The sequence below is a fragment of the Pimephales promelas genome, chromosome 1 (assembly GCF_988280905.1).
Source record: "Pimephales promelas chromosome 1, fPimPro1.hap1.1, whole genome shotgun sequence".
Classification (NCBI taxonomy): Eukaryota; Metazoa; Chordata; class Actinopteri; order Cypriniformes; family Leuciscidae; genus Pimephales; species Pimephales promelas.
The window spans coordinates 3,048,038-3,120,126 of record NC_142769.1 but is presented as its reverse complement, the minus strand read 5'-3'; the positions used below and the strand labels follow the sequence as shown (position 1 = coordinate 3,120,126).

At 38.5% G+C, this 72,089-nt stretch overlaps 2 protein-coding genes across 5 annotated transcripts in view; both read right to left on the bottom strand.

The window, feature by feature from the left end:
* Positions 1-18,063: 18,063 nt before the first annotated feature.
* pacsin3 (protein kinase C and casein kinase substrate in neurons 3) lies at positions 18,064-68,796 on the bottom strand. 4 transcript variants are annotated; one of them, XM_039690845.2, is made up of 12 exons: positions 68,384-68,796; positions 60,645-60,710; positions 42,992-43,092; positions 40,835-40,991; positions 38,890-39,125; positions 36,692-36,847; positions 35,961-36,136; positions 30,802-30,922; positions 28,966-29,093; positions 26,950-26,997; positions 24,440-24,600; positions 18,064-19,068 (listed from the first exon to the last, which is right to left on the bottom strand). In XM_039690845.2, the coding sequence occupies exons 3-12, from the start codon at positions 43,043-43,045 to the stop codon at positions 18,953-18,955; spliced, it is 1,353 nt and encodes a 450-aa protein (XP_039546779.1). In that variant the 5' UTR covers positions 43,046-43,092; positions 60,645-60,710; positions 68,384-68,796; the 3' UTR covers positions 18,064-18,952. The 4 variants fall into 4 exon arrangements, with proteins under 4 accessions (XP_039546779.1, XP_039546780.1, XP_039546781.1 ...); XM_039690846.2 differs by lacking the exon at positions 60,645-60,710 and having other exon boundaries at positions 68,384-68,795; XM_039690847.2 differs by lacking the exons at positions 60,645-60,710; positions 68,384-68,796 and adding an exon at positions 56,776-56,993.
* Positions 68,797-70,937: 2,141 nt separating this feature from the next.
* Positions 70,938-72,089, bottom strand: part of rps17 (ribosomal protein S17) — a 3,019-nt gene continuing 1,867 nt past the window's right edge. The window contains exons 3-5 of the mRNA XM_039690973.2: positions 71,678-71,783; positions 71,208-71,273; positions 70,938-71,052 (exon numbers count right to left, since the gene is read on the bottom strand). Of these exons, the coding sequence (XP_039546907.2) occupies positions 70,975-71,052; positions 71,208-71,273; positions 71,678-71,783 (250 nt within the window). The 3' untranslated portion in view covers positions 70,938-70,974. The remainder of the gene's footprint in view (positions 71,053-71,207; positions 71,274-71,677; positions 71,784-72,089) is intronic.

Below are 72,089 nucleotides of genomic sequence, written 5' to 3'. Positions count from 1 at the left end.
TCCCAAAACTCTGGATTCTGATAGAGGGCCATGAGACTTAGACCTGAGTGCAAAAATGGAGGCTCTAGCCCCTTCCAGAGCTGAGATATCGAAACTCAAAAATTCGGCCCGAAAAAAAAACGACAGTGGTACCCCTTACGTTTTTTTTTTTTGGGCGAAAAATAAAGTTTCTCCAATCTTCCCAAAACTCTGGATTCTGATAGAGGGCCATGAGACTTAGACCTGAGTGCAAAAATGGAGGCTCTAGCCCCTTCCAGAGCTGAGATATCGAAACTCAAAAATTCGGCCCGAAAAAAAAAACGACAGTGGTACCCCTTACGTTTTTTTTTTTTGGCCGAAAAATTAAGTTTCTCCAATCTTCCCAAAACTCTGGATTCTGGTAGAGGGCCATGAGACTTAGACCTGAGTGCAAAAATGGAGGCTCTAGCCCCTTCCAGAGCTGAGATATCGAAACTCAAAAATGTGGCCCGAAAAAAAAACGACAGTGGTACCCCTTACGTTTTTTTTTTTTTGGGCGAAAAATTAAGTTTCTCCAATCTTCCCAAAACTCTGGATTCTGATAGAGGGCCATGAGAGTTAGACCTGAGTGCAAAAATGGAGGCTCTAGCCCCTTCCAGAGCTGAGATATCGAAACTCAAAAATTCGGCCCGAAAAAAAAAACGACAGTGGTACCCCTTACGTTTTTTTTTTTTTTGGGCGAAAAATTAAGTTTCTCCAATCTTCCCAAAACTCTGGATTCTGATAGAGGGCCATGAGAGTTAGACCTGAGTGCAAAAATGGAGGCTCTAGCCCCTTCCAGAGCTGAGATATCGAAACTCAAAAATTCGGCCCGAAAAAAAAACGACAGTGGTACCCCTTACGTTTTTTTTTTTTGGGCGAAAAATTAAGTTTCTCCAATCTTCCCAAAACTCTGGATTCTGATAGAGGGCCATGAGACTTAGACCTGAGTGCAAAAATGGAGGCTCTAGCCCCTTCCAGAGCTGAGATATCGAAACTCAAAAATTCGGCCCGAAAAAAAAACGACAGTGGTACCCCTTACGTTTTTTTTTTTGGGGCGAAAAATTAAGTTTCTCCAATCTTCCCAAAACTCTGGATTCTGGTAGAGGGCCATGAGACTTAGACCTGAGTGCAAAAATGGAAGCTCTAGCCCCTTCCAGAGCTGAGATATCGAAACTCAAAAATTCGGCCCGAAAAAAAAACGACAGTGGTACCCCTTACGTTTTTTTTTTTTGGGCGAAAAATTAAGTTTCTCCAATCTTTCCAAAACTCTGGATTCTGATAGAGGGCCATGAGACTTAGACCTGAGTGCAAAAATGGAGGCTCTAGCCCCTTCCAGAGCTGAGATATCGAAACTCAAAAATTCGGCCCGAAAAAAAAACGACAGTGGTACCCCTTACGTTTTTTTTTTTTGGCCGAAAAATTAAGTTTCTCCAATCTTCCCAAAACTCTGGATTCTGATAGAGGGCCATGAGACTTAGACCTGAGTGCAAAAATGGAGGCTCTAGCCCCTTCCAGAGCTGAGATATCGAAACTCAAAAATTCGGCCCGAAAAAAAAACGACAGTGGTACCCCTTACGTTTTTTTTTTTTGGGCGAAAAATTAAGTTTCTCCAATCTTTCCAAAACTCTGGATTCTGATAGAGGGCCATGAGACTTAGACCTGAGTGCAAAAATGGAGGCTCTAGCCCCTTCCAGAGCTGAGATATCGAAACTCAAAAATTCGGCCCGAAAAAAAAAACGACAGTGGTACCCCTTACGTTTTTTTTTTTTTGGGCGAAAAATTAAGTTTCTCCAATCTTCCCAAAACTCTGGATTCTGATAGAGGGCCATGAGAGTTAGACCTGAGTGCAAAAATGGAGGCTCTAGCCCCTTCCAGAGCTGAGATATCGAAACTCAAAAATTCGGCCCGAAAAAAAAACGACAGTGGTACCCCTTACGTTTTTTTTTTTTTGGGCGAAAAATAAAGTTTATCCAATCTTCCCAAAACTCTGGATTCTGATAGAGGGCCATGAGACTTAGACCTGAGTGCAAAAATGGAGGCTCTAGCCCCTTCCAGAGCTGAGATATCGAAACTCAAAAATTCGGCCCGAAAAAAAAACGACAGTGGTACCCCTTACGTTTTTTTTTTTGGGCGAAAAATTAAGTTTCTCCAATCTTCCCAAAACTCTGGATTCTGATAGAGGGCCATGAGACTTAGACCTGAGTGCAAAAATGGAGGCTCTAGCCCCTTCCAGAGCTGAGATATCAAAACTCAAAAATTCGGCCCGAAAAAAAAACGACAGTGGTACCCCTTACGGTTTTTTTTTTTGGGCGAAAAATTAAGTTTCTCCAATCTTCCCAAAACTCTGTATTCTGATAGAGGGCCATGAGACTTAGACCTGAGTGCAAAAATGGAGGCTCTAGCCCCTTCCAGAGCTGAGATATCGAAACTCAAAAATTCGGCCCGAAAAAAAACGACAGTGGTACCCCTTACGTTTTTTTTTTTTTTGGGCGAAAAATAAAGTTTATCCAATCTTCCCAAAACTCTGGATTCTGATAGAGGGCCATGAGACTTAGACCTGAGTGCAAAAATGGAGGCTCTAGCCCCTTCCAGAGCTGAGATATCGAAACTCAAAAATTCGGCCCGAAAAAAAACGACAGTGGTACCCCTTACGTTTTTTTTTTTGGGGCGAAAAATTAAGTTTCTCCAATCTTCCCAAAACTCTGGATTCTGGTAGAGGGCCATGAGACTTAGACCTGAGTGCAAAAATGGAAGCTCTAGCCCCTTCCAGAGCTGAGATATCGAAACTCAAAAATTCGGCCCGAAAAAAAAACGACAGTGGTACCCCTTACGTTTTTTTTTTTTGGGCGAAAAATTAAGTTTCTCCAATCTTTCCAAAACTCTGGATTCTGATAGAGGGCCATGAGACTTAGACCTGAGTGCAAAAATGGAGGCTCTAGCCCCTTCCAGAGCTGAGATATCGAAACTCAAAAATTCGGCCCGAAAAAAAAACGACAGTGGTACCCCTTACGTTTTTTTTTTTTGGCCGAAAAATTAAGTTTCTCCAATCTTCCCAAAACTCTGGATTCTGATAGAGGGCCATGAGACTTAGACCTGAGTGCAAAAATGGAGGCTCTAGCCCCTTCCAGAGCTGAGATATCGAAACTCAAAAATTCGGCCCGAAAAAAAAACGACAGTGGTACCCCTTACGTTTTTTTTTTTTGGGCGAAAAATTAAGTTTCTCCAATCTTTCCAAAACTCTGGATTCTGATAGAGGGCCATGAGACTTAGACCTGAGTGCAAAAATGGAGGCTCTAGCCCCTTCCAGAGCTGAGATATCGAAACTCAAAAATTCGGCCCGAAAAAAAAAACGACAGTGGTACCCCTTACGTTTTTTTTTTTTGGGCGAAAAATTAAGTTTCTCCAATCTTCCCAAAACTCTGGATTCTGATAGAGGGCCATGAGAGTTAGACCTGAGTGCAAAAATGGAGGCTCTAGCCCCTTCCAGAGCTGAGATATCGAAACTCAAAAATTCGGCCCGAAAAAAAAACGACAGTGGTACCCCTTACGTTTTTTTTTTTTGGGCGAAAAATAAAGTTTATCCAATCTTCCCAAAACTCTGGATTCTGATAGAGGGCCATGAGACTTAGACCTGAGTGCAAAAATGGAGGCTCTAGCCCCTTCCAGAGCTGAGATATCGAAACTCAAAAATTCGGCCCGAAAAAAAAACGACAGTGGTACCCCTTACGTTTTTTTTTTTGGGCGAAAAATTAAGTTTCTCCAATCTTCCCAAAACTCTGGATTCTGATAGAGGGCCATGAGACTTAGACCTGAGTGCAAAAATGGAGGCTCTAGCCCCTTCCAGAGCTGAGATATCAAAACTCAAAAATTCGGCCCGAAAAAAAAACGACAGTGGTACCCCTTACGGTTTTTTTTTTTGGGCGAAAAATTAAGTTTCTCCAATCTTCCCAAAACTCTGTATTCTGATAGAGGGCCATGAGACTTAGACCTGAGTGCAAAAATGGAGGCTCTAGCCCCTTCCAGAGCTGAGATATCGAAACTCAAAAATTCGGCCCGAAAAAAAACGACAGTGGTACCCCTTACGTTTTTTTTTTTTTGGGCGAAAAATAAAGTTTATCCAATCTTCCCAAAACTCTGGATTCTGATAGAGGGCCATGAGACTTAGACCTGAGTGCAAAAATGGAGGCTCTAGCCCCTTCCAGAGCTGAGATATCGAAACTCAAAAATTCGGCCCGAAAAAAAAACCGACAGTGGTACCCCTTACGTTTTTTTTTTTTGGGCGAAAAATTAAGTTTCTCCAATCTTCCCAAAACTCTGGATTCTGATAGAGGGCCATGAGACTTAGACCTGAGTGCAAAAATGGAAGCTCTAGCCCCTTCCAGAGCTGAGATATCGAAACTCAAAAATTCGGCCCGAAAAAAAAACGACAGTGGTACCCCTTACGTTTTTTTTTTTTGGGCGAAAAATTAAGTTTCTCCAATCTTCCCAAAACTCTGGATTCTGATAGAGGGCCATGAGACTTAGACCTGAGTGCAAAAATGGAGGCTCTAGCACCTTCCAGAGCTGAGATATCGAAACTCAAAAATTCGGCCCGAAAAAAAAACGACAGTGGTACCCCTTACGTTTTTTTTTTTTGGGCGAAAAAATAAGTTTCTCCAATCTTCCCAAAACTCTGGATTCTGATAGAGGGCCATGAGACTTAGACCTGAGTGCAAAAATGGAGGCTCTAGCCCCTTCCAGAGCTGAGATATCGAAACTCAAAAATTCGGCCCGAAAAAAAAACGACAGTGGTACCCCTTACGTTTTTTTTTTTTGGGCGAAAAATTAAGTTTCTCCAATCTTCCCAAAACTCTGGATTCTGGTAGAGGGCCATGAGACTTAGACCTGAGTGCAAAAATGGAAGCTCTAGCCCCTTCCAGAGCTGAGATATCGAAACTCAAAAATTCAGCCCGAAAAAAAAACGACAGTGGTACCCCTTACGTTTTTTTTTTTTGGGCGAAAAATTAAGTTTCTCCAATCTTTTTCAAAACTCTGGATTCTGATAGAGGGCCATGAGACTTAGACCTGAGTGCAAAAATGGAGGCTCTAGCCCCTTCCAGAGCTGAGATATCGAAACTCAAAAATTCGGCCCGAAAAAAAAACGACAGTGGTACCCCTTACGTTTTTTTTTTTTGGGCGAAAAATTAAGTTTCTCCAATCTTCCCAAAACTCTGGATTCTGATAGAGGGCCATGAGACTTAGACCTGAGTGCAAAAATGGAGGCTCTAGCCCCTTCCAGAGCTGAGATATCGAAACTCAAAAATTCGGCCCGAAAAAAAAACGACAGTGGTACCCCTTACGTTTTTTTTTTTTGGGCGAAAAATAAAGTTTCTCCAATCTTCCCAAAACTCTGGATTCTGATAGAGGGCCATGAGACTTAGACCTGAGTGCAAAAATGGAGGCTCTAGCCCCTTCCAGAGCTGAGATATCGAAACTCAAAAATTCGGCCCGAAAAAAAAAACGACAGTGGTACCCCTTACGTTTTTTTTTTTTGGCCGAAAAATTAAGTTTCTCCAATCTTCCCAAAACTCTGGATTCTGGTAGAGGGCCATGAGACTTAGACCTGAGTGCAAAAATGGAGGCTCTAGCCCCTTCCAGAGCTGAGATATCGAAACTCAAAAATGTGGCCCGAAAAAAAAACGACAGTGGTACCCCTTACGTTTTTTTTTTTTGGGCGAAAAATTAAGTTTCTCCAATCTTCCCAAAACTCTGGATTCTGATAGAGGGCCATGAGAGTTAGACCTGAGTGCAAAAATGGAGGCTCTAGCCCCTTCCAGAGCTGAGATATCGAAACTCAAAAATTCGGCCCGAAAAAAAAAACGACAGTGGTACCCCTTACGTTTTTTTTTTTTTGGGCGAAAAATTAAGTTTCTCCAATCTTCCCAAAACTCTGGATTCTGATAGAGGGCCATGAGAGTTAGACCTGAGTGCAAAAATGGAGGCTCTAGCCCCTTCCAGAGCTGAGATATCGAAACTCAAAAATTCGGCCCGAAAAAAAAACGACAGTGGTACCCCTTACGTTTTTTTTTTTTGGGCGAAAAATTAAGTTTCTCCAATCTTCCCAAAACTCTGGATTCTGATAGAGGGCCATGAGACTTAGACCTGAGTGCAAAAATGGAGGCTCTAGCCCCTTCCAGAGCTGAGATATCGAAACTCAAAAATTCGGCCCGAAAAAAAAACGACAGTGGTACCCCTTACGTTTTTTTTTTTGGGGCGAAAAATTAAGTTTCTCCAATCTTCCCAAAACTCTGGATTCTGGTAGAGGGCCATGAGACTTAGACCTGAGTGCAAAAATGGAAGCTCTAGCCCCTTCCAGAGCTGAGATATCGAAACTCAAAAATTCGGCCCGAAAAAAAAACGACAGTGGTACCCCTTACGTTTTTTTTTTTTTGGGCGAAAAATTAAGTTTCTCCAATCTTTCCAAAACTCTGGATTCTGATAGAGGGCCATGAGACTTAGACCTGAGTGCAAAAATGGAGGCTCTAGCCCCTTCCAGAGCTGAGATATCGAAACTCAAAAATTCGGCCCGAAAAAAAAACGACAGTGGTACCCCTTACGTTTTTTTTTTTTGGCCGAAAAATTAAGTTTCTCCAATCTTCCCAAAACTCTGGATTCTGATAGAGGGCCATGAGACTTAGACCTGAGTGCAAAAATGGAGGCTCTAGCCCCTTCCAGAGCTGAGATATCGAAACTCAAAAATTCGGCCCGAAAAAAAAACGACAGTGGTACCCCTTACGTTTTTTTTTTTTGGGCGAAAAATTAAGTTTCTCCAATCTTTCCAAAACTCTGGATTCTGATAGAGGGCCATGAGACTTAGACCTGAGTGCAAAAATGGAGGCTCTAGCCCCTTCCAGAGCTGAGATATCGAAACTCAAAAATTCGGCCCGAAAAAAAAAACGACAGTGGTACCCCTTACGTTTTTTTTTTTTTGGGCGAAAAATTAAGTTTCTCCAATCTTCCCAAAACTCTGGATTCTGATAGAGGGCCATGAGAGTTAGACCTGAGTGCAAAAATGGAGGCTCTAGCCCCTTCCAGAGCTGAGATATCGAAACTCAAAAATTCGGCCCGAAAAAAAAACGACAGTGGTACCCCTTACGTTTTTTTTTTTTTGGGCGAAAAATAAAGTTTATCCAATCTTCCCAAAACTCTGGATTCTGATAGAGGGCCATGAGACTTAGACCTGAGTGCAAAAATGGAGGCTCTAGCCCCTTCCAGAGCTGAGATATCGAAACTCAAAAATTCGGCCCGAAAAAAAAACGACAGTGGTACCCCTTACGTTTTTTTTTTTGGGCGAAAAATTAAGTTTCTCCAATCTTCCCAAAACTCTGGATTCTGATAGAGGGCCATGAGACTTAGACCTGAGTGCAAAAATGGAGGCTCTAGCCCCTTCCAGAGCTGAGATATCAAAACTCAAAAATTCGGCCCGAAAAAAAAACGACAGTGGTACCCCTTACGGTTTTTTTTTTTGGGCGAAAAATTAAGTTTCTCCAATCTTCCCAAAACTCTGTATTCTGATAGAGGGCCATGAGACTTAGACCTGAGTGCAAAAATGGAGGCTCTAGCCCCTTCCAGAGCTGAGATATCGAAACTCAAAAATTCGGCCCGAAAAAAAACGACAGTGGTACCCCTTACGTTTTTTTTTTTTTTGGGCGAAAAATAAAGTTTATCCAATCTTCCCAAAACTCTGGATTCTGATAGAGGGCCATGAGACTTAGACCTGAGTGCAAAAATGGAGGCTCTAGCCCCTTCCAGAGCTGAGATATCGAAACTCAAAAATTCGGCCCGGAAAAAAAACCGACAGTGGTACCCCTTACGTTTTTTTTTTTTGGGCGAAAAATTAAGTTTCTCCAATCTTCCCAAAACTCTGGATTCTGATAGAGGGCCATGAGACTTAGACCTGAGTGCAAAAATGGAAGCTCTAGCCCCTTCCAGAGCTGAGATATCGAAACTCAAAAATTCGGCCCGAAAAAAAAAACGACAGTGGTACCCCTTACGTTTTTTTTTTTTGGGCGAAAAATTAAGTTTCTCCAATCTTCGCAAAACTCTGGATTCTGATAGAGGGCCATGAGACTTAGACCTGAGTGCAAAAATGGAGGCTCTAGCACCTTCCAGAGCTGAGATATCGAAACTCAAAAATTCGGCCCGAAAAAAAAACGACAGTGGTACCCCTTACGTTTTTTTTTTTTGGGCGAAAAAATAAGTTTCTCCAATCTTCCCAAAACTCTGGATTCTGATAGAGGACCATGAGACTTAGACCTGAGTGCAAAAATGGAGGCTCTAGCCCCTTCCAGAGCTGAGATATCGAAACTCAAAAATTCGGCCCGAAAAAAAAACGACAGTGGTACCCCTTACGTTTTTTTTTTTTTGGGCGAAAAATTAAGTTTCTCCAATCTTCCCAAAACTCTGGATTCTGATAGAGGCCCATGAGACTTAGACCTGAGTGCAAAAATGGAGGCTCTAGCCCCTTCCAGAGCTGAGATATCGAAACTCAAAAATTCGGCCCGAAAAAAAAATGACAGTGGTACCCCTTACGTTTTTTTTTTGGGCGAAAAATTAAGTTTCTCCAATCTTCCCAAAACTCTGGATTCTGATAGAGGGCCATGAGACTTAGACCTGAGTGCAAAAATGGAAGCTCTAGCCCCTTCCAGAGCTGAGATATCGAAACTCAAAAATTCGGCCCAAAAAAAAAACGACAGTGGTACCCCTTACGTTTTTTTTTTTTGGGCGAAAAATTAAGTTTCTCCAATCTTCCCAAAACTCTGGATTCTGGTAGAGGGCCATGAGACTTAGACCTGAGTGCAAAAATGGAAGCTCTAGCCCCTTCCAGAGCTGAGATATCGAAACTCAAAAATTCGGCCCGAAAAAAAAACGACAGTGGTACCCCTTACGTTTTTTTTTTTTTTGGGCGAAAAATTAAGTTTCTCCAATCTTTCCAAAACTCTGGATTCTGATAGAGGGCCATGAGACTTAGACCTGAGTGCAAAAATGGAGGCTCTAGCCCCTTCCAGAGCTGAGATATCGAAACTCAAAAATTCGGCCCGAAAAAAAAACGACAGTGGTACCCCTTACGTTTTTTTTTTTTGGGCGAAAAATTAAGTTTCTCCAATCTTCCCAAAACTCTGGATTCTGATAGAGGGCCATGAGAGTTAGACCTGAGTGCAAAAATGGAGGCTCTAGCCCCTTCCAGAGCTGAGATATCGAAACTCAAAAATTCGGCCCGAAAAAAAAACGACAGTGGTACCCCTTACGGTTTTTTTTTTGGGCGAAAAATTAAGTTTCTCCAATCTTCCCAAAACTCTGTATTCTGATAGAGGGCCATGAGACTTAGACCTGAGTGCAAAAATGGAGGCTCTCGCCCCTTCCAGAGCTGAGATATCGAAACTCAAAAATTCGGCCCGAAAAAAAAACGACAGTGGTACCCCTTACGTTTTTTTTTTTTTTGGGCGAAAAATTAAGTTTCTCCAATCTTCCCAAAACTCTGTATTCTGATAGAGGGCCATGAGACTTAGACCTGAGTGCAAAAATGGAGGCTCTAGCCCCTTCCAGAGCTGAGATATCGAAACTCAAAAATTCGGCCAGAAAAAAAAACGACAGTGGTACCCCTTACGGTTTTTTTTTGGGCGAAAAATTAAGTTTCTCCAATCTTCCCAAAACTCTGGATTCTGATAGAGGGCCATGAGACTTAGACCTGAGTGCAAAAATGGAGGCTCTAGCCCCTTCCAGAGCTGAGATATCGAAACTCAAAAATTCGGCCCGAAAAAAAAAACGACAGTGGTACCCCTTACGTTTTTTTTTTTGGGCGAAAAATTAAGTTTCTCCAATCTTCCCAAAACTCTGGATTCTGATAGAGGGCCATGAGACTTAGACCTGAGTGCAAAAATGGAAGCTCTAGCCCCTTCCAGAGCTGAGATATCGAAACTCAAAAATTCGGCCCGAAAAAAAAACGACAGTGGTACCCCTTACGTTTTTTTTTTTGGGCGAAAAATTAAGTTTCTCCAATCTTCCCAAAACTCTGGATTCTGATAGAGGGCCATGAGACTTAGACCTGAGTGCAAAAATGGAGGCTCTAGCCCCTTCCAGAGCTGAGATATCGAAACTCAAAAATTCGGCCCGAAAAAAAAAACGACAGTGGTACCCCTTACGTTTTTTTTTTTTGGGCGAAAAAATAAGTTTCTCCAATCTTCCCAAAACTCTGGATTCTGATAGAGGGCCATGAGACTTAGACCTGAGTGCAAAAATGGAGGCTCTAGCCCCTTCCAGAGCTGAGATATCGAAACTCAAAAATTCGGCCCGAAAAAAAAACGACAGTGGTACCCCTTACGTTTTTTTTTTTTTGGGCGAAAAATTAAGTTTCTCCAATCTTCCCAAAACTCTGGATTCTGATAGAGGGCCATGAGACTTAGAACTGAGTGCAAAAATGGAGGCTCTAGCCCCTTCCAGAGCTGAGATATCGAAACTCAAAAATGTGGCCCGAAAAAAAAAACGACAGTGGTACCCCTTACGTTTTTTTTTTTTTGGGCGAAAAATTAAGTTTCTCCAATCTTTCCAAAACTCTGGATTCTGATAGAGGGCCATGAGACTTAGACCTGAGTGCAAAAATGGAGGCTCTAGCCCCTTCCAGAGCTGAGATATCGAAACTCAAAAATTCGGCCCGAAAAAAACAACGATAGTAGTACCCCTTACGTTTTTTTTTTTTGGGCGAAAAATTAAGTTTCTCCAATCTTCCCAAAACTCTGGATTCTGATAGAGGGCCATGAGACTTAGACCTGAGTGCAAAATGGAGGCTCTAGCCCCTTCCAGAGCTGAGATATCGAAACTCAATAATGTGGCCCGAAAAAAAAACGACAGTGGTACCCCTTACGTTTTTTTTTTTTGGGCGAAAAATTAAGTTTCTCCAATCTTCCCAAAACTCTGGATTCTGATAGAGGGCCATGAGACTTAGACCTGAGAGCAAAAATGGAGGCTCTAGCCCCTTCCAGAGCTGAGATATCGAAACTCAAAAATTCGATAGCTGACTTTAACGCTTTTGGTGCATGTTCGGGCATTTAAAACAATAGTGTGATGCAAAACAGGTTCGTTGTGTGTGGGTGATGGAAGGAGACAAATGGGATGGTTCTCATTTCTTATTTGTGCATCTTTGTTTCCTTTCCTTGCGTCTCAGCTCCACCCCCTGTAGGATGTGAGGGAAGGAAGTGAGGAAAGGAAAGGAGGACAGAGGAATCGAATAAAAGCTTTTTTTTTACATACATTGTGGAGTGACGCTCGAGTGATCAAATATTCCAGTGTCATCAGCAGCGCTAAAAGGATCTGCCCTTATGTGGTTGAAGTTTGGTTATTTAATAAATTCATAATAAATAATAATAAAGATAGGCTATACTTTTGAAATATCTGAGATGTGTGGTTTATATAAACTGCAAAGGTAAAGTATAAATTAAAATGATTGTGACCGATGTGAAGGGGGAGGAAAATTGACACGTGCGTGCGTCACGTTTAGTCAATAGGCTTGTTTGAGATGAGCAAAATCTGCGCAGAACCGATCACCGGTGATCAGCGCGAGATGCATGCCGGTTAAAATGTGTCCGAGAACGGTCCGCCTGGCTCTGATGTCATGTCGACGTATGTCAAAAAACTCTCGCGAGCGCAATGTGCACCTGTCGGATTCTGCAGTCGCGCGCAGTTGCTCTCCACCGACTGCGCTAATCAAAAGCATGATGGGAAACGACTTGGTGACGACACAGCTCAATGCTCATTGGTTTAAACAACCGTGATGCATTTTTCTCTTTTAACATGTTTGATTTTAAAACTCTGATATCATGTTTTATGTGTATACATATTCGTTATGAGTGAATAAACTCTCTGACAGTATCATATGGGTTATTATGTGATGTCACATATGATATTTTTATGCACATGATATTTTTATTAAAACAATATATAAAAACACATGTCTTCATTAAAGAAAAAAATATTGATAAACACATATTTGGAATGTAATTAAATAACAAGTATTTTGGGTGTCTTGTTCGTTATATTTATTTTCACATAAAAGCAACAGAACTTAAAATTACATCCAGTTTATTAGCAACACGTGCACGAGCGTGAATCCCGTGATATCAGTTTTTGATCTCACAGGTGTCAGACCCACTGCGAGGACCGAGATCTGTCCGGCTTGACTCGGAGGAGCGAGGAGACGAGGAGGGATATTGAGAAGCACCCAGGGTCGGCAAATGCTGGAACTCGTGCACTTTTATTTACAAGGCTCTTTTACTGCGCCTGGTCGCGCTCAAATAACATTAACTAAAAATATCAAAAAGGCAACAGAAACAGATGATAATTAATAAGCTACTCTTTCCACTGGACACAGCTTACTGGATACAGATGTAGTAATCCTCTTCCCGCTGAAAACAGCATCGCTGGATATAGACCCACTCTTTCCGCTGGATACAGCTTTCAGAAGTCACTTTCTCTCAGGATACGTGCACGCGCTCCCAGTCTCTCTCTCACACACTAATGTAAAGCACGGCCCACTTATATGCGGTCTCCTCACGCCAAGATTGAACTTTTACTGAAATCACAGACAGGTGTTTGTCATTTGAACTTGACTCACTTGTTCACCGCTCAGCTCCGTCCCCTCCCCACTCTACAGACTTCGCTGAACCACGCCCATTGCATTTATTAGTGGAGACAGATGTTCGGAAATAGAATTGAGCGAATAAACATGGACACATTTTTAGTATCATCATTTATTTCAGGAACCTTAATGTAAATAAAATCAAAATATATGTGACACAAAAAAGGGACAGTGTTAGAGCTCCCCCTAAATGTCTCAAAGTAGGTTTTTTTTGGGCGAAAAATTAAGTTTCTCCAATCTTCTCAAAACTCTGGATTCTGATAGAGGGCCATGAGACTTAGACCTGAGTGCAAAAATGGAGGCTCTAGACCCTTCCAGCGCTGAGATATCGAAACTCAAAAATTCGACCCGAAAAAAAAAAAACGACAGTGGTACCCCTTTCGGTTTTTTTTTAGGGTGCAAAATTAAGTTTCGCCAATCTTCTCAAAACTCTGGATTCTGATAGAGGGCCATGAGACTTAGACCTGAGTGCAAAAATGGAGGCTCTAGACCCTTCCAGCGCTGAGATATCGAAACTCAAAAATTCGACCCGAAAAAAAAAAACGACAGTGGTACCCCTTTCGGTTTTTTTTTTCGGGTGAAAAATTAAGTTTCTCCAATCTTCTCAAAACTCTGGATTCTGATAGAGGGCCATGAGACTTAGACCTGAGTGCAAAAATGGAGGCTCTAGACCCTTCAAGAGCTGAGATATCGAAACTCAAAAATTAGACCCGAAAAAAAAAACGACAGTGGTACCCCTTTCAATTTTTTTACGGGCGAAAAATTAAGTTTCTCCAATCTTCTCAAAACTCTGGATTCTGATAGAGGGCCATGAGACTTAGACCTAAATGCAAAAATGGAGGCTCTAGACCCTTCCAGAGCTGAGATATCGAAACTCAAAAATTCGACCCTTAAAAAAAATGACAGTGGTACCCCTTTCGTTTTTTTTTTCGGGCGAAAAATAAAGTTTCTCCAATCTTCTCAAAACTCTGGATTCTGATAGAGGGCCATGAGACTTAGACCTGAGTGCAAAAATGGAAGCTCTAGACCCTTCAAGAGCTGAGATATCGAAACTCAAAAATTAGACCCGAAAAAAAAAACGACAGTGGTACCCCTTTCGTTTTTTTTTTTCTGGCGAAAAATTAAGTTTCTCCAATCTTCTCAAAACTCTGGATTCTGATAGAGGGCCATGAGACTTAGACCTAAATGCAAAAATGGAGGCTCTAGACCCTTCCAGAGCTGAGATATCGAAACTCAAAAATTCGACCCTTAAAAAAAACGACAGTGGTACCCCTTTCGTTTTTTTTTTCGGGCGAAAAATTTAGGTTCTTCAATCTTCTCAAAACTCTGGATTCTGATAGAGGGCCATGAGACTTAGACCTGAGTGCAAAAATGGAGGCTCTAGACCCTTCCAGAGCTGAGATATCGAAACTCAAAAATTCGACCCGAAAAAAAAAAAACGACAGTGGTACCCCTTTCGTTTTTTTTTCCGGGTGAAAAATTAAGTTTCTCCAATCTTCTCCAAACTCTGGATTCTGATAGAGGGCCATGAGACTTAGACCTGAGTGCAAAAATGGAGGCTCTAGCCCCTTCCAGAGCTGAGATATCAAAAATCAAAAATTCGACCCGAAAAAAAAAAAACGACAGTGGTACCCCTTTCGTTTTTTTTTTTTCGGGCGAAAAATTAAGTTTCTCCAATCTTCTCCAAACTCTGGATTCTGATAGAGGGCCATGAGACTTAGACCTGAGTGCAAAAATGGAGGCTCTAGACCCTTCCAGAGCTGAGATATCGAAGCTCAAAAATTCGTCCAGAAAAAAAAACGACAGTGGTACCCCTTTCGGTTTTTTTTTTGGGCGAAAAATTAAGTTTCTCCAATCTTCCCAAAACTCTGGATTCTGATAGAGGGCCATGAGACTTAGACCTGAGTGCAAAAATGGAGGCTCTAGACCCTTCCAGAGCTTAGATATTGAAACTCAAAAATTCGACCCGAAAAAAAAAACGACAGTGGTACCCCTTTCGTTTTTTTTTTTTCGGGTGAAAAATTAAGTTTCTCCAATCTTCTCCAAACTCTGGATTCTGATAGAGGGCCATGAGACTTAGACCTGAGTGCAAAAATGGAGGCTCTAGCCCCTTCCAGAGCTGAGATATCGAAACTCAAAAATTCGACCCGAAAAAAAAAACGACAGTGGTACCCCTTTCGTTTTTTTTTTGGGCGAAAAATTAAGTTTCTCCAATCTTCCCAAAACTCTGGATTCTGATAGAGGGCCATGAGACTTAGACCTGAGTGCAAAAATGGAGGCTCTAGCCCCTTCCAGAGCTGAGATATCAAAACTCAAAAATTCGACCCGAAAAAAAAAAAAACGACAGTGGTACCCCTTTATTTTATTTTTTTTCGGGCGAAAAATTAAGTTTCTCCAATCTTCTCCAAACTCTGGATTCTGATAGAGGGCCATGAGACTTAGACCTGAGTGCAAAAATGGAGGCTCTAGACCCTTCCAGAGCTGAGATATCGAAACCCAAAAATTCGTCCAGAAAAAAAAAACGACAGTGGTACCCCTTTCGGGTTTTTTTTGGGGCGAAAAATTAAGTTTCTCCAATCTTCTCAAGACTCTGGATTCTGATAGAGGGCCATGAGACTTAGACCTGAGTGCAAAAATGGAAGCTCTAGCCCCTTCCAGAGCTGAGATATCGAAACTCAAAAATCCGACCCGAAAAAAAAAAAACGACAGTGGTACCCCTTACGTTTTTTTTTTTCGGGTGAAAAATTAAGGTTCTTCAATCTTCTCAAAACTCTGGATTCTGATAGAGGGCCATGAGACTTAGACCTGAGTGCAAAAATGGAGGCTCTAGCCCCTTCCAGAGCTGAGATATCGAAACTCAAAAATCCGACCCGAAAAAAAAAAAACGACAGTGGTACCCCTTACGTTTTTTTTTTTCGGGTGAAAAATTAAGGTTCTTCAATCTTCTCAAAACTCTGGATTCTGATAGAGGGCCATGAGACTTAGACCTGAGTGCAAAAATGGAGGCTCTAGACCCTTCCAGAGCTGAGATATCGAAACTCAAAAATTTGACCTGAAAAAAAAAACGACAGTGGTACCCCTTTCGTGTTTTTTTTCCGGGTGAAAAATTAAGTTTCTCCAATCTTCCCAAAACTCTGGATTCTGATAGAGGGCCATGAGACTTAGACCTGAGTGCAAAAATGGAGGCTCTTGACCCTTCCAGAGCTGAGATATTGACATCCCACGTAGCATTAATTGCCATTATAAATATCTCAATATCTCAGCTCTGGAAGGGTCTAGAGCCTCCATTTTTGCACTCAGGTCTGACCAGAGTTTCAAGAATATCAGAGCCACTCAAAATTTCGACCTGAAAAAAAAACGACAGTGGTACCCCTTACGTTTTTTTTTTTGGGTGAAAAATTAAGTTTCTCCAATCTTCCCAAAACTCTGGATTCTGATAGAGGGCCATGGGACTTAGCACTGGAAGGGTCTAGAGCCTCCATTTTTGCACTCAGGTCTGAGATATTGAGATATTTATAATGGCATAAATGCTACGTGGGATGTCAATATCTTAGCTCTGGAAGGGTCTAGACTAGAGCCTCCATTTTTGCACTCAGGTCTAAGTCTCATGGCCCTCTATCAGAATCCAGAGTTTCAAGAAGATTGGAGAAACTTATTTTTTTCGCACAAAAAAAAGTGGGGGGGGGGTTGAGTTTCTCTGATCTTCTTGAAATTCTGGATTCTGATAGAGGGCCATGAGACTTAGACCTGAGTGCAAAAATGGAGGCTCTAGTCTAGACCCTTCCAGAGCTGAGATATTGAGATATTTATAATGGCATAAATGCTACGTGAGATGTCCATATCTCAGATCTGGAAGGGTCTAGAGCCTCCATTTTTGCACTCAGGTCTAAGTCTCAAGGCCCTCTATCAGAATCCAGAATTTCTGGATTATGGAGAGCAAGTGAACGATGCATTGTCCGTTTTTGATGATCCAAAATCCATATTTAGGGAACTTCAAAAGTCTCCACACGACCACAGCCGATGAATAAGGGTCTTTATAGCGAAATGATCAGTGGTTTTCAGGAATATGAAAATATATACACACTCACTTTTTAACTCCAAATGCTCAGCTCTTCAAAGCACATTCACAAGATGGGTTTTATATATATATATATATATATATATATATATACACAGACACACACACACACACACACTCACTCACTTACTCAATCACTCACAAATTCACTCACTCACATAATCAGTCAATCACTCACTTAATCACTCAATCACTTACACACTCTCAAATCACTCAGTTACACACTTACTCACTCAATCACTCACACACTCACTGAGACAGTCACTCACTCACTTAATTACTCATTCACTCACTCTCTCAATCACCCACTCAAATCACTCACTCAATCAATCACTCAAATCACTCACTTACTCAATCACTCACTCAAACACTCACTTACTTAAATCACTTTCTCACTCACTCAATCACTTAATCAATCACACACACACACACTCACTCAAATCATTCTCTCACTCACCTAATCACTCAATCACTCGCTCACTTCACTCCCTCAATCACTCACTTAATCACTCAATCACTCCCTCACTTAATCACTCAAACACTCACTTACTTAAATCACTCACTCACTCAATCACTTAATCAATCAATCACACACACACACACACACACACACACACACACACACACACACACACACACACACTCACTCAAATCATTCTCTCACTCACTTAATCACTCAATCACTCGCTCACTTCACTCCCTCAATCACTCACTTAATCACTCGCTCACTCAATCACTCACTTAATCACTCACTCAATCACTCACTCACTCACTTCACTCCCTCAATCAATTTATCACTCACTCACTTAATCACTCACTCACTTAATCACTCACTTCACTCCCTCAATCACTTAATCACTCACTTCACTCCCTCAATCACTTACTTAATCACTCAATCACTCCCTCACTAGAATCACCCTCACTCAATCACTCACTCACTCACTCACTCACTCACTCACTCACTCACTCAATCACTCACACACTTCACTCACTCAATCAATCAATCACTCACACACACACACTCACTCACTGAAAATGACTGAATGTTTCGCTAGAGAAGAACAGTATTTGTCAGCTGGCCTTTTGAAGTTACGGATTTGAAGTTCATCATTCACTTGCACTGGATGGAAAAACAATTAGTAAAGGTTTTTCTCTAAAACCTTTTTTTCTTTTTGGCTGAGGAAACAAATTCATACTCATATCCATCTTGAAATGCCTTGGGCTGAGAAAATAATCAGGGAATTTAAATTTTTGGGCGCATTTAAACAATGTGTAAAACTTGACTTAATGTTTAAGAAGCATCATAGCCACTATACAAAGATCAGAATCTCACGTTTATTTGATTTTTTATTTGATTTTTTTACATTGATTAGTATTGGCTGTTACAGTAGTTTGATGTAAAACCATGTTTATTGGAGGCAGAGCGTGTGGAAATGGGCATATTTCTCATGACCGCTCACACACACACACACACAAACACACAAGAAGCCTGGAGGTTTTGCCCTCTCTGATCCTTTATATCATTTAACAACAGAAACAATCTTGCGCTCCAAATAAAACAAAAAGATGAATTAAAAAAGTAAAATGATCCCACTGACTAGATTTTAGATTCTCAAGAATGAAGATCCGCCCAGTGATACTTTGAATATTATAAATCCATATATCTTTGTGAAAACGTAAATATGCAATGAAGAATCCTTCACTTCTGAACTACAGGCAAAGAAATGTTCAGTTAAACTAGAACCATCTAAACATATCATACAAAATATATCCACACACTAACACACTTCTCATGAACCTGAACATAGCCGAAGATTTGATCGAATACTTGAAATGATTCTGATACATATCTGAAAATGTGAAGTACTAAAATAATAAGAGGACTGCGATGACAAAAGGTCCAAAACAGTCCAACAGTGGTGATTCACACGTGGCAGATTTCCCTCAGACAGTAGATGTGTCCTGCATTCATGTCTCTGGCATTGTACAATAAAGGCACTGATCTTTCTCGAGGCCCGAGGACGAAGGGCCGCTAGCTATTCTCAAAGTCCTCTAGTGTGTCAGCAAAAATCAAAACTCAATCACTGAACTCGCTCCTCTCTAATGTTCTGGCGTGTCGGGGCATTCGCTCCGTGGTTCGGTGTGACTCCACCTCATGACTGCCTCAGATAAGTGTGTGTGTCCGGCCCGAGGCAGACGGGCTCTCAGGACGAGAGGATTTGGACGTAGTTTGCAGGATAGAGACCCGTCTCTCCGCTGGACAGCTGTCCTTTACACCAGCCCTGCTCGTCCTCCTCACCCAGCTTCATTAACTCTTCACCTGCACACACACAAACACATCTCATAACACCACTCCTTCAGGCACGTTCACAACTATATCAGCGTTCACACCAGTGGACGATATCGCTCTGTGACAGCCAATCAGAATCCATCCCGATTTGATGTTTTTATCGCTCATGAGGTGTGTACTCTGATAATCTTTTATATATATATTAGGGCCGTCAAACGATTAATCACGATTAACCGCATCCAAAATAAAAGTTTGTGTAAGCATAATATATGTGGGTGCACTGTGTATAATTATATATATAAACACACACACATGCTTGTATATATTTAAGAAATATTTTCATGTATATACTGTATATAGTTTTTTATATAATTTATATTATATATAAATAATATTATTTTTTTCTTAAATATACATGCGTGTGTGTGTGTGTGTGTATATATATATATATATATACATACATACATACACACACACAAAATAATTATACACAGTGCACCCACATTTATTATGTAAACACAAACTTTTATTTTGGATGCAATTAATCGCGATTAATCGCTTAACAGTCCTAATTTAGAGTATTTTTTTTAACTTGATCATTAAAAAAATTTATATATTTTTTTCTTAAATATACATGCATGTGTGTGTATATATATGTATATATATATATATATATATATATATATATATATATATATATACACACACAAAATAATTATACACAGTGCACCCACATTTATTATGTAAACACAAACTTTTATTTTGGATGCGATTAATCGCGATTAATCGTTTGACAGCCCTAATTTAGAGTATTTTTTTAACTTGATCATTATCGTCCTTGGTGTGAACAGGCCTTTATTCTTCCATGTGACGCATATAAGGTATACATTTATGTCAGCCGGTCATAACTAACCCGAATAGGTTTATTTTGTGATTATAACCAGCTGACTTTATTTTTCCCACTATATCTCGGTTCCATATCGTGCAATATTACAGAATAATCGCAATCAGTTGATATCTAATTGCATGCTCATGCTCAGTATTTTTACATTCATCTGACACTCATTTAAAAATCACTAATACTTTAATAAATTAACTTTAATATTTAGCAAATTTCAAAAAGGATACCCATATTTTAAATATTTTAAATATCAAATCTCATCGAATTTGTATGAATGATAGTGTACAGTATTACACATGATATTTAATATTTACACTACCGTTCAGCATTAAACTAATTAAAATTAACAGGAGGCATTTATCATTTGACAACAGATTTCCATTTCAAATAAATGCGGATCTTTTGAAGATTCCCAACAACATGCATCACAGTTTTTGCTGCTTCATATTTTTTGTGGAAACAGTTTTCAACATTGATAAGAATCATGCGACACTGAAGACTGGATTAATGATGCTGAAAATTTGCATCAGAGAAATAAATTACATTTTAAATATATTCAAATATAGTCCTACAGAGCCCCAAACGGACATGGTGATGGAAAACAAATATGAGATGGGAGGAAAAGTAATAAATCAATGCTTTAGTGTTCTGTTGCCAAGGTTTTGTATTCTTTGCAAGTGAACCGTTTATTATTTTCCTCCCGTCTCATATTTTTTCTTTAAAATGTCCCTTTAGGGGCGCCATAGAAAACATTTCTTTAAATTGTATTAATATTTTATAGTTTTTGATCAAATGGTGAGCAGAAGAAACTTTTTAACAGTAGTGCACGTTATAATGTGTTTCGGTATTTGTATTGTACTTTATCTTTATCTTTTCACAAAACATGGAATTTGGGAATTAATGGCGAACATTTATGGGTTTACAGCCACGAAAATAATTACTGGTTTATTGGGTTTGGATATATTGGATATATTGATAGTGTATCCATAATGATCCCTTCAATTGTGAAGTGAAGTGAAGTCTTGCAGAGTCAACACAGAGTTTGGCAAGCGCTGCAATGATCTCACTTTTGGTTTGCACACCCTTGTGCCTGTGCGGACACGTCAAGCATGAAACCGGGCTTCCAGCTCAATTCGTCTCTATTAAATATTAAAAGTAAATGTGCCTGAAATATTCTAGTGTGTACAAGGAACTTCAACTGCCTCAAAAACTGAAATGTTTCCTTCATAGAGTTTTTGTAGGAACTTAACAGCTCTTCCCTTTTTTCCTTCATTTAAAAAGTTTCACAGATAAGAAAATGGAACTTCAGAAAAATATGTTTAGAATGATATACTCTTACATTAGATGAAGACTGCATTTCTACAATGGCATTGGTAACTGAAAATGTTTTTTGTTTTTGCTATATCCACACCACTAGGTGTCAGTAAAGTCTAAGATTACTGTCATGTTGGTCAGTACGATAATAAGTAACTAAAATACTGAAGTACACTTTTAAAGGTGAAGCTTGTAGTTTTTGCGACACAAATGGCACCTAGTGCCAAATGGCACAAAAATCAAAAAGCATATTTTCCAACAACCTTGCAAATGCCCCTCATACACATCATGCCCTCCCCAACTCAAACATCACAAACAGCACTGCTTGTGAAGGCAGGTCTCAACAGGTAAAAGTAAATGCCTCAAACTCTCATCCTGTTACAGTAGCCACGCCCCAAAGTCTCAGCCTACTACAGTAGCCACGCCCCAAACTCTCATCCTGCTAAAGTAGCCACGCCCTAAACTCTCATCCTGTTACAGTAGCCACGCCCCAAACTCTCATCCTGTTACAGTAGCCACGCCCCAAACTCTCATCCTGTTACAGTAGCCACGCCCCAAAGTCTCAGCCTACTACAGTAGCCACGCCCCAAACTCTCATCCTGCTAAAGTAGCCACGCCCTAAACTCTCATCCTGTTACAGTAGCCACGCCCCAAACTCTCATCCTGTTACAGTAGCCACGCCCCAAACTCTCATCCTGTTACAGTAGCCACGCCCCAAACTCTCATCCTGTTACAGTAGCCACGCCCCAAACTCTCATCCTGCTAAAGTAGCCACGCCCTAAACTCTCATCCTGTTACAGTAGCCACGCCCCAAACTCTCATCCTGTTACAGTAGCCACGCCCCAAACTCTCATCCTGTTACAGTAGCCACGCCCCAAACTCTCATCCTGTTACAGTAGCCACGCCCCAAACTCTCATCCTGCTAAAGTAGCCACGCCCTAAACTCTCAGCCAGTTACAGTAGCCACGCCCCAAACTCTCATCCTACTACAGTAGCCACGCCCCATACAATACATTATTAAAATTAAAAGTTGTGAGCTAACAAACTACTAACAAACCACACACCAGGACGAATATCAGCGCGCGTTATTCGTCAGCGTTTTTCAACGCGTTTGTTGTGTTCACACCCAAGCGATTTTCGCTGACGATGAGCCGAGTGAACATGCAAATTCATTCCCTAACATTAGATGGCGCCCATTTACCACTCCATAACAGTTATCTTTTATCAAGATATGTGTAGTCCCTGTCGCGATTGTCATATAGTTCTTTATGTTGTAGCACCATCGACAACAGCAGCTCTACATTCCTCTTGCCTTGCATCTTCCTCGTCTTATTTCTTCCTGGCTGTGTAGACGGCGACGCGTGTATCTTCTTCATCGTAGCATATGTGTGCAGCTCGGCAAGACCGTTTTGTTTTTGAGCGCCCTCAAGTTGTGTTTTACTGTCTCTTCAGAAGCTCCAAACACGTGAGCAAAAGCGGCAATTTCATTGGTAGGATAGTTTTTGACGCGGCGCGTCAAACTAAAAAAAACGAACCAAAGGCGTTTTTAAAAAAAATGACACTTTAACGCGTGGTGTTTTACGCGTCAGTGTCAACACTCACAGTGGTACCCTATGTTTAGTCACGAGGCGTTAAACGTCGGCGAATAACGCGCGCGAAATTCATCCCGGGGTGTGAACAGGCCTTTAGTAGTATTTACGTTTTTCAATCAGTTGTATTTTAAGATGAACAAATCCTGTACAAATGTATTGCTTATTAGGGCTGTCAATATTCCTCTATAATACTATTCGAATTCCATTCCATATTTTATGTAATATTCGAATATTAAATGCTAAAATTCATTCTATTATCAATATTTTCGACATTACACATTCTTATGGATCGCCAATGCCACTATCGCCTGTGGTTGTTGTTACACATTCTGCCCGCTAGAGGAACATCTAACATTACTACAAAAAACATTTAGATCGCTTTCTTATTAACAACAAAAAAGCGGAACAAACGCGTGTCCATCGATATTAACTACCAGCTATACAGCGTGCCAACCTCGAAAATACAGCTGTATTCTAATAATAACTTAGCTCACCTTATTAAAAAGGCTCCTTGCATGCTAGCTAATAACCTTTTTAAAGCTGGTTCTCCGACATTGACAGCGCTGTGTTGGACTGATTTGTGCAGCGGTGTTCCAAAGGGCAACATGACATCATGACTTTTGCGTCAACATACACACCACTTTCAAGTCAAGTGGCATGTTATCTACACGCATTTTGAGCCATTTCGTGAGATCAGTCTGCAAAGGGAGAGAGAGCGCGCGGGACTGGCTTACTCGCAAGGTCTCGTTCTCTCCCTCTCTGCCATGCACGCGCCGCGCGCTATGTACGTTATGCGCGCAGTATGTTCTTTCTCGCTCTAGATTCCGGGATATTTTAACTAATTTGCGGGCTATCAATATGCGGGAGACTCCCGGATCTTCCCGGATGTCTGAATGGGAAACCCTGATGATAGCCTAACAGCTTGGCTAACGTGCACAATTGTGTTACGATTCAAAAACTTTATTGTTCATTAGACGAAACAAAAGCATTTCATTTTCAAATGCGTGTAAGCCGTATGTATATATTTTTTAAATGTATATAAAAGCAATATTCGAATAGTAACTTCAGCATTCGTATAGTATTAGTTTTTTAAATATTCGAATTATATTCGAATTTTCGGAATTCGTTGCTTATTGCTAGTTAATATTAGTTAATGCATTCAATATTAACTTATAGGACCTTATTGTAAAGTGTTACCAGCATAACAACTCATTTCAGCTTAATATAAGCGTAATACATTTTTATTTATTTGTTTTGTGAAAATCCAAGCACAGCCGTATTGGAAATGAGTACGTTTGTGTTGTGTCAGTTCACTAGTTCCAAAGCAGTTTCATGGGTTTAGTCTAAATGCGAGGAAGCCGTCTCAAATAAACCCATGTAACGTGCCGATTTAAACACGCACATGCGCACATGCTCACACTGACCAACCCCATTTCACTTGGTCCTTTCCGCAATGCCTTTTGAAATAACACGAAGACATTGAAAGAGCACAGAAAAGGGGTTTGATCGATGAATCCACAAGCCACAGCCAGCCGTTCCGTGTGTGTGTATGTTGATGTGTGTGTCATTAATAAGCATTAGTAGGGATTAATACCTGCTTTAAAGCTCAGCTCATCAGCCTCCTGCCCTGTGTAATCATACAGCGCTCTAACACGAACCCCGACTACCTTCTCCTCCTCCTCCACCCCGTTGGTTGCGATGTATTTTTTGGGGCTCTCGTCATCAGACCAGTCCGAGGAGTAGTCTTTCCCCGCCCTGTGTGGACAGCAGAGGAATTACAAATCAACAAAAACACATTCATGGAGAAATCATTTTAATAGAAGCTGGAAGATTTGACTCGGGTGATCAGGTGATCTGTGATAGTTAGTTCAGCTAAAATACAAATCTCAAATCTATTGAAGGAATTAAACTTGTCTGTGGCATGCCATGGATTATCACAGAGACTAATTTCAATGTGCCTCAGTTTGCAAAAACAATGGACAAATACTAAACATCACATTTACAGTAATGTACAGTAACGCATGTACATTTCAGCTCTACAGCAAGCACGTACTGTATGCAAGCAGACAGATTTAAGCCCAATGTATACTTCACTTTTTATGTGTACACCAGTGTGTGATGCAATTTTCCGAAATCTCCCACTACTCACTATATAGTGGACTATATAGTGAGCTCGCCATTTTGTAGTGCTGTCCAAATGTATAGTAATGATTATACCACCCTATATAGTCCACTCAATGTATCCCAGAATGCATTTTGAAAAGTAGTGTACAACCGAAGGTCACTAACCCAAGCCCTACATACCATCATGCATTGCACTGATCGTAAAAAAGACGGACGGGCGACAGCAATGACATAATCGACGGCGCAGAGAGACGATCGAGTAGTGTCCGAAAGTGGTGTTTCTATTACGCTGGTGAGCTCACTATATAGTGCTCTACTCCCTACCCCCTATGTAGTAGGGGGTAGGGACACAGCCACTTTATGCATTCGGCCTGATTTTTCTGACCACACATATTCAGTACACGCAGCTTTTGCATAGTTTGTGCTTGTTAGTAAAAAAGTAACTAAACACTAAACCAACTTTTTTTAGTTAATGATCTGTAAGAATGGATCTTTATTAATACCAGTCATTGATTCGAGTAACTTTTTTGACATTTGTTTATAAAGTGTTCTCTTTCTAAAATATATGGTGTATATATATATATATATATATGAAGAGTTCAGATGCAAAAGCCTCTAAGTGCCATTTGAAATTTTCTTCTAAAATGATCATTATCAAGCTTGTATATTTAAGTTCAGTAATTTCACTTAAATGGCAATGAAGATTACCTATTAATTGTCATTTAAGTGAAATTACTGAACTTAAATGCACAAGCTTGTTAAAAATGGTCATTCTAGAACAAAATTTCAAATGGCACTTAGAGGCTTTTGCATCTGAACTCTTCATATATATATATATATATATATATATATATATAACAGTATACTTTGGGCTTTACTCTGTACGCTCAGCTCGCACATGCGATATTTCTGTGTGTAAACTGTCTGGAATCCACATGTAACAATGTTTTGTGAAAATACTTTCAAAACGGCGTCAACAAAGTTTATCTCTGTGAAATGTCTTGCTCCATAGATGCTGTTGACAGCTAAACCGGTGTTGAACCTTGAACATTCATTCAGTTTTTACTCAAATAAAATTGAGGAATGAGGATGCATATTGATTTCCACAGAAAAAATCTGCAAAGAGCAAATAAAAAAAATTGTACCTGTTAAAACCTTGATTTTTAGGCTAAAACAATTTTAGCTGAAAACCAACATTCCCAAATGATTGGCTCTCACAAAGGACTGGGATCAACTGAGTTAATTTGATTTGTCTTAATAGCAACAAAACATTATAAACTGATGATTAGAAAGTTTCTTGTCTTAAAGATCTTGTTAGCTCTGTCCCACAACCATGTGAGTAGCCTTTCTATCTACTGCCTAAATAGGCAGCTGCCTTCTGAGAAGACATTTTATCCTACAGTAAACGCAACCTTAAATGAATGATTTGGAACATCCTACATTGGCACGAATAGCAGTCTCAACAGCTAAACTATATGATGATCATCCACATCTAATTTCTCTCAACTTAAATCAATATCTGCACTAAATTAATCTCTACATTTTGTGTTTGTTTTCTTTGTATCCAAAGCTGCCGTTAACTGTCACCGCCTTTTTGAGCATACATCTGAAATTAAATGTATTTGGTGAATGCTATGGTTTATTTTGGAGTGTATTTTATCTCAAAGGCATACATTATGTCTAATGAAGTTGTGCTCCAAATTTGAAGTTGATATCATAAAAATTGAGCCCACTAAAAGGTACCGTTTTCAAGGTAACACAATGCCCAACGATTCCTAATGTATGATGATTGCTAAAATATGTGATACGGAAAACAATTAAAAAGCATGTCAGGACACTGACAGTTAACATGATATAAGGCTGCTTTTGTAACAACCCATGATGCCTGGATACGGTCTAGCTAGGCTGCTCACTAGGTGTTAGAACAGAGCTGTTGTCTGTACTCTGAGAGAGGAGGTCAATAAAGAAAGTTGCACTGACGGTGCATAGCCACTTAGGTTCTCGTAATAGCAGTCCGACTCGTGCCACCTGCGGGTTTAAGAGTCAACAGAGACCAGACTAATAAACAGGAAGCAGCAGAAGGCCACGTATAACACTGCAGTTTAACAGGCATTCACTGTGAGGCTTAAACACACTCCAACATGAGCCATCTCTATAGACCATTTTGCAAGACGTAAACACTGGTCCAGAAGCACTTCCTGGTTCAGTTTTTTAACACTACATAAAAGCTGGGATAAAATACAACCAACAGAACATATAAAACTGAATCAGAAAGTTAAACACACATATTTAAGATTTACATGTGAAATAAAGAAAACAGTTACAAACTGAAACAGGAAGTGCTTCTGGACCAGTGTTGTTTACATCTTGCAAAATGGTCTATAGTATCTGAACCAGACTCAACCTTATCATTTTCTTTCAGGCACTTCATTTAGCTAATACTTTTGACCTTCCCTGATCCGGTTTAAACATGCGACACACACACGTGTCTTCACTATCTTTGTGGGGACTCTCCTGGTTTTTATACTGTCCAAACTGTATATTCTGTCCCCTTGCACTAACCCTACCCGAGTACCCGTCACAGAAAAAGTTCTGCATGTTCATGTTCATTCTGTATGATTTATAAGCTTTTATACCCTCGGGGATCTCAATTTAGGTCCCCACAGTGACACGAGTCCCAATGAGTCTATGTGCATTTAGGTTTAAGTCCCCACCGGGATAGAAAAACATGTACACTCTCTCACGCACACCAACACACAAGTATTCTTATCATTATAAGGACATTTCATAGGCTTGATTTACAGAAAAATTAAATACAGTACAAACTGTACATTCTGGCTCCTATCCCAACCCATCAAAGACACCTTTCTGCACTTTTACGTTTTCAAAAGATTAATTTCGTATGATTAATAAGCTGTTTTGCTCACGGGGACCCAATCACACACACATACACACTATCTGAATGTGCTGACTCAGTGCTAATTGGTGTAGCTGCTACTAAAAGCAGTGAGCGAAGCCCTCAGGGAAGAACTGTTTCCAGGATAATTAAAAAAACAAAACAATAACAATCCTCCACTTCTAAATACAACACTGTAATTAAAAGTTGGCTTGTTATTGCAACAGAACATGAAACTCATCAGTGTACCCATTTTGGGGCGGCTGACAAATATAATTTTTGCAAGTATTTTTTTTTGGTGAATTTTGAGGAAATATAATGTAGTGTTCATGTTTCTCCAATATTTGCTATTATTAACCTGAATAGTCAAATATAAATACTAGGGCTGTCAAACGATTAATCGTGATAAATCGCATCTAAAATAAAAGTTTGTGTTTACACAATATATATGGGTGCACTGTGTAAAATTATTTTATATATATATATATAAATACACACATATGCTTGTATATATTTAAGAAATATTTCCATGTATATACTGTATATATATTTATTTTATATATAAATAATATTTTTTTCTTAAATATACATGCATGTGTGTGTATTTATATATACAAAATAATTATACACAGTGCACCCACATATATTATGTAAATACAAACTTTTGTTTTGGATGCGATTAATCGCGATTAATCGTTTGACAGCCCTAATAAATAGTAGTGGAAGCATTAATCGTCCTCTATCGGCCTGTTTACCCCTGGTCACTTCATTCTCTGATGGGATATAGCCATTAGATTGAGAAAAGACCAGGTTTAAATGCCTTATGAAACGTTATAGAGGCGGATTTAAATCTGAAAGAGATGGTTTGATGGTTGTTGAAACACATTTCATGAAAATAGCACAGGAATTGAACTTGGATTTATATTGGTTTTGGAGAAACACATCCATAAATGAAAGGGATTTAACAAAACGGATAGCTATCCAATCAGTCAAAACACATGAAGTGACCAGGACCAGGTGTAAACATTTACAATATATATATATATATGTGAATATTTTCTTTGTGCATGAGCATCTGAGTGTGTGTTGATCAGATGTACCGTGTAGTTTCCTCTGGGTTCTGAGGGGGTTCGTGTCCCGCCGAGACTATATTAGTCAGAGTGACCACGTCATCATGACTGTTTCTTTCCTTTCGACTGATGGATCGGTGCGATTCTGGTGACCACTCCTGTTAAAACACCAAATGCACATGTGAAAATACATAATCACATGTACAAGCTTCTATAATGTTCTGAATTTAATCACATATTTTAAAAAGTAACACTATTTTACAGTTTTCTTGTTACACGTTACATGTAGTCACTATAGAGTATGCATTATTACATGCAACTCACCCTAAACCTAACCTAATTAATATTACTCAGTACTTAAAATGTATAACTACACTGTAACCAAAAATAATAATAGCAGTAACAAAAACAACATTATTAATAATAAAAACGACAACTGATTTATACGTCCTTATACTTTAGTAATTAATGCAATTAATGAATGAAATGAATTATTTAAAGAATCCTGAAATAAAGTATCAGAGATTAAAAAGAAAAAAAAAAATAGGCAGCACAACTGTTCGCAACTTTAATAATAAATCATCAAATGACTTCTGAAGGATCATGTGAGTAATGATGATGAAAATTTAGCATTGATCACAGAAATAAATTATATTTTAAACATTAAAATTGAAAACTAGGGTTGTCAAATAATTAATTGCGATTAATCGCATGCAAAATAAAAGTTTGTGTTTGCATAATATATGTGGGTACACTGTGTATAGTTATTATATATATAAATACACACATGCTTGTATATATTTAAGAAATATTTTCATGTATATAGATTTATATATAATTTATATTATATATAAATGTCAAAATTATATAAATAATATTTTTTTTCTTAAATATACATGCATGTGTGTGTATTTATATATATATATATATATATATAAAATTATACACAGTGCACCCACATATATTACGTAAACACAAACTTTTATTTTGGATGTGATTAATCGCGATTAATCGTTTGACGGCCCTATTGAAAACCATTATTTTTTACATTGTAATAATATTTCAATTACTTTTTTTTGTATTTCTGATCAAATAAATGTCGGCTTGATGAGCATGAGAGACTTCCTTCAACAACATTAAAAATAGTAATGTGTCCAAACTTCTGACCAGTACTGTATATATACCCCCTCCCCTCTTTAAAACAGAACAAAATTCCAGAACAGTCACACAATGTGACCCTGACATAACAGCACTTATATTCAGAGTCACATGCTGGACGATCATCCGAGAGAGAGAGAGAGAGAGAGAGAGAGAGACTGTGCCTGTTTACAGTCATACAAAGGCCTCCAGTGTGCAGGCAGAACAGGGAGGATGCCAGAAGATTCCTCCAGAGGTGTCACTTACCTGGGCAAACTTGACTAAAAGCTTCATTTTTAGCTTTTAGTGAAGTTTAATCTACAGCTCGATTAAACATTCACACCGTGTGGGGAGGGGGTTCAAAAATTCGGACACACTCAGATTCCACAATGCATCCACACACAAACATCATTTGCACAAATGGAGGTGCTGACACTGCCACTGTGTGTGTGTGTGTGTGTGTTTGTGTTGGTCGGGAGGGCTGGGAAAGATATGCCATTAGGGGAAGGATCCGACATTCCAGAACCCACTCATGGGCCGTGCGAAGACAACAGCTCATTCACACTCGACCCATTAGAAATTCACCGGGGCCCAAAACGGCTCTATGGTTGATGTTCGGGTCTGTAAATGTCATATCTTTTCTAGGCAAGTGTTTGCATCTGGTAAACGTCTTTCCTGGCATTCTGGGATAGCAAATATAACAAAACAAAGCATCATTTTGCACTATACCTCGAGCTGCGGCCAGTTCATGCTCATGCCGGGCCCGTGGGTGTTCCTCCACCACCGGAGGTCCTCCGTGTCGCTCGCTGCGCTGATGGTCTGGCCGAGGTCTCGGTACAGGGCTTTGAATCTGCATGGGGATTTTCCACATACTCAGAACAGGTTTTATTTGTGCACAAGGAAGTGTGTATGTTAAAAAAAAATACAGGTTACACAAACTCTAATCAACGATGCTTGCCAAGTCAAACATCCCTATTAAGAATGCTTGTATTTTTAAAACACCAAGTACAATTTATTTATATAGCACATTTATACACAGCAAAGCTGACCAAAGTGCAGAACAGAGTAAACAGAATTAAAAACAGCGAAGACAATAAAACAATATTAAAATAAGATTAAAGCGCCTGAGATAATGATAAAATGATTTTAAAAAAAAATGTTTAAAAATTATAATAAAAGGTGCAAGGTGAGGGACATACAGTAGAAACCTATCTGAAGATCTGCTAGATGAGCTTGATCATTAAAGGAGTAGTTCACTTTTAAAAAAAACTTTTGCTGATAATTTACGCACCCCCATGTCATCCAAGATGTCCGTGTCTTTCTTTCTTCAGTCGAAAAGAAATTAAGGTTTTTGATGAAAACATTCCAGGATTTTCACCATATAATGGACTTCAATGGGGACCAAACGGTTCAAGGTCCACATGAGAGTTTCAGTGCAAACTGTTCAAAGGGCTTTAAATGATTTCAGACGATGAATAAGGGTCTTATCTAGCGAAACGATCGCTCATTTAATAAATAAATTATAAAGTTTAAGTTTTATAAGCTCAAATGCTCGCCTTGCTCGACTCTCCTGTTCGAACTCGTTCATCAAAATGAACAAATCTTTTTTCATATCATTTGGTTCATTCAACAAACGAAACGATTGAGTTGACTCGGGAAAAGATTCGTTCATTTTGATGGACGAGTTCGAACAGGAGAGTCGAGCAAGGCGAGCATTTGTGCTTATAAAACTTAAACTTTGTTATTTTTTTTAAATGACCAATCGTTTCGATTGATAAGACCCTTATTCATCGTCTGGTGTCGTTTAAAGCCCTTTGAACAGTTTACACTGAAACTGTCTTTTGGACCTTGAACCGTTTGGTTCCCATTGAAGTCCATTAAATGGAGAAAAATCCTGGAATATTTTCATCAAAAAGCTTAATTTCTTTTCGACTGAAGAAAGAAAGACGTGGCCATCTTGGATGACATGGGGGTGAGTAAATTAACAGCAAAAGTTTTTTTTTTAAAGCGAACTACTCCTTTGAGAGCCTTTAAGAGCGATGCTAAAAAAATGTGAAACTTTTAAAGGGACAACTTTTTAACTCATCTACCCCATATGTTCACTTAAATGGGTAATTCACAGCTGACAAGGCAGGCTTTTATTCAAACGTTTGTACAAAACAATTGTTGCTACATGACTAGAGAAAAGAGAAAAGAGCTGTGGTGTTCCCTTTAGCCAAAAACATCCACACACAAAATGCACTTTTGATTATGTTAACCTGACTGTCCGTGGGCAGGTTTAGTTTGAATTCAGATTTACTTCTACAAATAACTGACCTAAATATGATTTAAATTTACAAAAATGAATACGAACTATTAGTTGCACACACTCAAGCTCTGCTACCCTAGTTCTTGGCTCATTTTGAGTCACTCTGAATGACTCATTGAATCAAGTCAAATCATCTCAGTTCGATTCCCAAATGAATCATTCAGGGCTGCATTTCCCAAAAGCATTGTGAGATAAGTTGATTGTAGGGAAAGTGTATGGCTTTTGGGAAACGCAGAACAGTGCGATTCGTGATCCGCTTCAACAGGTTCGTTGAAAATAATCAGCTCTGGCTTTGATTTTTTTCAATTCAGAATAACGAGGAATGAATGATGTCTTTGTAATGGAGCAAAAAGCATCATATTATGCTTTTGAATGTAGTGAAGTAAAAGTTTCCCAAAGGAAAAATACTGACGGTGTAACGATACCCTCATGTCACGATTCGATACAAATCACGAAACAATATTATTGCGATACTCCAAGACGTATGGTAAACAATATACTGTCGATTAAAGGGCTAAATTTGGGTTTGGAAATGAATGGGCTTGGACTTGGTGCTGATAACCCAATGCATAGGACATGGGGCTGGGTAATAAATATCGATTTCTCGATATTAATCGATTCTCATTTTTACGAACCGATATCGATTCTTAAATCTCAAGAATCGATTAGTCATCCTGTTTCATTTGAATATATGGAAACATTGTATCGCGGCTGCGCGCATCCAAAAAAATCGCAATAATCTTTGTTCTTTGTTACTATTGATATGAAACAAAGTCTCAATTTTCAAATTACATCCATTTTTTTTAGAAATTCAAAAACATAAATGGCGTTTTGGCGCTGTGGCGTGAGATCGCTCTGGAGAAGCAGCAGCGCTGATCTCTCTTCCGGGTTAATAATACCAGTCACAGCGCCAAATAAACATGAATGAGCATCTGAAAGTGTGTTAAAAGATAGAGTACAACTTATCGAAATCCATATCATGTCACATTGATTCGCTCAATCAGCGTTTCAACCGTGGAAAGACGTCAGTTAAACAGCTTGTAATCAATGTCATCGTCATATTTACCTCAGAAAACCCACATAAACTCGTTAGTCAGCTAGAAAAAATAACTCTAGAGAGGAGCATTTTGCTAAATATACACACCATATTACATATGCATTATAATCTTATTGTTCTTCAATATTTAATGCATATTTGAATAAATCTGGCAAGTTTTTATGACAGTCACCATTTAAATGTTTATATTTCTTATAATCTTCTTATTATAAAAATAAATAAAAGTGTAATTTAAGTGTTTGTACAGCTACAAAACAGTTCATTATTACCTTCATATTAGGCTAATGAAGTCTATAGGCTACAACTAGACTCCCATAGTTTACAGCATTAGTTAAGAAGAGATTTGATTCCCTTGAGAAAAATGGCCATTTATTGTAACTGATATCCAAAATAATCGATATTGAATCGAAATCGAATCGAATTGCAAGCTTGTGAATCGAAATCGAATCAAATTGTGAAATTTGTCTCAATACCCAGCCCTAATAGGACAAGAACGTACAGTAAGGAAATAAAGAAAGAAAGCTGGTTGAAAATTGATGGACTTATCCTTTAAGGTACTGCAAACTACTTCTAGACTCCAGTCGACAACTTTTGTTTGGCCAAGCACCGCTCACATTTTCTTCAAATCTAGTTCTTTTGTCAAAGTTTATTTCGTAATCACTGCTGCCAGGAAACAATAAGTACCATGGAAATTGAAAGAATGAGGGAGGGATAAAGCAAACAGAAAGATTCCTGTACATGAAACTATACTATACGATTAACACACAGCTCAGCACCGGCCCTGTAATTACAGCTCAACTAAACTGCAGAGACAGGTTTGAAGGGTGTTGTTTTTGTTGCCATTCTGAACATGTAACTCCACGCTGATTGAGCGAACACCGAAAACACAAAATGAAAGAAACAATAAAAAGCACTTGCACTAGCTTGTAGCCCTTTTGAAACGCCCCTGGTTAATGGTCAACGACATACTCCGAATTCCTCATTAAGTAAACAAAATGATAGCAGAGAGCACGGAAAAAACAAATACGCACTTATTAATGGTTAACGTTCTCCATTTATTTCAGTTCTCAGCTATGTGACATAAATGACAGGAAACTATTTCAAGAGCCTAAGGATATTGATATGGCCCTTATAAATGAGGACTTGACATTGAGAAAAGTTTGAGTCAGAGCTCCCTATTTCTCTCATGTCTCTCACATCTGTGCCCGTCAGTCTCTCAGCGGCTCCGCTTCAAGAGTCCCTGACCCGGGTCATTCATGTATTCCGGCACCAAGGCTGTTAGAAACCGTTGGATACCAAATTTTGCTGCGTTTTATGATATTTCAAATCATCTTCATGGAAATAATCAGTTTACTTAACTGTCACGTCCCACAGGTGGGAAGCTTACCGTTATATTTTTAAAACAATAATATCCTAGAAAAGACCTGAAGTAATATTGACAAACTATTTATCATTTGAAAGCTTAGTGACTGATTTTCAAAAAAGTACAGAGGAGCCGTAATTGATCATTTTGCAACAAGAATATTTTCATACTCCTAAGGCGTGTTTAGACTTTTATTTTGAAATACTGACAAACATGAAAAAGATTCAAAAGATTGCACCCATTCAATTATTTTAGAAAAAAAGGTCTGAAAAGTTTTTAATATAAATGAAAAAATATTTAACGCACACGCGTGTTCTTTGTATGTTTCTTTGAGGTTGAATTCATATCAAAATATGCCAAACTTCCCATACTACTACTTCTGAATAGGATATCTACTTCATAAATTGTATGAAAGTTGTGGAAATAAAGGTTCATATCTTTTTCCGAGTCATTTGGTTCATTCAACGAACGAAAAGAATGAATTGACTCAGAAAAAGATTCGTTCATTTTGATGGAGAGGCATTTGAGCTTATAAAACTTAAACTTTTTTATTTATTTTTTTTAAAAAGCGATCGTTTCGCTAGATAAGACCCTTATGCATCGTCTGGTGTCGTTTAAAGCCCTTTGAAGCTGCACTGAAACTCTCATTTGGACCTTGAACCGTTTGGTGGCCAGCAGACATGGACATCTTGGATGACATGGGGGTGAGTAAATTATCAGCAAAAGTTTTTTTTTTAAAGTGAACTACTCCTTTAATCATTCGGATTTGGGTCTGGATTTTCAAGGTTACCATTTAAGTACAAAAAGACGAAAGAGAAAGACGCACTACAGTATGAGAGGCAGCTTTCTGTGCGCTCGTTTTGGATGTGTGTGCAGCACAGAATTGCACTTGAATGATTGAAAAATCACATTTTAATCCCTCTTTCGGAGCGCTACCTTTGGATGTGTGTATAGCAAAAACAGCACATTGGTTTTCTTGCGCTTGAATGGTTTGAAGTCGCATTAAAATGCACACAGGAATCAATAAGAGGATTCGAAAAGCGCCTAATCGAATCCCCGGTTTCTGGAATTTTGGAAATTCAGCATATTAACAAGTATGCGGAGCTAGAAGATAAGGGTCTGTGTAGAGTGTGAAGCAGTGGCATGGCAGAGGGACTTACCCATCATTGTTGGAGAGGTCCATGTGCTGATGTATGTCCTGAAGAACTTCTTTAAAAAAGCGCAACCTCTTCTTTTCGGCCTCCTGGGTGATTTCGAACACTTGCTCCATGTCCTCCATGTAACGTGGGTTACATCGATTCAGCTCGTCCAGGGCTCTCTCGTAGCGTTCCTTAGCCTGAGGAAAAAAACAACCCCCCCAAAAAAAATTCCTGTTCAGAATACATCTAATGGATCAATGAATATTCACAAGGTTTTGATGGAGAGTTGTTGAAACTAAAGGAGAAGGCTGCGCCACTTTCTTGATTTGAACATCACATTGGATCAAAGCATCGTCTAAATGAAATGCAAATGTGCTAATATGAATTTCATGAAAGACAGACAACAAAAATGGAAAAACAAAGCAAAATGCCTCAGCAAAATGCCTCTAAAAAGCAAAAACTCAAGGTGTAAAGTGTCATTTTGTGAATGAAATACACATTCAGAAATATGTTGTTCACACCCATAATTTATCATGGCCACAGTAAGACATCATCACTAATGGCACTAGCAACAAACAAGCCTTGTCTTGTCAACATTTTATGGAAATTCTGTCATTCCCCACCCATCTCCTTCCACCTAGACATGGACACTTGTTGACGAGCTTTCCATGCAGTAATTACCAGCTTAATGGAAAAACCTCACAAAACTAAAAGGACTAAAACGGCTGAGTCTGTGCTTTTTCTCACGGTACCTTCTCTGCCTCTTGGGTGCATTTCTCCAGGCGATCTGTGAACTTGCGGACCTCCTCTTGGGATTTGGTGGTGTCGGCCTTGGCATGAGTTTCACGGGTCAATGCCGTGCGCTCTTCCTTCCGGGTTTGGTGGTAACTTTTTTTGGTAGATTCCACCTATCGCAGAGAAAATGTTTACACACCCATACTATTCACCCATTACTGTGATACATGGTGTAATACATTGATTTCTTTAAACATTATAGACCTGAAATAAAGACTTGGGCATTTAACCAATACCGTTGATCAGCTCTACCAAACGTGGATGTTTTTCCACTGAAGAAACGAACATTGTTATTATGTTTTGACTGATACTGTGAAGCTGATTTGATGCAATCTATATTGTGAAAAGCACTTGACTTGTTCATTTGAACATTGCTCCAAATCAGTCGTCGAGATTTTTCAGTTTTCAGATTTAATTCCAGTCTGTTTCTCATGCTAAGCTATTATATTGATTAAGAAGACTTGGGATACAACAAACCAATCATTAGGGTTTCTTCAGGTTTATGAAGGTACATTTAAGACTTTAAAACCAATGTCTAGAGAGAAACACAAGCAACACTTTTTCCAACAGATATCTATCACGTTTCACTTTTGTTTTTTATAAGTAGCTTCAATCACTCTCAACCGCTCGAATACGGAAATATCGTTTACTGTACTTCTGATCGACCTGCACAAAAATGATGTTTTTCCTCAGTATTTTCGTATTGTTTTCCAGTGCAAATGTCTAAAGATTCTCATCACAATGCATTTACGGGAGATACAAAATAGCAAAACATTAAAGGTGCATTGCGCAAGTCTTTGAGTTTTTGCAGAACTACGCCCCCTCTGGTGACAAGCGAAACTGCAAACGCTCTAACGAGCTGTTCATAACCGCACAAATCTTTTGTTTACAGTCATGATGTCTTCAGAGGTGATAAAGTTATAAATCAGCAAGTCATTTTAAATATATGAAAGGAAAGGCGTTTGAGTAAATTACACACTTATGTGTGTGTGGGGGGAAAACGGGGGTAGTGGAAAACGTTTCCATGTTGAAATGTTTACTGCATCCACTTATGATTGTATTATTATGGAAACACGTTCATGAACAATATAAGTCATTCCTTTGCATCCCATTTGAGCCCTAGAGCCGACCGGAGATCTCTCCGTTTGTTGAAAGCTTCCCGAAGTCGACTCGCGTCTTATTCCGATGCCTGGCACTAGACGAAAGTTTTATTTTCTTTGTCTTACGTGTAGTTTGCGTCGGGGTTTGGAATGAACTACAAGCCGGTCTCTTTGAATCCATCTACTACTTTTGTCGAAAGTTGACTAAAGTTTTGTCGCTTGAATTGTCTTCGCTGATATGGAGAATGGCGGCGAATACACAAACCTGCCAGACATCGCCCAGTCTCAAATCCGTCCCGAATCCCTCTTATTTATTTTACCGTACAGGATTATAGAGGCAATCGCAGTGATCGGAGAAGGGCTCGTTCAGCCCATCAGGCGATTGTTTAAGCATGTATGGGTTAGAAATACAAGTATTTTTAACATGAAATGTTGCGCAATGCACCTTTAAGTCTTGATTTATGTGAAATCGATAACAATTAATGAGTTTATGATTAAGTCAAGAACAAACATCTGCCAATCTGCTCATAAAAATCAACTTAATTCTAAGGAAAGTTTTGAAACACATTAACAAATCATTCTATTCATTTTCATTTGCACCTTAAGTAAATCTCTCTTTATTTAAAGATGTTTAGATATTTATATTGGAAAACAGGACAAAATATATATATATATATATATATATATATATATTAATTTCTTGCAACGCATGCAACATTTAACTCCATGACTAAGACTTTCTGCTCGGATCCCTTAATTTGTTTAAGGCCAATTTAAAACTTACGAGCTGCAGAAACCCTGTTTTTGGCCATTTTTGGAGCTTGACAATCACTTGTATGGGAGAAAAAAGCTGATTTTTGGCATTCGCCTAAATGAGAACACTTTACAATAAGATTTCATTTGTTACCAATAGTTAACTACAATATTAAACATGAACTAAATGAAAGCAATAGATAAAGTGGATTTAAACTAAATATATTTAGTTCTCTCTGCCATCATTTATTGGATTAAATCCATAACAATGGCGTAGTATTCTGCAAAAGGAGAAGACTCACATCCTTCAGTTTTCGGACCCAGGGTTTCTGGGCCTTACGGAAGCCTTCGTCTGCGTCTTTGGTCTCACGAAATCCACCAATCATTTGCTTGTGGAAGGCGTCCTTCTGCCAGTTTCTAATCTTTTCACTGTCCTCAACAACCAGTTTCTCTTTCAGTTCCATATGGATCTCACTCAGTCTGTCGGCCGCATTCATGAAAGCATGCCAGGCCTTTTCCAGAGTCCCATACTGTGAGCCTGCAGGAGACAAAACAGAATTCAGCTTATTACACTGGATATAGCTGCTGACTGGCCCAACTTAAAAAAAATCAAAACACCCCCAAGTTTGTATAATATTCTTCTCTAGATACACATCTTGCCTCTTATTATAATTGTAGGTCAGTGCGTCTGCCCCTTTAAGGTCACATGGTTTGGTTACTGAATATGTGTCCAGCCGAAGGCTCTCACTGGGAGGTAATCCACTCATATCCACGACTTTTCTTAAGGTCAATCCAAGATACAGTGGCTTTGTTTACACTGAATCCTGAATGCTTAAATCTGTAAAGCTTTCCTGCTCACACAGTGGTGCGTTGGTGCTTGCAACGCCAAGGTCATGGGTTTGATTCCCAGGGAAAGCAAGAACTGATGAGAAAGTAAATGTGTAGCTTGAAATGCAATAAGTCGCTTTGAATAAAATGCATAAATGTAAACGTAGGTACTCTGCAAAATCCAGTATATTGTCGCTGTCGGGCGGGAAAACACGAATCTCCAGAATTCGTTATTTACATTTTTTTGTTCATAAATCATTACGATTGGTCACCTTTAACGTCTGTCTGTGGATTTTTTGCAAATATCTAACCAATGAAAAGTATTAAAAAGAGCTTGTTTAAAGTAACCATAAAGTAACTCCATTGGATCCTCAAACTGTCAATCAAACCTCATAACTCCACCCACTTCTATTGTAAATGAAGTGCCGCACGCATCTTTGCAATGCAAGGGTAAGTAAAGAAGTGCTACAGCATTTTCTTTACTCACAAAACACAATATATGGCTAATGTTTTATTAATTTCTGAGCAAAGAAGTGTGTCTCAGTCTACCATTTGTCATCGAGAAACCAATAGACCTTATTTAGAGCAGCGCCATGACAGGTATGAAAGTGAGGCTGTGAGGGATAGACTTACAGTGTTTCCAATGGCATCCGCTGTAAAAAGCTGAATAAAGCGGCTAGATTACTTACAATTTTCCACAGCTTACATTGTCAGGAGTTTTTTGTCAACTAAACTTTCTTGGAAAGATATTTTTCCAGTGTTTCATGAGCAGAACAATCCGAAAACACATTAAATAACAGTACAGCCCATTGAAGAGATGCATGTCTATCCCTCACAGCCTCGCTTTCATTCTCATTAAAAATCAAAGATGGCGCTGCCGTGAATAAGGCGTATACTTTAAATAGCCTATATCGGTTATAACATGAGGTCAAACGATCTTAACCAGTAAGTTGATGACAATGTAATGCGATGCACTTACTGCGTCAGATGCAGTCGTTTTAATAACGGACAAAACACGACCCTGCAACTCTATTTGAGATTGATTTTGGTAAAATGTTAATAATATAATGGACAAATGTAAGTGTCTGACCACAATACTAACTTTGACAAGGCAGTGTTTAATTATATATAAAATAAAATGTTTTTCCATTTCCTGAAAAGTAGCTGATTTGGAGATACTAGGTTTGCGCACAAATTGACGGATCACTGACACACGACATAACCAACAGAGGCAGCATTCCTGTATATTACATTCAAACCGTCTTTTCCCCAAACTACTGTGCAACTATTTTTGGGTGGGCACTAATACGGTGAATGAAAGGTCAGACTTATAGATTTATAAATGTTTGACAGAGGCACTTATCAGTTCATCAGTGTAGAATGTGTTGATGTGACTGGATGTGTCTAACGCATACTGACCTTTCTCCACAATACCCCTCCATTTCCTTGCCCAATCGCTCAGCTGCTGGGAATAGCCTTTCTCAATCTTGGCCCGCTCCTGGAAGCAGCTGACCAGCTCGTTGCATAGCTTGTAGCCATCGTCAATGCGCTTAACCGTCCTCTTGTAGTTCCCAGGCTAACCGACGAAAGTCATGTTAGACAGTCATACAAAAACAATCAAACTGAGTCAAATTAACAACTAGGAATATATCATTTCAGTCTAATAAATGTTAATCATTAAATTTAAGATTTTAGAATTTGACTTCATGTAATTTACACAAGTTAAAAATGGCACAGTTCTCCTAAACTGGTTTAATTTTTACTCAAATCAAGGAGAAACAAGGTCTTGATTTCGGTTATCAAGTGAAACAAGAAAGCATTTATGAACAAGGATATATTTATGACAAATCTTTATAAAAAAGAAAAAGAAAAGAAGTGGTCCACAAACTTGATGCACATTTGGGTGAAATTTTTATAGAACTATAAGGAACGACATTAATGATTTATATTTCCAAAACACATAAATGGATATAAATGAGAAGAAAAATATTTACTGCATGATCCCATCTCAACAGTCTTATTGTGCTGCAGATTATTTACATTTATTAATATTCATAATACTAGAAGTGAAACTATGTTAACATTTTCTATTAGTGCAGCATTCGAAGCACTATCAGTTAAGCCAATGACACAGCTTACCCCACTTCATTATCATTTCATTTTTAAAAAAACAAAAACAAATAGTCATGGCTAATCTTTATATCTTTAAATGGTTTTAGACGTTGCCAATAGACCAATATGTTTGAATTTTTATTAATTTTCATCCATCTATGACAAAAAAACATAATTATATTATAAACAAATACTTTTCTCATGTGCATCTCTCAATGACAAATGCATTTATATAGCTCTTTTAAGAATACACATTGTTCTACAAATTGTTAATATATATCCATCTTTATAGAACTGTGCGATAATGCGGTTCACATTTTGCGATGATATAGCGTACTATAAACAATCATGCAGGCGAGATTTGCTGTATAATATTGTTTGATTTATGTGCATTTACGCAGGCAAAGTATGATGTATCCAATTTTATTATGGTTTACATTTGACTAACAATCAAGCAGTTTTAAAATTTAGCTATATAGTACATAGTAGCTTACTATGTATGTATTTGGGCAAGGGTGAATATGCTTATAGTAGTTGTATAATTCACAATTAATAAGTAATTTATTAATTATCTCGAGTTATATTGCGGGGATATTAGGGCTGTGAAACGATTAATCACGATTAATCGCATCCAAAATAAAAGTTTGTGTTTACATAATATATGTGTGTGTGCAGTGTGTATAATTATTTTGTATATATATAAAAATACACACATATGCATGTATATTTAAGAAAAATGTGTTATTAATATATCAAATATTTATATATAATATTAATTTTGTATAAATATAAATAAAGTATTTACATGCAAACATTTCTTACATTTATATATATATATATATATATATATATATATACACAAAATAATTATACGCACAACACACACATATTATGTAAACACAGACTTTTATTTTGGATGTGATTAATTGTGATTAATCGTTTCACAGCCCTAGGGGATATTGAGAATTATGAAACCTGTGAGATTTTGTTAAACTTATAACAATTTGGTGTGGTGACAAGCCTAATTACCATTTGGTGATGCATATAAATGACAGGGTTAAAATAAATATAACAAAAACCAGTTTTGCTGAGGAGTTAATTGAAAGTAGTCATGACATAATACTCTGTAGAAGTCCTCCTGTGTACAAGCCAAAGGCAACTTTTTTTTCCATGTGATAAAAAATGGAGGGAAAAAAAACAACCTAAACTGTCTTTCACTACTTTCACTTTGCCATCTAAGAGCCCTTAATATCTCTTGGTTTTCTCCAAGGCAAGTAAGGACCTGACCGAGCATGCTTGAAGAATTGTAGTGCAGAAAGCTCTCAGAGAGCGCTTGGAAATGTCGGATCCTTTAGTGTCTCTAACTCTCTGGCTGGACGCCACAGCATGCGGCCCACTCTGCCAGGGAGATCTGTGTGTGTGTGTGTGTGTGTGTGTGTGAGAGAGAGAACGTGGGATACTAACCTCCCAGAAGCTGTCCCAGCTCCCAACGTCTTGCAGATCCCCGTTGGAAGACATTTTGGGGTCGCCCTTGCAGCACGGAATGATGGCGGCTGTCTATCAAACTGCGAAGAACAAGTCGTGAAATCAAACAGAGCCAACAAGCGGAGCGTATCATGACAAAACTAGTTCCTCCAGTCTCTGCTCTGCATGACACATGCCCTCAAGTTCAATCCAGAAAACTAAACAGTTTCATATCATACAAAATATACATTAATCCATAGACATTTTACTACGGTCTCTCTCGAGTCTTGACCCAGCGCTCCCTGGCCTCTAAAGTTAAGACATCTGCCCAGCCACAGTAATCCTGCATTTCGCTACAGTAAGGAAGCCAGCGTAGGCCAGTCTCACCTCTGAGCGGATTTGTGTCTGCCTAAGGTAAACCTGGGTGAAGCACAAGCTTCTCCGCTCCAGTCTGGGTGGAGTCGCCAAAAAAGCAAATGGATCCTCCCTTTAGTCAAGACAAGTCGCCTTCATTTATATAGCGCTTTTAACTATATACAGTGGTGTGAATACGTTTTGGCACCCATGCTAAAGTTGCCTAAAAAGAGGAATAAAAAAAATCATCTTTTGGATATTGATCTTAATGCCTTAATTAGAAAAATGAGGAAAACTCCAACCTTTAATAACACCAATTTTCTTTGTGAATGAATAATGTATCATAAATAAATAAATGTTTTTCCTTAAAATACAGGGTGCATAAGTCAGGGCACCCCTATGTTAAATTCCCATAGAGACAGATTTTTATTTTTAAAAGCCAGTTATTTCATGGATCCAGGATAATATGCATCCTGATAAAGTTCCCTTGGCCTTTGGAATTAAAATATCCCCACATCATCACACACGTTCCACCACACCTAGAGATTGGCATGGGGTACTTTCCATAAGATCATCTTTCAATGCAAATCAAACCAGCTATTAGGCCAACTGAAGTAAATGGTGTGTGATGATGTGGGGATATTTTGATTCCAAAGGCCAAGGGACCTTTATCAGGATGGATATTATCCTGGATCCATGAAATAACTGGCTTTTAAAAATAAAAATCTGCCTGACTCTATGGGAATTTAACATGACTTTTGCACCCTGTATTTTAAGGAAAAACATTTATTTATTTATGATACATTATTCATTCACAAAGAAAATTGGTGTCCTTAAAGGTTGGACTTTTCCTCATTTTTCTAATTAAGGCATTAAGATCAATATCCAAAAGATGATTTTTTATTCCTCTTTTTAGGCAACTTTAGCATGGGTGACAACACTTATTCACACCACTGTAGATTGTTTCAAAGCAGCTTTACAGTAATAATGGGAGATTAAAGTAACAGAGATTGTTTTGGCTTTACAGAAGCTCTAGAATAAAGTTAGTTTTGATCGATTCACTTCCTTTGCAAAGATCATGAATTAGCTTAGGGTACGCTTACACGACACTGTTCTAACAGAAAACCCTTAACACACTTCGGACGCTCATTCTCACTAGGGATGGCGAAAACTAAACATTTTCTTGACCGACCACTGAGCCTCATTAGCCGGTTGAAACCGGTTAACCGATTGGTTTAAAATATGCTACGCTAGAAATAACCGCCATTTTGAGCCGCGCCTGCAATTTCACAATTTTCAAAAACATGTAGAATTTTTTGAGGCTCTTCACCGAGCGCTTACACCGATACACACGGAAGTGTTTGAAAGCAGGAGATAATCAACAGATCTCTAGTAGATCGTGTTTATCTGTGTAAACGCTCAGTGAAGAAAACATGTTCTTGAAGCGTTAATCAGCCAATCACAGATATGTTGAGCGCATTGGCCAATCAGAAGTGTTTAAGAATCCGTTCATCAGTGCTCAAAATGCTATAAGGAAATGATGGCATCACCACATTTTTTGAATTTCTGTAACGGGTCAGTACAGAAGTCACGAATTTTGACACCACCACTTCCTTCATGGTTGTTTAAGAAATGAAAAGCTACACACTCCACCAATTAGGGTTAGAAGAACGGTGGCCAAACATGCTAGAAACATAATAATCACTGCAATAATGATCCAGTCATAGACTCTTAAAGGAGTAGTTCACTTTAAAAAAACATTTGCTGATAATTTACTCACCCCCATGTCATCCAAGATGTCCACGTCTTTCTTTCTTCAGTCGAAAAGAAATTAAGGTTTTTGATGAAAACATTCCCGGATTTTTCTCCATATAATGGACTTCAATGGGAACCAAACGGTTCAAAGTCCAAATGGGAGTTTCAGTGCAAACTGTTCAAGGGGCTTTAAATGATTCTAGACGATGAATAAGGGTCTTATCAAGCGAAACGATCGCTCATTTAATAAATAAATAACAAAGTTTAAGTTTTATAAGCTCAAATGTTCTGTGATGTGCGTTTGTGACTCTCCTGTTCAAACTCTTTCATCAAAATGTACAAATCTTTTTCCGAGTCAATTTGTTCATTTTGTTCGTTGAATCAACCAAATGACTTGAAAAAAGATTCGTTCATTTTGATAAACGAATTCAAACAGTTTGAACAGTCTGCACTGAAGCTCTCTTTTGGACTTTGAACCGTTTGGTTCCCATTTAAGTCCATTATATGGAGAAAAATCCTGGAATGTTTTCATCAAAAACCGTCATTTCTTTTCAACTGAAGAAAGAAAGACATTGACAACTTGGATGACATGGGGGCAAGTAAATTATTAGTAAAAGTTGATAAAAGTTTTTTTTTTTTTTTTTTTTTTTAAAGTAAACTACTCCTTTAAGCATTTGCCTGTTTAAATCCAAACAGTCACTTTTGTTTTATTTTTTTGGCTGGGCGGTGTATAAAGCACAGCTCACACAACTCACTTTTAGGGTTCTTGAAACCTTTCCATTGGACAAAAGTTTATAAGAAAAAAAAATGTATCTTTAAGAACGGTTTATAAAAAATTACGAGAAAAGTCATGTTGATAAATATATGTCTGCTGATTTGCAACTGTCCATTGCTCATAGGGGCATGGGAGACACTACGCCTCTCCAACACTTATTCATCACCATAAATAAACAGTTTATTAATGCACAAAGACAAAGTGCTTTGGCTACTACATAAACTACATTTAGTCCAAACAGAACAAGTAGGCGTACATCTAATAAACTTAGTACACGCTCTTCCCGTGCTTGTATACATTTAGCACCACTTCTGGCCTTGGTTTCTCGTCATATTGTTTGAGCCAAGGTCGTATGGTTTCCTCAAACAGACACAACAAAAGGGAGGAAGCAGTGGGATCGGCCTCGCAGGAGCATCTGCTTCCAATTCAGGCCAAACTGGCTATGCTAATGGAAAATTAGCATCCTCAAGAGGGACTTGGGAACCAACATACTGAAGAGCATTTGCTGTGGATGCATAGTTCTGACAATTTATTTAATGTTTTGTTGAGCAATTTCTGGTTTGCGATAGATTTTCAAACATGACACAAAAGTAGGGTTGGGCAGTATAATCAATTTTGTAGGGCATATCAATATATTTTCAAAAATGTGAAACTTAGTTTTTGGGCTCTACTAGGATAGGTTTTCATTATTTTCTTTTACTTATTTGTTTTAGCTCCACTCTTCCCAGTCTGTCAGTAAAGCTCGGTTTAGTTCCTGTCTCTATAAAGCCCCTCATTCTGAAAAGCACACTGTGCTCTGATTGGTCAGCTGGACAAGTGTGTTGTGATTGGTCAACTGCTTTGAACATGTTAGGAAAAGTCCCACCCCTTACCTTAACCGCCAGTTTCAACACACTTCTAACTAAAGGCCAATTTATACTTCTGCGTCGAGGGTACGCCGTAGTGTACGGCGTTGGCTTCGCACGTAGGCGACGCCGTTGTGAGCATTTATACTTCTGCGTTCAGGTATTGGTTGCTCTGCAGTACTGCTCCGAAACGCTAGGAGGCGGCGGAGGGTTTTAATGTTCCACTGTGTTTAGATTCCTCGCGGCTAGGTTACTACAAGCAATAGCGACTGAAAGAGAGTGGATCATGTTGGAGTTGGAGCTTATTGGGGTGAAAAAACAGTTCATTTTAGTGAAATTACTAAAACTGAAAGGCAGAAATGAGAGAAGACGTCGGAGGAGATGGTACGTGTGGAAATGCGTGAGAAGGTACGTGCGGAAATGCGTATGAGGAAATACGACGCTACCAAGCCGACCAATCACCGATCTTGCGGTCCGCGTCGTCGCGACGTGTAGTTACATTTTTGAAGAGGTCTGTGCGTATGCTACGCCGTACCTACTGCGCGCACCCTACGCAGAAGTATAAATTGGCCTTTACTCAACCAGGCCCCGCCCCTTTATTTTGCACATGCGGCAGTCACTTGCCACTAGAAAATACTGATATATATATATATCACACACACACACACACACACACACACACCACACACACCACACACACCACACACACACACACACATATATATATATATATATATATATAAAAAGTTGACATTCAGTCAAATTGAGATATGATTTTTCACCAGCGCCATTAGCATGTTTTTTTTAAGAATTGTAGAAACACGGTTACTTCATTGTTAGCATAGCACAAGTTGTTTTTATACAATTAGCAACCTTTTACGCAAAAAAACTAAAAGAAGCTGAAACAAATTTTTAGCCGCCTGCGTGTTATGACACATCCCTAATTTCAGGCAGACCCTTTTAGCACTGCTGTTTGTTGCAGTTCAACACAAATCATCTCTACATCTGACTTTACATGTGTATAGCCTAGTGCATTATTTTGGACTCAACTTCCTGTGCACTTATACACCGTGTGGTGTGTACTTATGCACTAATATAGTTGGCGTGTGAGTTTTATAAGGTTATTTTGTTATTTAACATCAGAGTCTGAAGCCCCTCCCTCTGTTGCGTAATTAAAACTGTGACAGTCAAGCGAATGAAGTGTCCAACATTGCACACCATGTTTTTCTGGTTAATTAAGTGCATCATCTGAGTATTGAAAGTGCACCTTTTTTTTTTTGGACTTTTCAGAGAACTCGCAATATTTATACTATGCTATGAATCATACAATAGCAGGCGAATTGGGATGCACATTTAGTTTCACTTAGTTTCCTTTAAATAAAGAGCTTGGATTACTTCCCCTGAACTTCCTCCCGGCGAGGTGAAGAGAGGGGTGGGAGTGGAAAGTCAGCTCCCGATGATGGTATTTCCCACAAACATGCCAGGAGGAGCACTGATATGAGACCTTCACTTGAACCTCACTTGCCAATTTAAGATCAGTAAATATTGTTTGGAGTACTGGTATTGATGTAGAATATTAGCATATTGCTAATGGCGTAGTGTGTGACAGTAGTACACATTGTGGAACAATACACATTTCAACTTGTGACTCATGATTTTGTCGTATTGATTTAAATAACTTTTCACATTTCAAAAAGACTTTAATAAGCCAAGATACCACATGTGAACAGGGTAAAAAGATTCAATTGCGACTTTTTCACAAAATGTCACTTACAGAGTAGGCCTAAGATGCTACTTTTTCTTTTATCTTAAATTAATAATAATAAAAAGTATAATATTATAAATCACATATGATTTACTTTAATGCAGAAAAAAATGAATATTTGTATAGTTATTACTTAGAATAATTAATATAATATATTACAGAATGCATTCTTATTGACACACATGCCTGATTTTGTGTATGAAGGAACACCTTTGACTATCTTTGTTTACTTCTGATGTGTTTTTTTATTCTTTACTCTCCCTGACAGAATTAATTGTGATTTCTTTGCTTCTCGCTTTAATTTCCCTAATTTTGATGGTAAAATTTAACAAATTTAAACTGCATAATTACTGCAATTATCTCAAACAATTGCAATTAGACATAATAAACATGATCATACAATTATTCAATAATCGTGACAGACGTATTCAGTATAACCAGTTGACTAATCACAGCAAATTAAGACAATTGTTTTGGATTACAAGGTTTCTGTTTAATAAGCAAAGGATTCATAATGTAATTAAATGGCATACATTTAGAATAGGCATCTGAACATCAGATAAAACCAGGTTCAATATTCATGTTTCATTTTAAAATGACACTAGAGTTAAAGGTTTTTACAGAGGGGATTTTGGATATCGCTTTTTATTAATACTGTCAGCCAGAAAAAAAACACGTAGGTTTTTTAGGAATAAAACGTCATTCCAAACCTGTATGAGAAACTTTCTTTCATCTGCAGAACACAAGTACTTGCATAACACGGGAAACCACTGACCATTGTTTGGAAAAAATAAAATAATAAACTCTTCATATATTAAAATGTTAATATAAAACAGGTGAATGATATGAACAAATCCCTCTATTAAAAAATTCAGAAAAAACATTAAAGAATAAAAATATACAAAATGAGTGCTGGGAAATGATTAAAATTTTTAATCGCGATTAATTGCACATGTCCGCGCCCACCCATTGCCGAAGTTGAATAGTCTATAATTTTTTGTACACGACCAACGCTGACCATCATCTCATCCCTCCTGTGATCCATGGTTTGACTGCATGCCTTTGTGTATTCAGAGCCAGTGAGAAACGGACTTTCAAAACAATAATAAAAAAAACTGCGTTAACATGAGAAAAAAAATTGACATTAATTAATAAATGCGTTAACGCGATGACGCATGAACTCTTCCAGCCCTAGAAAAATCAAATGCTGTATGTGCAACTGGATATGATCCTGAAGTGTAGATTTATGGCTCAAAAAAAAAAATACAAACTTTTAAAAGTGTAAAAGTGTATTTTGGAGGTTTTCTTTTCAGTAGTCTGGAAGATGACATATAATGGAAGCAAAATGGGTTTGCCTATATTGAGTTAGCAATACCGCACTGGCACCGTAAATAAGCTAATAATGATGTTAACCCGGGGATAAGAAAACGGCAACGTATGAATACCAAAGATTAACTGTTAACCCCAGGTAAATTATAAGCAATGTGAAATGTGGCAATAACCCAGGACTCTGTTTACCCGGGGTTTAGAATGACCCAGGGTTAACTAGTCCTTATGAATATACCCGAATTGTGACCGTGTTTGAATTGCATATTGTTGTGTATTATACTATATATATATATATTTTTATAACAGCAGTATTCAGCACATATGCCAGACCGATATATCGGCCGTTATTAGGCATTTTCCACAATATCGGTATCGGCAGTTATAATGGCCGATAAATGAATATTTAAAAAATAAAATCGGACGAAACACACTTCAATCATCTCTCCTTGGCCTGTTATATTGAAAATGTATGTTTTACAATTTGCAGTATGATGTCATCTATTGCTAATTTATGGCTCATCATAGACTAGCTGACCACAAAGCTAGCTAATGTGCCACTATCATCAGTGGAAGACCGCTAATGTTAACATTAATGAGCTTGGAATAAACCTACTTGCTTTACTTAAATAAAGCAATGATTACTGTATTTATAACTAGCATATCTCTAGTTACAGTCCCTGCATTGTAAAATGTAAGTTAGACTTGCGAGGAGTGAACATTTAGACATAGAGAAAAAGTATCAAACGTATCTTGTGCAGAAAAGTTAGCTTTTCTTTTACACGTGTGTGAAATCCAACAATATTTAATAAAAAAAAAATATCAGCCGATATATCGGAATATCATATTTTAAAACCCAAAAATATTTGTATCGGTATCGGCCTTCAAAATCCATTATCGGTCGGGCTCTATACATCACCATGGCCCTGTTTACACCTGGTGTCGATCGGATCACAAGTGGACGACGCTAAATACAGGTGTAAACGGGGTCTAAAGCATTTTGAGCTTGTCAACTTTCAACCACTTCCAGAGGTCCACTTCCACATTACACCGGATTGCGTTCATAGTGTAAACACTTGTGTGGTTGAATGTGTTCAAGCAAAAAATTGGTTGTTTAAATACTCAAATCTTTAATTTTCTGTTTATGTTATAACCCAGGTGAAAAATATGTATTAAAAATGTACTTTTAGTACAACAGAAATATACTCAAGTATATTTTTTATACATTTAATAGTATAAATCTACCCTAAACAGACTAATGTCTGCTGGCCTGTTATAGGATCATAATAATCTAGGGATGTCCCGATCAGGTTATTTTGTGCATTTGATTTTGAGTATCTAACGATACCGAGTCCCGATCCGATACTTCTATAATATATACAAAAACGAATAAAGAAGATCCAGATCGAGATTCCAGGATGTTCCTTATTTTTTATTTAATTCGCCTCATTTTAACATTTGACAACTCTGTTAACAAACAGATCACTTCTGTGAGGTAGCTTGAACAATCAGGTAATAAACATAAATTCTTCACTTTTGGACTTTAGGGCAAAAGTATATATATAAAAAAGTCTAATATAAAAACAAATAGCACTCATTATGATCATCGGATGTGATGTCCTCCGGCTTCTCACAATCAAGGGGCATTTTTCTCTCCTCTTCAAACTCTCCTGCAGCGTGAGCCGACTCGCCTTCGGCTGGGTAGCCTGGGGTAAACTCGCTGTATTGTGTCGGGTGTTTGTTTTTGAGGTGCCGTATCAGGTTTGTTGTGTCAGCAGTATTGACAGCAAAATAGACCACAGAATATTTTGTTCTGTATTGACAGGTGTAATATTTGATATTTAGATCAGAATTTGTCAAACCTAGTCTTTCAACCATCAACATTTAATTAAATAACATGTATTCGTGTTAGGGCTGGGAAAAAAATCGATTTGAAATAAAAATCGAGTTGGCAGGTCAAATCGCTTCATATTTTCAACAACAAAAAAAATCGATTTTTTGGATTTTTTTTCTCCCCCTCTTCAGTATAGTGTAACTTACATTTTGCATTCGTCAAATCTCCCTTCAGGGTTTCAGCAGTTCGGTTACGACAGTCAATATGATGACAATACGATGAGAGTCAAAACTCTCTCAAAGATGATTAAATGTTACTATTATTATACTTGATCTGTAGATAAACGTCTATGGTTTCGCATAAAACAACTTTGTCTTGCTGGACGTTGTGCTATACAATTAACATGTGTCAATTGTATAGTAGACAAGACTATATAATAATTGATCCTTTTGATTTTTGTTAGGCTATCTTGTTTTTCATGAACGTACAATACAAAGAGCAATGTGTAAAGTTTGACCAGATTTAGTGTTACACTTGTTGTCTCGTATTTGTTCCCCACTAAATGTTTTTTTTTCCCTAAATGTTCAGATTTTATACAATATTGTGCACTTCTGATTTTTCTAGACTAAATTTTACTGCTGAATTATCCATTAATCTAGTTTATAATAGCATTTTTGTCATAGATTATGATCATATTTTTTGGGATTTGTTGTTTTTCTTTATAATGAAGTTGTATTAAGTAGATTGTGTATTAGAGTTATTATCAGTTCAACACAGAGAGTTATAGAAATTCTACTCGATAAAAAAAAAAAATTCTAATAAAATCTCAGATTTTTTTAAGGGAAAAAAAAAAAAAAAAAAATTCGCCCAGCCCTAATTCGTGTACAAAATAACATATAAACATCTTTTCCAATTCTATTTTTCCTGGAAACGCTTCCAACGCTTGTGCGTCGCGTGAAAAATAGGTGTCGGTTCTATTTCTAGCATGCACGCGTTTTCCGCGCGCCTGAGGTGTCTCCCTGGCGGTCTGCAAGCACTAATCTGTTAACATGGGAGCCGAAATAAAAACCGACACGCCACGTAGCCAGTGTGTCACAGGGCACTCTGTGCCACCACATAACTATAGATGTGTTAAAAATACTGAGAATATATGTACATGTATATCCGAGTCCTGATCTGAGGTAACATCTGATTCCGATCGAGTCTGAAACCATGTGATCCGGCACGATTTCCGATCACGTGATCGGATCGGGACATCCCTATAATAATCCGTACAATATTGGGAGCACAGTGTATATTGTTAGCGAACGTGTATATCTATAAGCACTAGGGCTGCAATGATTAGTCGACATTGTCGACAATAAAAATTTGTCGACAAATATCTTTGTTGTCGAGTAGTCGTTTGATCTCACGTGACCTAATGTAAGAGCCTGCAATATCGCGAATTGACCGCTATGGCGCTAGAGTGTAATGCAGCCCTTTATAAATGCAAGTGCGGTAAAAGAAAAAACAGGGCGAATTATGATGGAGTGCAAACGAATCCGAACTAATGGTTTGCAGATTAATATTTTACCCTTTTTGTGTCCTGAAGTAATGACCCTTTTTCTGTTTCAGTTCTATGAAAAGCAGTGGGCTTATTAAACAATACTTCGAGAGCATTTGCGAGTGATTTGAGTTAAACTTAAAGAGAACGACCTGTTTAGTTGGCTCTAAGTTTATTAAAACCACTATTTCAAAAGCTGAACTGATTTTCTTTTTATATATTATAGTAAGAATATGTATAACTCAATGTTTTAACTAATTGAAAAAGCTGAATAATTGTTACAAACTTAATGATTAGCTGGCAAAATAATCGATGATTAGTCGATTAATCGTTCTAATAATCGTTAGATTAATCGATTATCAGCTCTAATAAGCACCAAAAGACGCCTGTCATGTTCTCCACTGCTCACACCACAACTCAATTTGTCTCTGACCATTCTGTCTAACATTATCCTGGCCTGTCCTGCTCTCTCTTTAGCATAACAGGCTCATAACTTTATAGCTTGGTCCATCATACGAGTATTTCCTCAGCGTCCGAAATGTCATCGCGATCCATTGTTTTTCTGTTGTCTGAATCGACCACTCTCCCGCCCTTTACGTCACTCCCGCCACGCCCATTTTCAGACGTGGAAGTAAAATTCACAAAAACGACTCCAGAAGCTTCTGTAGCGCATTTAAACATATATTTTAAAGACAATCTAGTTCCTACATTGTTTTTCTATGCATTGACTCGGGTCCTCTAACCTGCAATATGCCCTTTAAACTGTCGGCTGGAGACACAAGTTTGGTTTGAAGATGAAAAACATACCAAGAAGAATTGAAAGCTGCTGCACTCCGTATGTTTTTCCATCTCCTATCACGTCCATACGCAAATTGCTCGAGCTTATTTCATCCATTAGATCGAAAGATCTGAAAAAGCACATACATTTACCCGCACATAGACCATCCCCTCGAAGAAATCAGGACAGAAGTGGCGGGGAAATGAGAGACGGATTAGAGCACCAAACAGGAATGGGTTTCCGTCGTCTACTTGTGATGCGGTCGACCAAAACGCATCTTAGTACCAGTGCCCCTGTAAACCCATTTTGCAACAAATTTACAAGGAAGTGGAAGAAATTAAAAAAAGCACAAAGCATTCCCAACAATATGTGCACAAGACATTTGAAGAAGCCAGACACACCCATTCCCATGGAGCCAGTCACACTGTACAAGTTCAGCAGCGAACAGCTGTGTCATGCTGAACTCATGACAGAAATAATCAAAAGCCCCAGAGATCCCGTCGAGCTGGAGCGAGAACACAGCAGATCCGAACAACACTCTTCCATTAGCAGCCAACAATCTCCAACAGCTGAGAGTAGATTGGGTCCTGACTGGACATGTCAAATACCCACTGTCAGGGCCATGGCCTAAAAGAGCCTAGCAACAGGTAAATCAACACAATGGACATGTTCACAGAGATCCTAGAGCTGTAAAACTGAAATACTAGCAGGGAGGAGTGCGGCCCCCGTTCTCATTGTGCGGCTCTCTATTGTTCGGTACAGCAGTGCTTCTGGTTTGGTCCATCACACTGAATGTAAAAGAGCTCAGCACTCCCACGGAGATCCGAGCTAAAAACGGGCCCGTCTGGTGAGAGGAGTGACCGCGACGGCTGTAATTACACGGCTGTGTCAGCAAATCACTGAGGGGAGAGCAGGCAGATCTTAGATCTACTGCGCAAAACATGTGTTGGACAGCAAACAGCAAACTGTAGTGCCTGTCAAGAGTTAAAAATTTATAGAGCCAAAAGAAAAATATGAGTGGTGCTTCTCCATGCAAACGCTCCATGATCAAGGGTGTTGCCATTCGGTTGCTACGGTGCCAAGAATGATTTTAGGACATGTAAAATGCTGTGGGAGATTGACAGTTTTCAGGCAGTTGCGAGTGAATGTTAGCATGTAGACAGGTTGCTTTGACCACCACAATGCTAAGCCATTACGATGTTTTGCTTGCTAAGGCCGAATGGTTGTTAGTACGTTGCTATGATGTTGTGTAAGGTTGATTGACGCTGCTTAGGTGTTGTGGGTGGTTGCTAGGGTGTTGTGCATGGTTGATTGCTGCTGCTAGGGGGTTGTGCATGGTTGATTGGCACTGCTAGGGTATTGTGCATGGTTGATAGGCACTGCTTTGGTGCTGTGGCTGGTTGCTAGGGTGTTGTGTAAAGTTGATTGCCACTGCTAGGGTGTTGTGCATGGTTGATTGCTGCTGCTAGGGTGTTGTACATGGTTGATCGGCACTGCTAGGGTGTTGTACATGGTTGATCGGCACTGCTAGGGTGTTGTGGGTGGTTGCTAGGGTGTTGTGTAAGGCTGGTTGCCACTGCTAGGGGGTTGTGGATGGTTGCTAGGGTGTCGTGCATGGTTGATCGGCACGGCTAGGGTGCTGTGGCTGGTTGATACGCACTGCTAGGGTGCTGTGGTTGGTTGCTAGGGTGTTGTGTAAGGTTGATTGCCACTGCTAGGTTGTTGTGGACGGTTGTTAGGGTGTTGTGCATGGTTGATTGCCGCTGCTAGGGTGTTGTGGGTGGTTGCTAGGTTGTTGTGCATGGTTGACTGCTGCTGCTAGGGTGTTGCGCATGGTTGATCGGCACTTCTAGGGTGTTGTGGGTGGTTGCGAGGGTGTTGTGTAAGGTTGATTGCCACTGCTAGGGTGTTGTGGATGGTTGCTAGGGTGTTGTGCATGGTTGATAGGCACTTCTAGGGTGTTGTGGGTGGTTGCTAGGGTGTTGTGTAAGGTTGATTGCCGGTGCTAGGGTGTTGTGGGAGATTGCTAGGGTGTTGTGGCTGGTTGATTGCCGCCGCTGGGGTGTTTTGGGTGGTTGCGAGGGTGTTGTGTAAGGTTGATTGCCACTGCTAGGGTGTTGTGGATGGTTGCTAGGGTGTTGTGCATGGTTGATAGGCACTTCTAGGGTGTTGTGGGTGGTTGCTAGGGTGTTGTGTAAGGTTGATTGCCGGTGCTAGGGTGTTGTGGGAGATTGCGAGGGTGTTGTGTAAGGTTGATTGCCACTGCTGGGGTGTTGTGGATGGTTGCTAGGGTGTTGTGCATGGTTGATAGGCAGTGCTAGGGTGCTGTGGCTTGTGTCTAAGGTGTTGTGCATGGTTGATTGGCACTTCTAGGGTGTTGTGGGTACTTGATAAGCTGTTCTCAGTGATTCTTAGGATGCTCAGTGCTTCTTAAACCATTAAATGGTTTAAATAAACCATACGATCGAAGGCGTCTTTCAAGTTCACAGCATAAAACGTGCAGAATGAGTAATGCAGAGTTTAATGTTAAGAAGAGTAAAGGATGTAAACATTCCCATATACTCACGTATGAGCTAAAGTAACAGTTTGTCTGATGACCTTTGAAACACTGTACCGAGCAACGTGGCACGAATGTTTTAACAGATTCCCACTGCTGACAAAATACCTAGAAAACTAGCATACCAAATCTGCTTTCAGAGCATAAAAAGACAAAAGCTTTGTGATATTCGAAACCTGATTACTTTAACATTGAACATGACTAACAACAAAGACAAAAACTACCCAGCTTTGTTAAGTTGCTGGAACTTACTTGATTTCCTGGTGCTAGAACACGTCCAAATCCTCAGGATTATTGGGATGAAAGGGCTTTGGTCTAAAATATACAATTCGGCATTCGGCAATGATTTAATGCTTTATGGTATAGAACGTTTCTTGTACTGATCATCCCAGACAAAAAATAGACAGCAGCAGATGGCTGATCATGCATGTTATTTGTAATCTAGTGCAACAGCTTTAACCGGGCAACCCCCTTCCCCAAGAGGAGACAGATGTGCCGAACTCCCATTTGTATAAACGCCTCTGACAATTTGTTGCACAAGTTGCTGAGAGTGTCAGGGGCCCTGCTTTTGGGGAAGTTTACTTTTCATAGGTCGTTGACTCGGTTTAGATGTTTTTGCCAGATCAGTGCTGAAGTCTGTCAAGCTTGATTACTACAAAACAGAGCATTTCTTTGGTCACACACACAACTGGCCGACAAGAACAAAAATTCAGTGACTAAACCCATCCATATTTAAGATGATCAGGAGAAATAATGCTTTAGGTTTTAAAGAAATAGTAACTAATTTTTTTGTTTCGTTTTAATTAAACGGATACTCTAGGGTGTTGCTATTCAGTTGCTAAGGTGCTCAGGCAGTTGGTAAGATGTTGCGAGTGAATGTCAGCATGTAGGTGGGTTGCTTTGAATTTTTTAATTGGTCTGACCACCACAATGCTAGGCTGTTACAATGTTTTGCTAAGGCCGAGTGGTTGTTAGTACATTGCTAGGGTGTTGTGTAAGGTTGATTGCCGCTGCTAGGGTGTTGTGGCTGGTTGCTAGGGTGTTGTGCATGGTTGATTGCTGCTTCTAAGGTGTTGTAGGTGGTTGCTAGGGTGTTGTGCATGGTTGATTGCCGCTGCTAGGGTATTGTGGATGGTTGCTAAGGTGTTGTTCATGGTTGATTGCCGCTGCTAGGGTGTTGTGGGTGGTTGCTAGGGTGTTGTGCATGGTTGATTGCCGCTGCTAGGGTGTTGTGGGTGGTTGCTAAAGTGTTGTACATGGTTGATTGCTGCTGCTAGGGTGTTGTGGGTGGTTGCTAGGGTGTTGTGTAAAGATGATTGCCGCTGCTAGGGTGTTGTGGGTGGTTACTAGGGTGTTGTGCATGGTTGATTGCCGCTGCTAGGGTGTTGTGGGTGGTTGCTAGGGTGTTGTGTAAGGTTGATTGCCGCTGCTAGGGTGTTGTGGGTGGTTGCTAAGGTGTTGTACATGGTTGATTGCTGCTGCTAGGGTGTTGTGGGTGGTTGCTAGGGTGTTGTGTAAAGATGATTGCCGCTGCTAGGGTGTTGTGGGTGGTTACTAGGGTGTTGTACATGGTTGATTGCTGCTGCTAGGGTGTTGTGGGTGGTTGCTAGGGTGTTGTGTAAGGTTGATTGCCGCTGCTAGGGTGTTGTGGGTGGTTGCTTAGGTGTTGTACATGGTTGATTGCTGCTGCTAGGGTGTTGTGGGTGGTTGCTAGGGTGTTGTGTAAAGATGATTGCCGCTGCTAGGGTGTTGTGGGTGGTTACTAGGGTGTTGTACATGGTTGATTGCTGCTGCTAGGGTGTTGTGGGTGGTTGCTAGGGTGTTGTGTAAAGATGATTGCCGCTGCTAGGGTGTTGTGGGTGGTTACTAGGGTGTTGTGCATGGTTGATTGCCGCTGCTAGGGTGTTGTGGGTGGTTGCTAGGGTGTTGTGCATGGATGATTGCTCTATTTTTTTTTATTAAACAGATACTCAAATATGAACATTCAAAACTTAATTTAACATAATTTCATGAATGACAAGGTGTTTTTGTCAATGGGTTCCAAAATGGAACCAAAAAAAAAAATCATACAGATTTGAAACAAATTGAGGGTGAGTGAGTAAATGATGACTGAATTTTCATTTTTGGGTGGAGTACTCCTCTTAAATGAATAATAAGCATCTTCATGTCAGACCTGTATGTGTTTACTTAAACAAATCAGAAGATATTCTCAAGAATGTTCGTGCTGCTCTTTTCCATAACACAATCGCAACTCAAAGGCTGTTGCGATATTTAAAAAAGCATTTAAAAAAGCAAGTAACATAGAAGTAGTCCATATGTTGCAGATACATCATGTCTTACGATAGCTTTGTATGCAGAAGAGAATCAAATGCTAAGACGTTTTTTACTGAAAATCTTTCCCTCTACATCATGTTGTGCCAGATTTACAATTTGTTCCTGGGTGTCTCATTACACATTGAGTTTAAACAGGCTATACGTAAAAGCACAAGAGAACTAAGTGCTACCGCAACAGCTAAATTTCAACTTTATAGTACTGTTTTTTCTGTCAATTAAAACCCTGCCGTCTGTGTTCACCATATGAATTACATTTACAATGATTCTTAGAGCAGTGAGTGATTTTCTCTTCTTTAAAAAAAAAAAAAAAAAAAAAAAGACAACAGCAGTTATATTAGGTTGCTCTCTAGGGATGCATCGTCACAACACTGGAATATGCCCACATGACAAGGTGTCTGTCGATATGCGCCTGCAACAACTCGCGTGCAAGGAGTGCTAGCCATAAGATCACATCGACTCAGCAGTGAGTCAATTTTGAAGTGAACTTTTGCATGTATGTTTATTATATTCACCACAAGTTTTCGATTGCTGCTTTGAATTTGAGAATGCGAGTAGAGAAGGAGACGACTATTGTGTGATAGCCATCAACAATCACTCTCTACTCTCTAGCGTAGGGCTGCAACAAACGATTATTTTGATAATCGATTAATCTAACGATTAATCAACTAATCGTCGATTATTCAGCCCTACTCTAGCGCGTGCACTGCAAAATCAATAACTTACGACAACATATGTTTTTACATTGCTTTGACTCATCAAAATATGTTAGGGTTAGTTTTTAGGGTATTTTTTAGCTTGACAGCATCCTTCAATTTCTTTGTATGGAAAAGTGCACCATATTCATGTTCAACAAGGGGGGCGAAACTAATCAAAAAGATCTTAAAATAAAGTGTTTATTATGGGGTCAACTGTACACTTTTACAGTGGCATTGGAAATAGATTCGCTCTGTAAAAACCCTCGAAAAGTAGAGGAGTGGAGCACATTTGGAATCAATTAGAAGGGCATTTACTCTAGCTGTTAGATGTGGCTTTAAAAATACCACTTGCGGCATGTTGCATTTGTTTGTATGACTCTCAACCTCTCTGACACACACACAACCTTCGCAAACAGCATAAATGCATGTCAGCCTCACAGGAAGAAAACCTTTGAGTCGTGGGACAAGGCGGCAAATAAATGACAAACACTGGATAACCTGCAACCACAGACTGAGCCACGAAACAATGGCTTTCGTCTGAGCAGAATGAGGCCATGGGAAGGAGGGGTGGAAGCTCTCGTAAGCCCTGTTGGAAACTCGCAGTCATTAATCTGATTAATGTATAAGACAACAGAGCGTCTACAATATATCAACTCCAAAAATGCCCATTAATCCAAGCAAACTCTTTCCAACAGGATCTTATTACTCTACAACCAGCAAACAACATGTATAGAAAATAAATCAGCAAGGCCAGCTTACTCCCTAAGGGAAAACATGCCATTCAAATGCTCTCAAAGACATTATTACTGACCTATATTTCAGCTATTCTGATTAATCACATAATATTTTTCCATTTTGAGATTAGTGCATTGGAATATACAGTAACGCTGCCCACTTTGGTCAATGAAGTGGGACTTTGCTATTGTGGTAGTTTAAAAAATCTACCGACAGCCTTGCAAACATATAAAGATTTGAGTAAATCTTGTGTAAAATAGTGTCGACAATAAAAAAAAAATCCACTAAAAAAGATGAAATAGAAATGCAGCATGACATGTGCAAACCAAGATGCAAAGTGTAAAATGAGGAACTTACCAAAAGCAAAGGAGAATGTTATAAATTAGTGTTGCTTTGCCCAAGGACACGGCCTCTTCGGTGGCCCTGCGAGAGGAAGGAGATGTTAGGGTTTAGTAAGCCAGAGAAGATGTAAGCAGCTGAAAGAGTCTCCGGCTCCACTTAAGACGACAGGAGAGTAAAGAAAGCAGAAGGTTAATATAAAGCCGGGCACTCAAAGGTGGCACATTCTGATATGAAGAGTGAAATGCCACACATAGAAGACCTGAAGAGGCAATCATGAGGACACTGGAAAACGCCTCGGCTATGTGCTACTGGCCCCAAACCTGACCTAGGCGAAAGTCAACACCTTATGTGAGGAATGTTCTGGGTTCAATACGAGCTAAGCTTAATGGAGGGAATCTGGCAGGCAGAAATATATTACAGTAATGCACTTGCAATAAACAACTTAAAAGGTTAGTTCACCTAAAAATGAAAACTATCTAATAATTTACTCCATCAAGCCATCCATCGTAAAAGTGCTCCATAGGGGGTTGATTGAAGGAGTAGTTCACTTTTAAAAAAACTTTTGCTGATAATTTACTCACCCCCATGTCATCCAAGATGTCTTTCTTTCATCAGTCGAAAAGAAATTAAGGTTTTCGATTAAAACATTACAGGATTTTTCTCTCCATATAATGGACTTTACTGGGCACCAAACGGTTCAAGGTCCAAATGACACTTTCAATGCAGCTTCAAATGGTTTTAAAAGACACCAGACGATGAATAAGGGTCTTATCAAGCGAAACGATCGCTCATTTAATAAATAAATAACACGCATCACAGAACAGAGCAAGGCAACCATTTGAGCTTATAAAACTTAAACTTTGTTATTTTCTTTTTAAATGAGCGATCGTTTCGCTTGATAAGACCCTTATTCATCGTCTGGAATCGTTTAAAGCCCTTTGAAGCTGCACTGAAACTGTCATTTGGACCTTGAACCGTTTGGTTCCCATTGAAGTCCATTATATGGAGAAAAATCCTGGAATGTTTTCATCAAAAACCTTAATTTCTTTTCGACTGAAGAAAGAAAGACATGGACATCTTGGATGACATGGGGGTGAGTAAATTATCAGCAAAAGTTTTTTAAAAGTGAACTAATCCTTTAAGGCCTTCTGAAGCGAAGAGATGGGTTTTTGTAAGACAAATATCAATAATTATATCTTTACGAGCTATATTGACTAATTACAGCCTGGTTCCGGTGAAAGATTAACCTCTGACCCGACATGACGTACTGACGAACATGGAAGAGCAGAGGATCGAGCAAAACAAAAAAAACCTTTACTTTTCTTACAGAAAAAAACGCTTCGCTTCGTAAAACTCCAATCTCCAACACCTAGGATGGCTTGAGGGCGAGTAAATCATGCATAATTTTCATTTTGGGGTGAACTATTTAAATACGTCATTACCAAAAAGAGACTGTTTATGTAAAGAATAATTCACCGACACATAACCAGACGCATCTAGAATAGTATCCTCACCACTTTATAACATAAATTTAAAAACTGAAAGATTAATATAACTGCTTTACCAACAATACACTAGGCCAAATAAATCGTTTTGATGGTGAACGACAGTTTCCAACAAATGTGATCTATAAAACTATTAATTTTAGACACTGCAAAATTCATTATATAGCCAATATATGAAGAGTTCAGATGCAAAAGCCTCTAAGTGCCATTTGAAATTTTCTTCTAAAATGATAATTTTTATCAAGCTTGTATATGTAAGTTCAGTGATTTCACTTAAATGGCAATGGAGATTACCTATTAATTGTTATTTAACTGAAATTACTGAACTTAAATATACAAGCTTGATAAAAATGGTCATTTTAGAAGAAAATTTCAAATGGCATTTAGAGGCTTTTGCATCTGAACTCTTCATATAGGCTGGGAACATTTTGAAATGTTGCTACATGTTGAATATTTTTTTTATTATAGCAAGATAATTCATATTTCTCCATATTATTAACCTACAGTGAGCTGAAAACATGACTGTAGAGCACAAGCTCCCTCTCCAAAAACAAGCCGAGTTTGTAATGTGACATCACCCATGACATAGATCACATTCCTGCTGTCAGGTTCAGGCACGCTGGTCTAATTAGACCCCGAGCAAACGACCGCTCACCTCATCAGGCCCTCGCCTGCCTCCAACACTCCCACTAAACCAAAGTAAACTAAACTGGGATAGTTCAGTAGCTCTAGCAGATTCACATTCTCTATTGGATGAATAAAGCAGGACTGGGTAATGGGCTGCTGTTCTTCAAAATATTAAAAGCCAAAATGTTGGACTATGAAACCTAACAGATTTGGGAGCACAAATGTGAAAGGCCCACTGTTACAGCTCATGGGACATGTTCAGCAGAAGCTCAGAAGCTGTGGATTATTTTACTGGCGGGAACCTTGGCCTAATTTCATAAATGAGTGACTGACAAAAGCAAACCGATGGAACTAGTGAACGAACGTTCTTCTTGAGGCTCGTTTCAGAAAGTCTGTGAGAAAACGATACAGGCTTTATATACAAAATCTAAACAGAAGGTGGCCAATATAATTCTTAGAGACATTTTTAAACAATATTAACACAAAAAAATATCAGCATTATTACGTATTGACAATTTGTGATTGTCAGCTATGGTATTTTTCTTACTCCTCCTGGTCTTAAAGGAGTAGTTCACTTTTTTTTAAAAAAAGCTTTTGCTGATAATTTACTCACTCCCATGTGATCCAAGATGTCCATGTCTTTCTTTCTTCAGTCGAAAAGAAATTAAGGTTTTTGATGAAAACATTCCAGGATTTTTCTCCATATAATGGACTTCAATGGGAACCAAACGGTTCAAGGTCCAAAAGACAGTTTCAGTGCAAACTGTTTCCAGATGATGAATAAGGGTCTTATCAAGAGAAACGATCGCACATTTTAAGTTTAAGTTTTATAAGCTCAAATGCTCACCTTGCTCTGTTCTGTGATGCGCGTTCGTGACTCTCCTGTTCGAACTCGTTTATCAAAATAAACTAATCTTTTTCCGATAGTGGTGTAACGGTACATGTATTCGTATTGAACCGTTTCGGTTCGAGGGTTCGGTACGTGTACAAACCGAACAATTCCTTGGACCATTTTTCCTGCCGACAAAATCCGTGCTGGCGCGGCCAACACAACGATGCGCAACATCAAATGGCAACCGTAATGAAACTGTGCTACTCATTATGTGCTTCACGGATCGTTAGTTCGGACCTGTGCAGTGCGAGCCAATCTCGATCAAGCGAAACTTTTATACACAGCGCTAAGAGATGAATTCGCCACTGAAGTAATAACATCGCTACGAGATCTAGTGAGAAGCATTCACATTTCTCCGTTATTAATCGTGGAAACCAGGAGAAACATTGTGCCGTGAATGATAGTAATACTTTACGTCCACAGACCAGCAACATTCACCATGGATTAAATATAGTAAAACTAACTGTAACCAGTTTGGCTGGAATGGTGAAATACTTTCAATCTTCACACATCTTTTTCCAGCACTTCAAAATTCAAATATTATACATATTTAAATGTTATTTTTAATGTGACGACCAAAACATTATTTGTTCATCCTTCAAAGATGACTCCTACTTATAAACCTGAAAGTTTTAAGAATACTCAAACTTATTTAAAAATATTTTTTTATAAACAAATAGGACATTTCTCTGGCATTTCTTTCTTTCTGCTTTATCGAAAACGCACCGAACCGTGATTTTAAAACCGAGGTACGTACCGAACCGTGATTTTTGTGTACCGTCACACCCCTATTTTCCGAGTCAATTCGTTCATTTCGTTCGTTGAATGAATCAAAGTCATCATTGCATATTTTACAACGGGGTCTCTATGAAATCATTTATTTCCTGTTTAATATTTTTTCTGAATGTTTACACGGAGTATCAGCAAATAACTTGTATCAAACCCATTACACTAACGTACATTTTTATTCAGTCTATTTAGACCAAAATGACACCACCACAAGATCAGGCACCTGTGTGTTCATTTTTCACTTGAAACCACGTTTTCCTTCCTTCCTTCCACACATCTTCCCAGGAACACGGATCTGTCAAAGAATCCTGAATTTGGCTTAAGGACAGCTCAATATAGCCCTGCTCTCAGAGGCTCAGTGCACTCAGTGTAGGCATGAAGAAAACAAAGGCAGTTTTGTTCTCCACCCAAAGTCCTCCAGCACCACACACAACAACAGAGATAGTTTCCTCCGTTTGCCCCAGTGAGTTTAATCTAAATTCGGGTTCACTTCACAGTTCACACTGAACAATTTTGGCCGCCTGAGAAAAATTGAGAATCCTAAAAGATTCTTCTGATCCATGGGTCAAATTTCACGATCATATTTTACCTCAACTTCTGCGACTTCTCTTACGACGATTGTCAAAATTAAAAACAAACACCGGCTCCACACACAGCGCGTCTTTACATTTTTCTTCTCAAGATAAGCCATGGTCAAAATTAACACTAGAGATGTTTTTGTTTGCTATTGCCACTAGGGGTATCACAATATATCGCAAATTCGCAATACAAAAAGTCAATACCGGTATGTATCGCGATAACTGCGGATAGTTCACTCAAAATCAAAAATTACAGCGTGAGAAAAAAGTTTAGAATTTATATATATATATATATATATATATTAGGGCTGTGCAAAAATTAATTGTGATTAATCGCATCCAAAATAAAAGTCTGTGTTTACATAATATATTTGTGTGTGCTGTATATAATTATTTTGTATATATAAATACACACACATGCATGTATATATTTAAGAAAATTTGTTATTTAGATATCAAATATTTATATAATATAGATTATGTATATATATATATATATATATATATATATATATATATACACACACAGAATTTAAGCGCAAATAGTTCTTAAATATATACATGCATGCATAGGTATAAATTCAAAATAATTATGTACAGCACACACAAACACAGACTTTTATTTTGGATGGAATTAATCCCAATTAATTTTTGCACAGCCCTAATATATATATATATATATATATATATATATATATATATATATAAAATGTTAAATATAATGTATAATAACGCAATGCGGGAATATTTGTGTGTCCTGATAATGCCAAATGTCTGTTACCAGTAAAAAGTGGCCTATGTTATTTTACACATATCTAGTCAGTCTAGTCAGAAGAGTGCAAGCATATTCGTCTAAAATAATTCTGTATTTTCAGCTTCAAAATCATGAATATTTTTATTCTGGTGTTTCTATTGTCCTGTGCTTTGGGTGTCCAGCACTAAATTCAAGCCTATTCATTTTCACACCCAATGTAATACCAAATGTAGCATTTAAATCAACAGTTCACTGTAAAAAAATTTTGTTGGTTTAACTTAAAAAAGTAAGTAACCTGGTTGCCTTAAAATTTTAAGTTGATTGAACAGGAAGTGAGTTAATACAATGTGAGTGAGTTAAAAAGTGAGTTAATACAATGAAGGAGATTGATTTAATCATCAGAAACTCAAAATAATAAGTTATCTGAACTAAATGAATTATTTAAGTTGGTTTGACAAAAGAAAAAAAAATGTTGTGATAATAAATTTTGAAAATATTTTTTTTTACAGTGTAGCCTACATTTTTTGTTTACCATTTACCATATGTCTTGGGGGCTATAATAAGCCATTGAATCATGTCTGAATTTTTGAAGCTCCAAAAAGTGCATCCATCCATCAAAATAGAAATGCATACGACTCCAGGGGGTTAATAAAGGCCTTCTGAAGCGAAGCCATGGGTTTTTGTAAGAAAAACAATATCCATATATAACTTTATAAACTAAAATAACTGGCTTACACGTGTTCACGAGAAAGTCGAGTTCAGGAGTAATACTGACCCGATGAATAACAAATGACATTAGCCTCGGTGTAGCGTAAGCTTAGGTGAGAACTGACGAAAGCGAAAACACAGAGGATAGAGCGAAAACAAAACGCCGGTCACGGATTAGAAGTCTAAAACGATACGTTTTAAAGAGAAACGTCAAAGGATTTCGATATAATAGAAGAGGAGATACGTCATACTTCACATGTCGGGTCAGAGGTCACCGTTCCGCCGGAACTAGTTTAACGATTTAAATGTGGATATTTTTCTTACAAACCCCATTTTTTGGAGTTTTAAAAACTCAGGAACTATTCAACGCCATTATAAAGCTTGGAAGAGCCAAGATATTATTTAATAATATAACTCCGATTGTGTTTGGCTGAAAGAAGACAGTCATACACCTAGGATGGCTTGAGGATGTGTACATTTTGGGTGAACTATTCCGGCTTTAAGATCAGTGGCCATCCATGAAGGTTCTCCATGTTTGAATTGAGCAATAAAATACAAAATAAGGCATAAGAACAACAAAGAAAGCTGAACCAGATCATCTAAACGTGCAGAACCCCAATCAATAAAGAGCACGAAGCCCTTGGCCCTCATTCAAAACAGCAAAGCAACATCGCAGGCTAATCTTTGACATTTTCCAAATACTTTTTATCGAAAGCAACCTGCGCCGTGATCATTCCTCATGGCCAGTCAGGCCCTCCAACATCCTTCATCTGAGATACAGTAGGAGATAAAAATGAGGATTCGCTTTGAGGATTGAAGAAGTAGCTGAATTGCTAAAATAAGTTACTAGGCTATATTGAGAAAAATATTCGAACAGGCTATTCCAATTCATCTGCAATCTGGTGTGAGAAGACAAAACAAACGATTTCTCCTGAACCTTGATCCTGTTTGACACTGACAGGCACAAACAGTACAAATCCCAATATGAGAGATTACATCCAGAATGTTTTCTTCAACTTTTAAAGTCCCACTTTTATGTGCAACGGGTTGGTTTTTTATTAAAAACTTTTACGCTTTTAGTACATCGTTCGTTATTGTGTAAACCAACCCTTAAAAAGTAGGTGTTTGCACTGCCTTAAGTTTAGTCAATTTGGAAATTCGAGTTCTCAACAGAAAACCCAAAATTTTAAGTTGTGATGATAAATGGCAACATTTTTTTTAGTCAACTTTTGAAGTCACACTTTTATATCCAATGGGTTGGTTTTGAGACCGAAAAAAAGTCCATATTTATTGTGAAAATGATATCAAAATAGCTTTAGCTCCATTTCCAACACAAACAACAATTTTCTTACCCAACGTTTTTCTATGAAAATGTTGAATGCAAATTTAAACAGAAAACAGCATTGCTTGAGAAATAACGTTAACGTTACACGTGATGATAAAAAAAATGGGAAGAAAGTGGAAAATATTATTTTATTTACCTGTATTTAGTATATTCAGAACATATAAAATACTAGCATACTGTGTAACCACTGTTAGTAAAGAAAATTAAACTAAACAAGGGTGTTTTAAGAGCTTATTTTTAAAAAGACACCCATTTTATTCAAAATACATGTAATATCAGCAGTCTTCCACTTTCTTCAAATAGCAAAAGACTGAAGGCTCATCACATTTTAAGGAGTTTGTAAATTGTATGACTTCAATGTCAAAGGAAACGGATGTTGGACAAACTTCGACTGGAACACAGCACATTTTCCGCTAGATAAATATGTTACAAAACTTGTTGCTGCCTTGTTTATCGTGCCTTATATTCTGGTTTGAAACCCTTCACAAGCATAACTCATGGCTTAATCGCCATAGTGATACCACAGTAACCTACTGAAATATCGAAATCTACTTACTCGTTGTTGTTTTGATCTTCTCCCGTTATTCACTCGATGTCCCGCGTCGTCAAACTGTCCTGGAGTTCCTCCTCACTGTGAATGTGTTGTGAAGCTGCTTATCTCCACTACATTTACATGCAGACTGCGTTCAAGAACGAGAAAAACGCCATGTGAATAAAAGTTGACACCGCTCGCTTCAGATTCCTTCCCTTTCTTCTGCCATGGCAACCGAGCGGCGAAATAATATCTCCCATAAACATTTACCAGGAGGCAGGATCATGGAGAAACACTTCCAACAGGTTGTTTTTAACAAACAAGCCCATCATCAACATTAACTCATAACGTGTATTCCAGCAATAGCACTGAACAGGCGTTTGAGAGTCTTCACGGATGAAATTAGATGCTGGGGCTTATGCCCATTGATCCAATTACACGGGTTAACCCTTTCAGGTTCAAAGTACAACAAACGGCGGAATATTTGAGTACTTGGACTTGCAGGGTTTTATATATTTGTATCTTCTGCTCTAAGTAAATACTGCTTATTTCAATGCGATTATTAAAATACTAAGGATACAAATAATATTTGAGATGTGTAGTAGAGTCACTTAGTGATAATTAAAACAACAGCGCCCTCTGTAGATCGAGAAGAGGATGTTCGTTCTCAACCGTTCTCTTTTTTATTGCAGAAAAGGTAACATATAACAGAATATGAACAATCAAAACAAAACTAAATACATAAATAAATAAGAAAGCATAGCTCACATTCAATTTTAACAAATAAGAGTGTTCTCAACCGTTCTCAACTGAACTAACTGACCTGTGATGACGCGTTGTTGTAACGGTTAATACATCCTGCAAAGTTTATATGTATATATATATTAGTGTAGTACGTACATTTATAACACTATCCTTTTTATATAAAATTTGACAAAGTAAGTGTTTTCGCTCCCTTAAAATTGTAATTGTAGTCAATTGAAATAACTTATAAGTCCCCGTGAACCGGAAGTTGCAAACGATTTTTCTCCAGTGCAGTGACGTATTTCCAAGTGAAACGGAATATTGAACAGAGGGCAGGGTTTTACTCTAGCGCTCCTCCTCTCCATCTCTCGCTCATAGCAAACTAACGGTTTGAGGGGAGTGGTTAAGCGTTTCCCCACCCAAACTGTGAAGCCTACGTCATCAGAAAAAGAAACCGTTCCAGACCGGAAGTAACTTTTCAGATTTTGATTAAAGATTACTAAGGTAAAACATTTTTTTTAATATATATTCACTTGCACGGATTAATTGTTCGCTAACAAAGTAAATAGGTTCAATTTTGATTTCACGGGGACTTGAAATCAAAAAAAGTTGTCACACTACATGGGGGTAACTTGATTTTCAACAACAATTTCAATATTAAATCTCATATGAAACATGAAACAATATACATGAAACAGAAAATATGACATACACAAATATGTAAATATTGAGTAAATATTGCGATTAGTAATAAAATGTTGCGCTTTATGCAGTAAAATGTGTAATACATTTTTATACACATAAAAAACCCTGATCTGCCATTTCCATAAATGTGAGGGAGACGCAACTGAAAGATATAGAGTAGAACTGAACGAAAAAAGTGTTTTAAATATTTTTTATACGACGAATTGACAGCTTATATAAATCACATATAGCAAACAGATGTAAAATATTAATTATACAACCAAATGATATGCTTTCATAACATTTTAAATTGTTAGATGTAGTTGTTAAACTATTTTTAATGCGCCATTATTATTATTTAAAACAAATCCACCAGGAGGTGCTACACACACACACACACACAGCACAGCATTATAACTTGTAGAGTGACCACTAATAAAAGTCTGTCAAGTTTGGGTCTCTATTTAATGTCTCCAGTGATTTAAACTCCAGTGCTGTTAATAAAAAAAGATAATAGATGAGATTATGACAGGTTATGACAGTTTGTCATCATCCCAGTGTAGTTTATCAATTATGTTGTTTATGTCTATTATTAAACTCATGTGCTTAAAACTATATACATAAGGCCTAATGAATTCTTCAGGAATGTGTTTTTTGTTTTGTTTTTTGCTTAGTTGTACAGATCATTTTGATGATCCCACCATAAAAGTCTTAAAATATTGGATTAAAAAAGGACAGTTTTCAAAGACATAAATCATATTAGTGTTTCAAGCAAGGGGCAACCTCCCCGTATCTTTCTTGAAGCCAACACGGAAGTGAATTAAACTGCAATTCATCGAGTGGTTGGGAACCACTGCTGTTTAGGCCATTCGTTTAATGAAAGTAATCAAACGTTGGCGCTGGGAAAGAGAGTCAACCATCATTCTATAATGGGAATAAATGGAAAGGTCCAAAATGTATATTTTTACAACTTCATCTGGTTTTCATGCAACGCTAAAAGTTTAGTATTTGTAAACGATTTTAATCATATACAGTTGTATTGTTTCAAGACTGTGCTTTTACACCAACTTGAGTTTACTGCATTATAACAGGCCAGATCTGCAGGATGAACATGATCACGAGAATATCAAAAATGACAAACACAAGGTCGTTCTTCCTAACAGGGTTTATTAATGTGCTAAATGACGTTAGACTCCTCTGGGTGTTTTGAAGTTCATGCCGATGGTTGGCTGGGTGACCTGCAGATTGGGGAGGTTCCCGAAGTCCTGCAGTGAGAGAGAGAGAAAGGGTTAATGTAGGTTCAGGTCTGTATACAAACACTAAAAACATTTCACATCAACAGCTCGTTGTTTCCAGGACATTTAACCCGTTACAGCACTGCAAAACCTCATCTACACAAATTAAGGTAAAATGAACTTACGAAAGCCTTCAGCATTTCCTTTGTATCTGGATCAACCTCAATAATCTCCTGATCCAAAGCGGAGACCTGAGAACAAAGAGCACAAGCTCATGACGTCCTTACTCAACGTTGATCATTGTGAAATTTAGGTATCATGCAAAATAATCTAATCACTACTACATAAGCAAATAAAGGGTTAACAGTTTATAGGAACACAACAGCTCTTCGAGCAAGAACCTGAGGATTAAATCTTTATTTGAAGCGTCAAGTCACTTTAAAAAGGTGATTTGCTCTATTTTGCTCACTACTGTAGACATCAGTGTTTATATCTGAACTATGAACTTTTATCCCAGTTCTTCTGTGATGATTTGAATGAATGTAAGACAGAAATAGTGATACTGATTCACATCTATACATGACGCGTCTCTCTCTGGATCAGAACGCAGATCTGAATGTTCGCTATCGTGTAAGATCACATGGGTGTCACTGACCTCTGGGACGTAGTTATCCCTTCTCTCTCGCTCCTCCTCCTGCAGTTTGATGGAGATGCCCCTGACGGGACCCCTCTGGATGCGCTTCATCAGGTGGGTCACATACCTGCAGAATCAACAAGATAAGACTTGGTTTCGGCCGTCTCATGTCTGGATTTAACAGCAATATATCCATTATAAGATATTATATATCAAACACTTTCTGTGCTTAAAATAATCGTAATACCAAATTGCATTAAGTTATTTATAATAACTCCATAAAAAACACACCGTTAACTTATGCTGAAGACAAATGGCACTAAATGAATTTTATGATTTCTGAAGAGGGCTTGAAATAGTTAATTATCTTTACATGACATGAATAAATATAAAACTGATATTGATTGATGCAAGTCTCAGCCAAACTCATGTA

Coding starts and splice junctions, on each gene's coding strand:
- pacsin3 (XM_039690845.2), bottom strand. CDS start 43,045: ATGTCTTCCAACGGGGATCTGCAAGACGTTGGGAGCTGGGACAGCTTC. Junction 40,992..42,991: donor GCTGGGACAGCTTCTGGGAG/GTTAGTATCCCA, acceptor TTCGTCGGTTAG/CCTGGGAACTACAAGAGGAC. Junction 39,126..40,834: donor GAGGGGTATTGTGGAGAAAG/GTCAGTATGCGT, acceptor TGTCTCCTGCAG/GCTCACAGTATGGGACTCTG.